Source organism: Nyctibius grandis, chromosome 6 (assembly GCF_013368605.1).
Source record: "Nyctibius grandis isolate bNycGra1 chromosome 6, bNycGra1.pri, whole genome shotgun sequence".
NCBI classification, from domain to species: domain Eukaryota; kingdom Metazoa; phylum Chordata; class Aves; order Nyctibiiformes; family Nyctibiidae; genus Nyctibius; species Nyctibius grandis.
Window position 1 is genome coordinate 81,043,351 of NC_090663.1, and position 71,765 is coordinate 81,115,115.

At 41.4% G+C, this 71,765-nt stretch overlaps 1 protein-coding gene across 2 annotated transcripts; it reads left to right on the forward strand.

The window, feature by feature from the left end:
• The first annotated feature begins 10,655 nt into the window (after nucleotides 1–10,655).
• Nucleotides 10,656–34,768, forward strand: ANXA5 (annexin A5). Of its 2 annotated transcripts, XM_068403825.1 has the most exons (13): nucleotides 10,656–10,699; nucleotides 10,784–10,821; nucleotides 17,740–17,824; nucleotides 18,914–19,008; nucleotides 19,841–19,954; nucleotides 23,700–23,790; nucleotides 24,735–24,814; nucleotides 25,273–25,329; nucleotides 28,303–28,396; nucleotides 30,137–30,232; nucleotides 30,761–30,819; nucleotides 32,947–33,069; nucleotides 34,210–34,768. In XM_068403825.1, the coding sequence occupies exons 2-13, from the start codon at nucleotides 10,813–10,815 to the stop codon at nucleotides 34,270–34,272; spliced, it is 966 nt and encodes a 321-aa protein (XP_068259926.1). In that variant the 5' UTR covers nucleotides 10,656–10,699; nucleotides 10,784–10,812; the 3' UTR covers nucleotides 34,273–34,768. The 2 variants fall into 2 exon arrangements, with proteins under 2 accessions (XP_068259926.1, XP_068259927.1); XM_068403826.1 differs by lacking the exon at nucleotides 10,656–10,699 and having other exon boundaries at nucleotides 10,706–10,821.
• The last annotated feature ends 36,997 nt before the right edge of the window (nucleotides 34,769–71,765 follow it).

The window sequence follows — 71,765 nt, forward strand, 5'->3', positions numbered from 1 at the left end:
GGGAGTGTGGGTCTGACAAAATGCAGGCATCCTTCTCTGTCACTGTATTGAGCAGAATAACTTGTGGTAACTTGGTTTTGAATTGCTGTAGAGCAGCGCTGCTATACTGGGATATACATCTTAATGAAATCCTTGTACAAAATGCAAGCCCTTGGCTCTCCAGCTACTAGCAGTGGGAGGTGTTTGGCATAAAGTACTTTTTTGTGGGTTCCTTTGATTTTAAAAATATTTTGAGGCAAAGCTGTGCATGAATTGTGCTGTGTGTTGCATCTGCGTGCAGGTCCAAGCAGAAGGTTTGTGCCTCTGTGCAGCAGTATGTGAGTTACACCGTGAAATACCACCAGTGCACATTGAGCTGGTGACATTCACCACTGCATTTGTGCAGGTTACCTACACTAGGGATCCAAAACTAGGCAGGCACAACCAATACGGGTTTCTGTCCTCTAGATCCCAAACGACTCTTTCTTGATCCTCTTGCCCTAAGCCCCTGGAAGTTTGTCCTGAGACCCTTCATAGCGAGTGCTGAAGCTGCCTCTGCAGCTCTGACCCACAGAGCTGCGATATGGGGCAGGAGGGGTGTTGCTTGCCCTTAATGACTGTGCAGATGGAGGCTGGTGTTGCTATGGAGTTTGTGTGTTTACTGGTTTCCTCCTGTGGTTAGAGGCACAGCAGCTGCTAACCATCTCTGGGATGTAGGGCTGCTTGCCTTGCTTGGTTCAGCAGCGCTGCGTTGCCTCTTACTGCAGCAGTTCAGCCAGGTGAACACTCCCAACAGGGAAAGGGAACTCCTAATTAGCCATAAATATTTATTTATTTTGGCTGAAGGAAAAAAGCTAATTTATGTCTGCAGCTGTCTTCAGCAAATAATGTAACACCACGAAGCAAATAAATTAGATATTAAAAGAATAAAATGCATCCGCTCGTGTTTGGTAGTCTGGATGCAAAGTTTAAGTGTGCTGATTTGCCTAGTGCCGTTGCACAGGTGTGGATGCACCACCTTATTCCACAGCTCGCAGCCTGCTGCTGCAGATCCTGCCTCTGCCTGTGGGACTACAAGGCCTGAGGGTTTTAAAAGAGCGTCAGAGGGATCAGGGCAGGAATTTCTCCCCTTTTCCTCAGTCTCACCAGTCCGGAGCTGGGAGGTGTACAGTTATATAGGAGCAAGCTTTGCCATGTTTAGAAAAGCTGTGTGTCAAAACTTCAGTGCTCTCTAACCTCGGTTTCGCTGATCTGCTGCTACAAGTGCAGGCAAATGTGCAAGGGGATAGTGAGGTCTGGATATTTCTTTCTTCACATTCTGGAAAGATGATTTGGCTGGCTCAGGTGTGGCATCTCATTCCTTCTTAGCTTTACACATATATCTGGGTGTTTGCTTTTTTGAGCAGTGACCTCCAGACCTGCAATGTAATAGCAATTTTATTTGTAGGGTTTTGATTAGCTGGGACATGGGCAAGCAAGCGGTGTTGAGGCAACCCACGAGAAGTCATTCAAACCACTGACTGGAAATAGATGCACCAAAATGAAGAGCTCAGGATATACAAGTAGGAGGCAGGGAATGGCATTTAACGTAAGGCAGTCTGTGGTTCCCCTTGCAGATGTACTCATCCTGCTGCATCTGTATGCCAAAAACCAGTCTGGTTGTTGGTCTGGTAATGGATCGGGATACGTGGCAGTAGCTAAATGCACACTGTGAAAACAATGCTAATGTATAGTTTAGGATTCGGTGCTGCTTAGTAGTTCTTGTGTAGAGATTTTCATCAAGGTGCTTTTATGAATAATAAATATTATTTTAAGCATATCGCTCCTGGAAAAAGAGATGTGGGGTTTCATAGTAGCCTAATAGTGTATCTTGGAAAGAACTCACAGCCTCTTACTTTCATTCATCCTACTCTAGAAGAAATTAGCATTACAAAAAGGTGTCAGTATGATCAAGAAAACCAGGTTTGCCCTTAAGGATACTTTACCTGAATAATAGCTAAATATATATTCTTGCTGGTGGGGGCGTGGAACTCCTTTAAGTAAACAGAACTGCAGTTTGCATCAGGATGTAATTTGTTACGGTGTTCCTGGACCCTAAGCTGTCTCTAGTTTACCTAAAGCTCTGCTATGATTACTGCTGCTGGAAGTTGTTGGTGTGCTATATTAATTGCTTTATGCTTGAAAATGCAACTTAAGGTAACAAAAACTCCACCAAAAGAGGAGATTCAGAGGCAGTGAGGCTTTTTAGAGAAATGTTACCACAGGCATTTCTCCCAGACTAATAGTTTATTTTCAGACGAACAGCTAGTTTAGGAAGAATAGAAATATACAGTCAGCTCTTAAACACATGATGGGGGTGAGAAGTTTAAACTACTGGCAATATTAACTACACATACAAATTTATCAGAAGTCCATTATATTTGCTGTCTTGCTTTGCTAGAACTTGGACTCCTTGAATCATATTATCACCTGGAAATCTCACCTTTCATTAAAAAAAAACCAACACCCCCCATCCCCCAAATACCCAGCATTTGTTGCTATAGGGAAAGGGATTGACAATATGATCCAGAGAGAATGATGAAAGAAATGCCAGACACCTTGTGCCTGGCAATGATCAAGGTGGGAACAGGAACATGCTAAGAAATGCTATTTAAAAGTGTCTTTGAATTTTTTTCTTGAGGCGAGGGTTGGGGTTTAGGCTGTGGCAGGCCCCTCAATCTTATATGACAGCGAGCAAGAGAAGGTTTGTGGAATTTTGTCCTATACAGGACTACACCCAAAGTCTCGTGTTTGCGTGGCTTTGTCCATGCATAAACCTTTGAGTGACTTGCTCACCTTTCAAAGTTTCAAAATTAAGTAAAGAAATGGAGCATTTTAAATCTAGAGTGTCTGTGTCTGGGCGCAGGTCGCCAATGACTTATCAGAAGCAATTAAAACAGACTTTACTTATGTGCTGGCAGTTTAGGTTGGTTTGTCCTAGTTCAGGTGTCAAAACGTGTCATAGACACCAGGAAAGGGGCTTTACAGGTCTTGAGCTAAGTGCTAAAAATGTTTCTTGTGTTTACAGGAGCACTAAACGTCCCATGTGAGGGGAATATGTGAAAAGTTATGAAAAGAAAGAATGGAAATAAGTTAAGTTCCAGACAAATTATTAAAGCTCTGTAAGACACTAGTGCCTCCTGATAAAACTGTTGGGTTATCTAGGTGGTGGTGTGGGCTGCACACAGTCTGCAATCGAAGCACTCTGTTATCTGGGGTTTTGATGAATAGTGGTTCGGAAGAGGGAGTTCAACGTGTTTTAGAAACTTAATGAAAGGCTGAAGCGAAAACAAGTCGATGTAGGCTTTGTTTGGTTTTGCCTCTAGACTTTTTTCCTCATAATAAAACTAAAATTTTGTGGGCCTGATTCTGCTCTTAATTATGGGAGTCAAGGCTTGTGCTGTTTCAGATGAGAACAGCTGTGCAGAGGTGGGAGGGTGCTGCTTATCCCAGCACCTTTAGAATAATTTATGGATTCTTTTCTTCTTCATCAGTGAATACGTAAACCAAGGAGGCAGTTTTCAGTGACACTGAGGCTCTTCGGTAAAGAGAGAAAGAACAGAGCAGTGCAAAGTCGGTAGCTTGTGACTTAAAACCTGGGTTCAGTTACCAGTAACCGTCTGTGACCTCAGGGAAACCACTGAGCCTCAGCTTACCTTTATTCTCCATTTGAAAATGAAGATAATAGTGTTTCTGTATCTCAAGACTCTCATGGGGGATGCTAATGGTGGGTCCCTTGATGAGAAAGAGGTCTTGTTACAGGATCTCAGTGAGAGAAGTATTTGGGAATATAAATGCAAAGGCTGAACTTGTTTAGTGACATTGTGCCAGTTCATTTCAGCTAAATTGATTCTTATTTATTTCTCTTCCCCACAGAGAGGGAGACAACCACTCGTGGGTGATTTTTATTTTCTTCTCTCAGATTTTTCAAATTTCCATTAAGCTAACAGAAATGAATTATTTTTCTCTCTGCTCCTCTTTCCTTAGTAGAACTAATGGCCTAACTGGTTAAGGGAAATATCTTCCTGAACTTGTATTGATTACTCTTGATAGTTACTTAGTGCTATCTCAAAGGTTTGCGATGGCTCTTAAATTCTTCATACAATGCTTCGTGTTCCTGGATGGGGGACAAAACAAGTGTTCTGCTATGATTAATGGGCTATCCACTCATACACCATCACTGTGAGGAAGTGTGTAGAGTACAAAGCCTAAGTGATCTGCTCAAGATAAACTGTAGTGCAGAACAGCTGGAAATACAGGAATATAACCTAAGCACTTGGTTCCTTTTCTCTCCCTTTGCCCCAGAGGAGGAGTCTGTATCACTAGTCATCAGGGATGGAAATTCTGTTTCTCAGGAAGAAATAGGCAGTCTGGAGGTCAAGCCCTGCCTTAGTGTAGTGCTGCAGAGCTGTGCTAGTAATCAAGATCAGCATCCAGGGCCTGAGACAAGTACTGGAATGTGGCTCAAGTGATTTATCTTTGCTTGAATTGAGATCATTGCATCGATGACATCCTTGTGATGTGTCTTTCTCTAAAGACAATTTCAAAGAAACCTGCACCTCCTTTGACTAAAAGAAAATAAAATATTTTTCCAGTAAGATGAATTCAGCTGCCTGATGCTGTAACTGGTATGAATGCTCTTAGCTCCTATTAACCTTTTCACATGGTACTGGTGTCCCGAGAGAAATCAAGAATCTGACAGATCACTGCTCTGTAATGGGTTGTGGATTAGAAGTAATGGATCACTTACAGGAAGTTGTCTTTGCTGGAATATAAGCCAATATTTAGTCTCCAAAGTAAGTCTCAAAGTGCTTTAAAAAAAAATTATCTTCTACTTTGTACTCTTAGCCTATCCTTCAGCAGCCCCTGATGCTGGCACGTGCAGCATGGAAAGAATGTTATAAACTTTCTGAACTTTTTACCCTGCCCGTAAACGAGTATCACCCTTCCCTCTTCTCCCTTATTTTAATAGCATTACTGCTTAGTGTTCGCCTCGTGCCTTCCATCCAAGGTGCTAGAGTGCAGCACAAAGCTCTCTTCCTCTGTGCTAACAGCTGAACTGTTTGCTGTCCTCATGTGAGAGCGGAGGGAAACGAGGCACTGAGAAATTGCCATCCACTGGCACCCAGTTTGGAACAGAACTGGTTACTTCTCTGTTATATGAATCAAAGCACCAATTTGAAATTGCCTTTTTTTCCCCCTCCCTCACCTTTGCTTCTGAGTTGTGGTTCATCAAGCAGTTTTGACTGTTTCACTTCCAAAGAGACATTAAAGCGTTGAAAAGCATTTAAGATTCATCTTCAGTTATCATTTCATAAGGAAACTGCTCCATGAAATTTCCTGAGCCTGAAAATCTCCCTTGGTAAGCCTATTGCACTTCAGTGCCTCTACGGTAGGCTTTTAAAATACTTTGCAATGGGATTTTTTTTTTAAGAGAAAATATTTTTACTAGGACACTGACTGTCCTTGGCCTTTCTATATCATGTGAAAAGGGCTCTAATGTGATTACTGTGCTCCATCTCTGTTAGATAAATTGAAGGACCTTTCCCTTTTCAGCAGCCACCAGATAAACAGCAGAAGGAAACTTGCCTTTAATATGGGCCTTGCTCTTTTGTTTCTCCTCTGTGATGCACTTAAAGGTAGCTACGTAATGTCATATAATAGCTCAGAAATATTATTGGTAGCAAAATGACGTATGGGGCTTTTGGGCAGGAGATGAGGACACCCACTGGAAGACTGTCTTCATACAGCAAACCATCCATCTTTCTGTTTATTTATTTTTAAAAAATGGAAGTTATTGGTCTTTCTGTGATAGAGCAGCCTGCTCTTGACAGTGACTGCAAGAGGGCATGCTTTTGAAATGAACTGCTTTTGTGCTGACTTTTAATCCTCAAAGATCTTTACATTGTCTCTGGAAAAACATGCAGATACATTTTAGTGCTACAACCAGCCTTCGAAAAAATTTTCCAGCCCCTTATTAGAAACCCCATATCAAGTTAATTATTTCACTTATCTGGTGATTCTTGTATGCAATCTTTGCCTCCCTTCTACAACTCTAACGACTCTGTTGTGTAACTGTGGTGTGACGGCAATTTTGGACTTTATACTGTGGTCAGTGCCTAAGGAAAATTTGCTTGCTTATTTATTTAAAAAAAAGATGCCTAGACCTACTTGCATATCTGAATTTCATACAGAAGTGAGAAGGTTTACTGAGATCACCCTTCTTTGGGTAGCACGTGCATACTGGTTTTGTCCTATGTAACATGCAAGCCTGCCTACAGGCTCTTGAACCTAGGCCAAGAGCTGCAGGTTATACTGATGTTTTGGGTCTTTTTTTTAAAGGAAAACAATATACAGGGCAATAACTTTGAAGAACAAAAGGTGGCTTTTGGAGCACTTCTTTGGGAAGCAACAAAACTCGTGTTTTCCCGAAAGGAGAGAAGTGTTTAACAAATGAAGATGGGTCCCCATGATAGTCTTCCTTCCTTCTCACCTGTCACCTCCTCTGCAGGAAGGTGCTGTGAAGTCCCATGAAGTAGGGTTTCAGGCTAGTCACGTGCCTCCCGGGTCCTCACCTCGTTGGGAGGAACAGAAACACACAGCGAGCAAGCCCTGATGCAGATTAATCATCTTATTTTTTTGTCATGATGCAGTTTTGGATTAATGTGCAGCTTTTAAAATCAAGATCTTCAGTCAGGGAAGTGGCAAGCTGTGACACAGCAGCACTAGCCAATGTACCTCCAGAGCAAAAAGCTGACCCCAGAGTGTATCCCCAAATGGATGCAATCCCATCTTTGCCTCCCGAGGGAGTGCAAGTGTAATTTGTGCTCCTGAGTTTACTTTGGCATTCTGGTTGCTGAACGCTTCCTGGTTGCTTGATCAAGGCACATTCAGCCTCAGTGTGATAATTTAGCATTTAATTTTCCTGTGAAAGTGTGACTTTGAGACCAACCCCAGAATTTCACTCTGTGCGGACAAGACCTGTGCCTTGAAGTGGATTGGGAACTGCCAGGGCCCTGTTTGTAAAGTCGCAATGTCTGTCAGAGCTAAATACATCACTAAGGCACTGCCACTCTGTTTCTCATCATATTTTGTTACATTTTATTGTTCCAGGCGTTTGCAGCTCTGTGTTAGGGAAGGACTGAAAGTGCACTGTGCCAGCAGCAGTGCTGGGAAGCAGACTGTTACATCCTGGTATGATTCTCCTAGTGTCTGAAGATGCAAAGAGCAGGGAGGGGCTTGGAAGGGGGAAAGACTGCTTTTACATAATGTGGATTTTTTAACTTGTGTGAAAATTTGCCTTCATTTTAAAAAAAAAAAAAGAGAAAAAGAAAAGGATTATTCTAAATCTAGAAGGCTTAGTTGTGGCTTGGTATTATTGGTGGTATTCTAAATCTAGAAGGCTTAGTATTCAATAGTGGTGAACACTATTGAATACTAGAGCCGCTGTCAGGTTAAATACTTGCCCATGATGACCATGAAGGTCCTTCATCTGATGCTCATGAGTCGCCATCTGTAACTGGTTTAGCCCAGCTTGCACGTGTTTCCACTGAAGGCAGGCAGTGCAATATGCATTTCCCTTCAGTTCTATGTTCGTGTCTTCAGGTTCGTTCTGGATTTGCTAGTATAGCTATTTCTGCCTCTTATCTTTGCATTCAAATCGATGCACAAACTGAAATTCTGTGATGGTCAGATTTTTCTTTCAAACATCTGCTCTTGCCAAATGGACTGGCAAATCTTTCACATGGTTTTACTCTAACATTTCCCCCTGCCCCATCCCCCCTGGCCTCTTTGCTTCATGAAGTTATGCAAATATTTGCTAGCTTAAGCAAATATTGATGACATGTTAGATTGACTAGAGTGGATTTTACTCCTAACTTAGTCTGTTGGTGAGAAGATCATTCTATTCTCCTCTGTTTAACCTTCTCCTGTTGTAGTTCATCTTGGATCACGTATTTCAGACCCCCTCTGGAGCAGGAAAATATTCCGTGTTCTCACATCCAAGATTCTTTTCTCTGTCCTTTATGGATTTGAAATCCAGAGGTTACCTTTGATTGACTAAACATTACCTCATGTTTGGTTGTTGCGTCTGTGCACATAGATTGCAATAACAAGCTATTGTGTGGAAGCTGCTCAAAGGCAGAAGAGAGGAAAACCATTTCAGATACCTTGAAATTAAAGAAGGTAGACTTCCTCCACAAGAAATGAGAAGCAAAGTATACACAGAGACACTTACTGCAGAACAAATGGCATGTGTTAATTTGATTCCAAATCCACAACCTCCAACACAAAGTTTAAAGGGAAAAATGGAATTGAAGACATCTGTTTGATAATTCCCTTAAGCTTGAGAGTTGCTATAAATTAGTAAGGATGCTAAATAAGGCATAGGAAACAAAAATCCTATAATCCAGAAAAATCCATCCTCAAAAGTCGGAAGGTATTAGAAGAGGTGAGGAGAAAACAACCTTTTCTCCCCTGCCTCTTAATGTGCTATTATACACACGACGCACTTGCAACGTTTTCATTAAGCTAGCAGAAACTGTACGTCACATTGCCTGGTTTAAACTATACTTGGCATTACAGGAAGCCAAGAATTCAAAGCTTGTGTTGCAGTGCTGGGAGCCAGGAGGGGCTCACTGCAGGGGAGGAGAGGGAGGACTGCTGTCTGTCTCAGGCAGTGCAGTTGCATTCCAGGTGGTCAGATGCTAACTGCTGAATAATTCGTTAGACAAATATACACCTTTTCCCAGTCATTCAAGGGTTTGTTTTATTTGTGAAGTTTAATAGATCCATTTGTATCAGTAAAGGTAATGTACTGATCGTTGTGTATGTCATTTGCTATAGGAGAGAGATTCTATGAACATATTTCAAAGCGATGAGGACTACAGCTTTATTAGTCTCTAGACACCTTATTAATTGTTCACAGGATACTGATAGAGCCTTTTTTAACTTTCATGTTACCCAATAACTTTTGCTTATCACACATTGAGCCACTAACGAGGTTTGAATTCCATTTGGCTGTGCTCACACCTGTGGCGTTTGGCATGCAGTTGCTGCTGTGTTTATGTGCCTCAATCTGATGAACAGAATTTTGGAGTGCGTTAAAGAGGGCAGATTTAGATCCCACTGCATTTCTTTGTGCGTGTATGTGCGCACTTTTTAGATGGTAAAACTTGAAACATGATTGCAGCATGGCCTGTACCTGCTTTGGATGTAACTAATGTGTAAGGAGAAAGAGACTTGCTTTTGCAGAAAGAGGTGGGTGTGTGTAAGCAAGGTTGTGCTTAAACTACAAGCAAACTGTTTGAATGTCAAACACTATTCTTTAAACAATTTCATAACCCATAATGTTTTCTTAAATATCATTATTGCACATCTAATCCATATGTGCGTTTCCACATGCATTTTATGAGCAGCTCACTGTTTCCTTCATGCATCTTTGAGCGTGTGTGGAATGCCACTTGGATGGATTAGATTCAAATTAGACTTTAATAAGTAAATCAGGCCATTTTAGCAAACCATGTGATCCTCAGTACTGCAAGGGAAGCCAGCTGGGTGGATCTCATGTTTTTGCTGAACTGTATGTGCACTTCTGGAGCAAAAAAAAATTATGGGCAAAATATTTAAATTTACATAATGATCTGCATTTCTGTAAGTGTTTTCTGAGGTAAACAGAACCCACTTTAAGACAGAAGTGACCGTTACATGTTAAAATGCTCATGCAGTGAGATTATGTTGATGTCTTGCTTTGGCAAAGACACTAAATTCCATTTGTGTTGCAGTCTCTTTTCCTTCTTTCATCTGACACGCAGCTGGATTGCATTTGTATGGGTGAGGGAGTGAGTCTTCAGCTTTAGATTAAGTTGCTCATTGAATAACCATGCAGAGAGCATCCCCATTGCTCTCCCAAACTGGGTATATCTTCTCTATACCTGGGTCAGTGAAATGGTCCTGCTGTGAGATGTTGAGAGGAGTGTCATCACCCAAAATGCTGACTGTACTGATGGTCTAGAACTACAGCCCTTACGTTCTGTTTTAGCATTGTGCTTGTTTTGCTAACCTAGCTCACTTGGAAGCTAAGCCAGGTCAGCTAGTAAAATGCCTGCTTTAAAATTCAGTACAGACTTGTCCTCTAGTGATGTGATATCATCTTCAGACTAATGGGAACTTATTTTTTTTTTACTGATTTCATCCGGAGGGGGCTTGAGCACCTGTTGGAGGCTGTCTATCTGCAGATGTAATTTTTCTTTTAAAAGGTTTATTATTGTATATTAAGAAACAAAGCACTAATTATACCCTTCCTTTGGCGTAAGAGAGATGGAGGAGAAAGCAAAGGGGGCGAGCCCCAGGGAGGGAAGGCTTGCCCTGTGCTCCTTCCCGGCTGGCCGCCTTCACTGGCAGGGCCCGACGCGCTCAGCGCCGCGGGGTGCCCCTTCGGCAGCCGGCGAGGGGGAGCTCGGCCCGGTACCGCCTTCCCCCGCCGGGCCGCCAAACCCGCCCCGAAGCCCCGGGGCCTCGCCGGCTGAAGCCGCCGCCCGCCCGGCCTCCGGGGGAAGCGGCTGGCCGCCCGCCCGGCCGGGGTGGGGCCTGGCCCGGCCCCCGGGTGAGGCAAGCGGCGGCGGGGCCGCTCCCTCCTGCCTCACTCAGGGCTCTGGGCGGCGGCGGAGCGGAGCGGCGTGCGGTGAGGGGCGGCGTGCGGGCCGAGGCGGGGGTGGCGGGCCGGGCCGAGCCGGACGGGCGGTCACTGTCGCATCTCTCTTTGCAGACTCGGTCCCGGCTCGGCGGATCCCAGAGATGGCGAAGGTGAGACGGGCTGACGGTCTAACGGCCGCCTCGGCCGGTCCCGGGACAGGGACATCCTCATCTATCTCCTTCCTTTCACTTCTCACTGATTTATTTTCCGGCTCCCTTAAATCAACCCGTCCCCAGTCCTGGGGAGATGCGGAGGGGAGGGGGACGGGGAAGCAGCTCATCATGTGAGGCGGACGTCAGGCACAACTTTTTCTTTTTCTTTTTTTCTTTTTTTTTTTTTTTTCCGCCAGTTTCCACTAATTTGGCCAAGTTTTCGGTACCGTTTGTTTATATTATGCCTGGGTGGAGGCTACTTCCACTGGAGGAGGAAGGAGAAAAAAATACCGACGTGGCTGAGCCCTGTGGAGGCTCGGGCTCGGTACTCATGTCCCCAGCTTTCCCGTATATAACTTAATTTTTCTGGAAGCCTTGCAGCTATCACACTTCGTCTGTTTTTTTTTTTCTCCTTTGCAGCCCTTGTGTTGCTGCTGTTGCGTTTGAGCCTGGATGAAGGCTTGGAAAACGGGGTGGATTCCAGTGTTTGTTTCTGTAGTTGCATGAAATGCATATGCTCTGGAAAGTAAAATAAGAATTTAATGGCATATTTATGGGTTTTGTACCGCTGTAGGAAGTGGAAGCTATCAAGTTGTGTGGGTGCCTTCACAAAGGTCAGGGTAATTGCACAGTAATGTAGTAGTAGTTTCGTTATTTTAACTTACTGAGCAGAATGATAAGTTGTGTTTTAAAACTCCTGTGAATATTTACTCATATTCTGTCTGGATTTAGTTTTAAAAGAAAGAAAAGGTACTTCACTTTAAAAAAAAGTTATAATAGTATTCCACTAAATCCTCAAAGTTTTGTGGGGTTTTTTTTGAGGAACAAAGAGGGGATTTTTCTTTAAACATCAAGACTGGTTTGCAGGATGCATCTTGGGAAAACCCTACCCATGCCAGTGCAGGGCATCTGACCAGACAGATATGCTTGGGCAGCCTTTTATTACGGTACATGTAGCATTGCTTATAGGCTTGAGGGTAACTTCTTTTTAGTAAAAGCATGGAAATCTGCAGTTCTGTTGTCTATTCCATAGAGACACAAACTTTAATTCTTGATCTTTGTGAAAGAAATATTTCATTCTTCGCTAGTGTAAACCAGTTGCTTTTGTCTTCATGTAGTACAGGTTTCTACTGCCTGAGGTAGCACTTGGGGCTGGGTTAGTAACTGTGGTGGATGGTGATAGGTCGAAGTCATTGGAACAATGAGGTCTTGTCCTCCAATTTCCACGTTCAGAGGGCTGCTTTCCACTGCAGTAGTATTCTCTGCCTGTGCGATTATGTATCCATGAAAGACTGGGAGCGTTAAAGCTTTGTAGCCTGTAATTAATTTCCTAAAAATAATAAAAAAGAAAAATTTAGAGTTAGCTCTGCTTCTCATGGCAGGTGTCTGTTCTGAATTTTGTTGCGCCATGAAGTGATGGTAAGAAATGAAGGTGCCCATCAATCACGAAATGTTGGTTGTCAATTGACAGCATTATTTATGTGTACAACTAAATGTTCACAGTTCACAAAGGCCGCACAGCACAGTGTACTGAAGTCCAATTTAGTCTAGATATGTCACTAAAGAATAAAACCTTTGAAGAAGGTAAGTTATCTTTGGAATCTTGGTCACTGAAGTATTTGTTCTTGCTCAGTTACAGGAAGATTTTTTTTTTCCCAAAAGACCTGAAGGATTTTGTGTGTTCCATGTCCAGGACACAAAGGTTCATTCATTTTGTGGAAAACTACAGCATACTGTAATGTGCTGTGTGGACTGATCTCTCTATGCCTGTGTTTATGTGCTGTCTTTGGAGGAACGCTGCTGTCCTAACAAGCTGCCTTTTCTCACACATCTGTACGTGTAGTGGTCTCTGTTAATGCATAGATGCACATCGTACAATCTCTTTCTGCTGGATGAACAGGCTACCTTGGAAACGCTACCCTGTGTTTGCTAATTCAGAAATCTGGAAAGAAAGCAACAAGAGTATTTTTGCTTGCATGCTGTGGACTGGTCTGTTTTGGTCTGCTACTCCCAAATTTGTCCCCAAATGTGAAGTTGAGAGTATTTTGTGTATCCATTTGTAAACCGCCAGGGAGAGAATTGCTTGCTGCTGGTGAAGGTGTGGCTGCTGTGCGCTATATCTGGAGTTCCTGTTCTGCCCATGTGCACATGTGGCTTGGAGCACAGGAATAGTATCGCCACCTCTAGTAGCGCTCACATTCCAAAGTACAAACGCTTTTTCAGAATCGGGTCCCAAGCAGCTCTTTGGCTTTGTTGAGGTTACTTGTGAGGACAGGGTCTTTGAGTGCTTTTGCAACGGTCCCTGCATTAGTTCCTACATTGCTGTTGCTTGCTCTTCTCCCTCTCTCCCACCCTCTCTCTTTCTTTTTTTTTTCTGCTTTCTCTCCTCCCTATCTTTGGTATCTCCATGGTGTACTGACTCAGAGTTCAACACAGATGTTGTGTAATTCCCTTTTTTGTCAGGAGTTTAAATTTAGTGGGGCAGATGTGAACATAGTCTGCTGACCAGAGCTTACTCCTTCCATTTAAGTGGACAGTCTGAAGCGTTACTAAGCTTAGAGAGGTGTTTTATAGAGGCGTCTTTATAGTTGTGCAGTTGCATCAGCTCTGTGCCTGTATTCATCCACTCATGATGTAATTTGCAACCTGCTGCCCTTGAAATTTTGGTAAGGATGTCATGAAATAATTATGTATTTCTTACCTGATGGTAGTTTTAAAGCACAGTTTGAAGTGGGATCTCCATGTGGCCTTCAATGGCCGCGAAGGTGTTCAGTTTACTGGTGAACACTGTGTTGTGCTTTATCTGCAAGATGTCTATTCTTGTGCAAGAAATCTTCAGGCAGTCTTTCATTTACTCTAGCATGTGACCTTCTGGGCTCTCTTCTGTCTTCTGAAAATAGCATACCTTCTCTGTTTGTCAACCCCTGTGCTGGAAAACATTCTCTATTTCCATTCTTAGCACTCCAGTTTTCCTGTGCCATCTTGTAAACAGATGGTTTTTTTAAAAAAGTCACATACCACCTTTTCTGCACTGGACACTGGGCTTTCCAGTGGCAAATTGAGGAGACCCTACTTTTGTTGCTGCAGAGCAGCATGGTGAAAGGGGGTATCTCTTAATCTACGGGTGATCTGACTGGTAAGAACTTGCTGTGGGTGGGTACAGAGCAAGGGTAGCTGTGAAGAAGTCTGCATCAGTTCAAGTACAGTCTTTTGTTTGCTGATTAACGAATGCTTTGTATTTAACAGTGGCTAAACGTGGGATCCTGTGGGTGGGAAATTTTTTCTGTGCTTGGAAAAATGAAAAGGAACCTCGTCGTTAAGTGGCTATTGTTGATCTTACAGATAGATAATGCTGTTGCCAGGATATGTGGCCACATGACCTCAAATTGTGAAGCTGAGTTGTCTCTTGGGAGAAATTAACGTAGCTCTGAGGTGCTGGTTAGAAACATCTTGCCTGATGAGATTGTATCTTCTTCTTCTCCTGCAAACTTTTGCTAGAGAGGAATAAACAAAGATAACAGAGAACATGAGTTTCCTCATGTGGAGGGGCATAAATTCTAAAGCAAGATGATATCTTGCTTTAAAGTGGCTTTTTTTTTTCTTTTCTTTTATTTTCCTCCTCTGCCTTTCTTCTTCATGCTGATTTTGTGTATCTAGGGGCTTCATTGGTCTCATTGGTAGGTGACTGGAGAAAATGGAAGCTGCTGTTTATTTCTAGTGCATAATCACAAATTGTGCTTGCGCGACACGATTGCTTGATAACCATCAGTGTATCTGGGAATGTAGAAAGAAAAGAACGTGGGTAGGTTTTGAGTGTTAGTCTTGTGATATTCTTTCTGTTGAGGTTTTGTGTGTTGTGCATCTCTTTACATTTTACTGCCCAGTGTAGGGTGTTGCTATTTATTAACGGATCAGTCCAGCTTTAAAAAGGATTTATATCAAAGACTATTTGTGTTCTCCTTTCCATTGATGTGCTTTGGGTTCTACCGGGTAGGAAACTTACTAACCAAAATAAAAACTACCCATGAGGCTGTAGTGTTATTGTGTATCTGTTGGCGTAAATGGCAAGGGACGTTCTTAGAGATACTAAAAACAATTTATTTACCTCTATAAAAAGTTATGGAGTTTGTAAATAAATGTTAAATAGTTGTTTTTCAGTTCACCATTTTTCGTATTAGGTCAGGACGGTGTAGCAGCTGCAATGCTGTGATCCATCTGCAAGAACCAGTTTGTTTCGATAAAGTTTAAACTCTACTTAATGTTGAAACTGTAGCTGAGTTGTCTGATAAATGAGTGTCTGGCTTTTGTCAGAAACTATCTTGTATAGATCTATTATTTTGTTAGAAACGTCTGGTTCATCACTCTTATTTCAGATTCCCCGTGACTGAAAGTGGACTTTAGTGGTTCAGGCAGTGATGGTGGTTTAGAACAGGCGCTTGCCCTCTCTTTCTCTGGTCAAAAGGTGCCGTGTTTGGGAAGGAGGAGACAGCTCTTCCCTCCGTGGGCTGCGTTTGTTACCGCTGCAGAGCTTTCTGCCATTGTCCCTTTATCGTGCAAATGAGAAATAGGAACTTGAGTAACTAATAAGGGTGCTTCTGGACGGTGGGGTGTTGTAGGTGGATTTGTGGTTGTTAAACGTGGTGCGCCTGGCAGTTTCCTGCCGTACCCCAATTGCCGGGCCATGCTGCAGTGCTCTGAAAAGCTAGGTGAGTAGGTTTCTGATGTAAACGTTAGGGATGGCTCACATCTGCCCACATGTGCCTTCTGAAGGCAGTTAGACTGCGGGTTGGACCTGGGCCTACAAAGCTGTATCCAAGCTTGTCTTACAGTAACAGCCCCTGCTGAGGTTGTGGTCTGTTTGCACCAGCGTATAGCATGGAGGGCAGCAGACATAGCTGGAGATTCTGCCGTTATAGCTGCCGTCTTTGTGGTACCCAGGTGACGTGGATTTTCATTGTGCTGGATGGCAGAGCTGCAGCAATGTTTCTGGTTTGCAGGCTAACTGCAGCTCAAGTACTGATCGAGGGGGATTGTGGCAGGTAGGTAGCAGGAATGTTGGGCCCTTGTCACAAGACTTAGGAATTGTGAAGGGGAATTCCACTTGCTTATAACAAGATAAGCAAGGGAAAACTTTAACTTAAAGGTCAGTAGCTGTTTCCTCTGAGATGCGTTGATCATTAGTCATGTCCAAAGGAGAATTGTGGTAGTTCTATAATATTAGTTAAGATGGTATGAAACAATCAGGAAATACAATTTTAAATAACCCCATGCTGGCTGGCGTGGTAATAAGGGAAGAGGAGGAAGACAGAGGCTTTTCAGTCTTTATCTGTTTTACCAAATTAAATTTGATTAATAAACTTGAGCCCCAAATCCTTGAGATTTTTTCATGATAGCCTTTGGAATTTGCTAGGAAGACGACAATCTTGCTGTGTACATATTGCTGTGCCTAACTTTGGAGTACTGCCTAAGAACTTGCTTGTAATGGGAAAAGCAGAATGCTTCAGGGGAATTGTCATGCCTCTGAAGTATCCTTGATACTGGAAAGCATCTGCCAGGAAGAAGTTTGTTGTTGCTGTTAAACACTTTGTGCTCTGATTTGCTGAAATACGGTGGAGGTAAACCTAACTCATTACTGCTTCTGCAGCGGGAGGGGTAGGGAGTCTCTGATGGCAGTTAACACACAGGTGGCCTGAGAGGCAGCCGTGCTTCAGGGCACTTGCTGGTTAGTGCTCTCTGGCTTTTTTCTCTCTGTGCTCGTCTGGCTGACCTATCTTGGGTGAGCACATCATTGACTTGAAACCAAAGCACTGTGTGGCTGAAATTGCTAACGAGGGAAAGGCTGTATTGCAGAGGCCAGATGGCTGTGCTGCCTGTGAAATAATCTGGTGCCGGTCTCAGTAGGTGTCTTGGCACTTCCCTCCATGCTCTTTCTTGAGTGGAAAAATGCCCTGCCTGTACTGATTGCTACTTTTGTACAGCAATGCTTACAAGAAATTTCCCTTCTTCAGCTGTTAAAAAACCCTCCCTATTCCCAAAACCTGGCTGTTTCCCCTTTTGGCCATTGGTCGAATTTTATAGTTTATAAATTAACTACTGTGCTATATACATTGAGGTTCAGTCATCTTTAAATAAAGGCAACACTTTTCCGTAAGGGCGATGAATGTCCTTTTGTGTTTGACCCAAAGAGAATGTCCCTGAAGAGCCATGTTCCATGGAAACCTAGTGGAATTATTTTTGTGTTTGAACGGGCTGATCTTTTATCCTTCTGTCTGAACTGTTATTTCTTTTTAGCTGTAAACTACTATGAGAAATGTCGCTGAATCACTTGAGTAAAACGTTGCTTATGCCAAAAGAAACATGATGAAAAACTGAAAGCCATTGCAGAGTTCAGTAGGTCTCATTTGCAACGTGATGGAAAAAATAAGCGTGAAAGTAGTTAAGAGCTCCAGTAGGTTTTTCTTGAGGAGAGGAGGTTCTTCTTTCCAAACGTGTCTTGGATCTTTGCGCAGCTTTTCTAGCATATGTGATTTGCGCAATGAATTTCCCAAGTTACTTTAACAAATTATAGTTCCTTAGTCATTTTCCTGCATTCAGGCTCCAGTGTTGTAAATACTAATCCTGCAAACTACCGTTATGTAAACATACCTGAACTTAGCTGGTGTACTGCTGAGTGAAACCATAGTAGTACCTTCTGAGAGGAGGGCTGTGTTTAAATACCCACAGACTGCTATTTAGTCAGACAACTGCAAGAAAAACCGTATCATCTTTTGGATTGTGGATTCAAATTTAGCCTGAGCTCATGTATGGAGAACTGAAAGATGCTATTTTCTATTTCATGGATTTTTCCCGTCTCCCCCTATTTTTTTCCCCCTCTAGTACACAAGAGGCACCGTGAAAGCCTTCTCTCCTTTTGATGCCAGAGCTGATGCAGAAGCTCTTCGTAAGGCCATGAAGGGAATGGGTAAGAATAATTTATTTTACGAAAAGGATAGGGCTCTCACTCCTTCGAAAACACCCTTTGTGAACTCATTTTTTTATATCAGTGCAGGGTAGGGCATGCATCTACAGGCCGTTGAATGACAACCCCAGGACTGCACGAGTCTGGGCGTGTCCTAGTTTTGACTGTGCTGCTGTCAAGGATGTTTATTTTTAGGTTAGCATAAGGGGAAAAAGAAGGTGGTTTGCACATTCCCCATTAAAAATTGATGCTCCACAGGCTTCTCTGCAGGCAGAGTTTTACTGCACAGTAAGCTAGACTGTGGATTTACAGGCAACAACTGTGGAGAGTTACGACAGTATAGTAGAAGCTCTGTGCTTGGAAAACGTGCGACAGCCCCCTCGGTCTGGAACTGCGTAAGCACATTACAGTGACTGAACAAAGAATACAAGCACCCAGCATGGATGTAGACTAACAAGTCCTCTGTAAACTCACGCTGTAGCTTTCTGCCCCAAAACTTCCCTGTGAGAACAAATCCTAATTAACTACTTCGTTGAAGCTGTCTGGAGGAGGAAGCAGAAGGAAGGGAAGAAGGGAAATGTGATACACCTCAGCCTATTGATAAATTCAGTAGGGCTAGTAAGATGCTGTGCTGTGAGGGCTACCTTGCAAACTACTGTATGTAAAATGGATAATAGCTCCTTACTTCTGTACTCTGGGGTGTTTGGGGTACTGGACTGAGCTTTGCTGGGAGTGGGCAGATTGCTTATTCCAAAGTAAATCCCTTCGCGAGCCCGAAGGCAAGGCTTCTCTGTAGAGTGCAGACTGTGACTAAATGTTATAGCTGATGCTTGGGGTGCTAAGAGCAGTGTCTGGAACAGAGCACTGATGGAGAAAAACAACCCATAGGTCCTCCAGCCATATTTTTGCAACAGCAGAACACCAAACCTGGCAGCTCAGCTTGGGGTATGGTGACATTTGTTACTTAAATGCTTCTGCTGTTTGTTAGTAGACTGTTCATTTTCAAAGCATCTTTCATTGCCTTTTGAGTTTGTGCCACTGCTGTTTGTTTTTTAGAATGTGTTTGTAACTCTTTGTTCTTTCTAACTGCAGGGACTGATGAAGAAACTATTCTGAAGATCCTTACCAGCAGAAACAATGCTCAGCGTCAAGAAATTGCATCTGCCTTTAAAACCTTATTTGGCAGGGTGAGAAGATGAAAAATACCTGTAGAAATGAGCTGAATGTGGCCTATGATGATTAGTTAAAACTGTGAGGCACATTCATCATGCTCCCTATAAAAGGTTTCTTCAAAGAAAATCTAGTTTTGCTTCTGTCTCCCCCTCTTCCCCACCCTGCCATATCTTTAATTGCTGTCGAGGTTAGACTGTTCCTTTTAGGTTAGCACTAGGAAGTTACTTCATTTTTCTGTATTTTGGTCCAATATGTCTTAGATGGGGTTTTGTGCAAAAGCTCCTATAGTTTCCTGGTGCTATGCTTCTAGTCCTGACCTCGTTCTTGGTATGGAAGGAGTTAATCAAATATTTTGATGCAAGGTCTGCAATGTAAAGTGATTGCAGGAAAAGAATTTCCTAGAGCTAGAAAATGTGACAGAAACAAAGCAGCCTAATACCGTAGGAGAGAAAAAAACCCAAATATATTGCTAGATAAAACCATAAGTGAGTTCAAAGAAAAGACAGATTGTTTCTTTCTTCCAGCATTGTTGGATCCTTTAATATTCTGGCTGGGTAACCTTTGTTTCAACTAGCAAGTGCAGTGAGCAACTGGGGTTTAAAGAATTTCTATATTAAAAAAAAAAATAATCGCACTATGTTTCGTGTTTTCCAAATGCCCTTTGTGTCCTTCTCTTCTGCCTTATTTGGCTACATTTGTTTCAGTTCAGGTACCAGTTAAAACCAAGAGAGCCCTGTCCCTTGTGCTTTTTGATGTGTCTCCAGAGTGTTCTAGCTTGCAGACACACATGCAGCCATTTGCAATGGTTAGTCCTTGTTCGTTACAGCACTGTTTGTTCTGTGTTAGGATCTTGTGGATGACCTGAAATCAGAACTTACTGGCAAATTCGAAACGTTGATGGTGTCTTTGATGAGACCGGCTTACATTTTTGATGCTCATGCGCTGAAGCATGCCATCAAGGTAAGAGGAGCGAGGGAAGGGAATACGTCATATGAAATGTTTATTGCTCTTCTGTCATTTTTTAGGAACAAGCTTTTGGAATGCTAATAGAAGCAGCCTTTTTTTTTCTTCTTTTTTTTTTCTTTTTTTGATGAGGAATGCTATGCTAACACCTGCCATTATTGCTAATCACAGAATCACAGAATCACAGAATGTTAGGGATTGGAAGGGACCTCGAAAGATCATCTAGTCCAATCCCCCTGCCGGGGCAGGATTGCCTAGACCATATCACACAGGAACGCGTCCAGGCGGGTTTTGAATGTCTCCAGAGAAGGAGACTCCACAACCTCTCTGGGCAGCCTGTTCCAGTGTTCGGTCACCCTCACCGTAAAGAAGTTTTTTCTCATATTTATGCGGAACCTCCTGTGTTCCAGCTTGCACCCATTGCCCCTTGTCCTGTCAAGGGATGTCACTGAGAAGAGCCTGGCTCCATCCTCATGACACTTGCCCTTTACATATTTATAAACATTAATGAGGTCACCCCTCAGTCTCCTCTTCTCTAAGCTAAAGAGACCCAGCTCCCTCAGCCTCTCCTCATAAGGGAGATGTTCCACCCCCTTAATCATCTTCGTGGCTCTGCGCTGGACTCTCTCTAGCAGTTCCCTGTCCTTCTTGAACTGAGGGGCCCAGAACTGGACACAATATTCCAGATGCGGCCTCACCAGGGCAGAGTAGAGGGGGAAGAGAACCTCTCTCGACCTGCTAACCACACCCCTTCTAATACACCCCAGGATGCCATTGGCCTTCTTGGCCACAAGGGCACACTGCTGGCTCATGGTCATCCTGCTGTCCACTAGGACCCCCAGGTCCCTTTCCCCTACGCTGCTCTCCAACAGGTCAGTCCCCAACTTGTACTGGTACATGGGGTTGTTCTTGCCCAGATGCAGGACTCTACACTTGCCCTTGTTATATTTCATTAAGTTTCTCCCTGCACAGCTCTCCAGCCTGTCTTGTCTAGGTCCCTCTGAATGGCTGCGCAGCCTTCCGGCGCATCAGCCACTCCTCCCAGTTTTGTGTCATCAGCGAACTTGCTGACAGCGCACTCTAATCCCTCATCCAAGTCATTAATGAATATATGGAATAGAACTGGTCCCAGTACCGACCCTTGAGGGACTCCGCTAGACACAGGGCTCCAACTGGACTCTGTCCCATTGACCACCACTCTCTGGCTTCTTTCCTTCAGCCAGTTCACAATCCACCTCACTACCCGATCATCCAGACCACACTTCCCCAGTTTAGCTGCGAGGATGCTGTGGGAGACCGTGTCAAACGCTTTACTGAAATCGCGATAGACCACATCCACAGCTTCACCATCATCTATCCACCGGGTTACGTCCTCATAAAAGGCTATCAAGTTGGTTAAGCATGACTTCCCCTTGGTGAAGCCATGCTGAGTGCCCCTAATGATCCCCCTATCCTTGATGTGCCTAGAGACAGCACCAAGAACAATGGTATGGTTTTGCCTGGTTTCTTATTCATCCTAATAACTCATTAGAGGTAGTTTAGAAATATAGTCTGTATGTTTTATATGACATCATTTTCGTGAGAAACTCTGTAATCTTAAGAGAACAGTGTTGCTGTAGATGCAGATTAAAATCTACGTAGCATAAGACTTGTTCCTTTTGATTTAAATATGAGTAGACGTGCATGTTGCTGTTAAATTCTTTTTGCTGCTAAAGTGCAGTGCTGAAGTCCAGTGGTCACTAGATTTTTCTGCTGTGAGCAGCCTAGGTTTTATAGCTGTACAGCTGAATGCATGGGCTGCAAGTTAGTTCAAGGCGTATCATTAAAGTGTGATGTTATTTGTATGCCTCTTCGTGACTGCTGTTTAAGCTAGAGAGCGTTTTGCCCTCATGGGTTACAGTGCAACTCCAAAACTGATGGGCTAGCGTACTTGTGTGAACTGGTGTCCACCAAAATTACGAGCGGGTATTGTCTGTATTATTGAATGTGTTCCAAAAGCTGCCTCCAGTAATACAGAGGGAAGAGTTGATGGCCCTGTCAGTGTTACCTTTCCAGCATTTCTCTTTAGCTGGCTGCACATAGTGCCTTTCTGGGGAGGCCAGGTAAACAAACAGTTTACAATCAGTATGGGTAGATATTTTAGTGTGTTTTCTTCCATGTGGTCCCATTTTTTTTTTTCTTCTGTCACACCTGTCTGATATCATCAGCTTGTGGAAGTTCATGAATTCGATGTCCCTGGATTATTCACAGAAGCTGTTGATTAAAGTAGAGGACATTGAACTTGACTAGTGTCAGGTCGTGCTTGGTTGGGGGACACTTACACATAAACTCCCAAGATCCTTGATGACCAGCTGGTTAATATGTAGGCTTTAGTCAACTGTGCAAGCTAGTGCTCATGAACCCATGACCCAACAAATAGTATCTCAGACAACAGAAACTTTAATCCTGGAAATTTTCTATCATGTCTTTATATGCAGTGGGGGAAGGGGAGATGGCGCCTGACAAAGAAACTGATAAAGGCCTTGTTGACTAAATGGAAAAAATGTGTTCCCAAGCTCCTCTTGTTGACTTAGGAGTCAAAGACTGGCAGGGGAATGACAGGACAGATGTGTGTAGGAGGGAAAATAGAGATAGTGAAACAATAGTGGTTTTGTTCTTGTCCCTTACAAAAAAAGATATTAAACACAACGTCAGAGGATTTCAGAGGATGTGTCTGCACAGGAAGAGATGTCGCTAGCAGCTGCAGTTCAGCTAAGGTGGATGACAACAGTAAAGACGACGCAATAGCAGAGGCTTCAGTGGAAGATAACTTGGCTAAGAGCATTAGGTCTGTGCTGAAGATTGTCCTATCAGTTTTCACTGCTGCTACTTAGATCAGAACTAACATAACTGTGCCTGCCTCATTTGTTGATAGGCATGTTCTTGAAACAATTTGTATTTTGAAAATGGTTACATGTGTGACCTGGCAGACTTGTATTTTGGCTATCTTTGTATGCAGTTAGTATTCGGATTTTCCTTACAGGAAAGGCTGTAAATAACACGCCGAAGCAAAAAATACCCAGTATTGTATTTCAGCGTTGCTTTTGTGAAATGACTCCTTTGGAAGTGTAAAGAGCATTAGCTCATTCTTACAGGCAAAGTAGACTCAGACTTGTGGAAACAAGATATTGGCTTGGCTTTTGTAAATTTTATCCTTGTAGAAGTGAAGAGTGCTTGTTGTGTCTGCTGTAATTAGAGCGCAGCAGCTTAAAGTATCTGGGTTAGCAATTCTGTTGTAAAATGTGTTTGTTTGCAGTGGAAGAGAGGGTGGGTTTAACATAGCACGATTCACAGAAGAGTAAAGACCATTGCTGGGTGGCACTGTGTTTATGTGTGTGTGAGTTGATGAAAGTGTATGACTAGAGCTAAGATGGAAACCGTTACTCTATTCATTCACTTACCTTGATGTCATTGACTGTAATAGTGAAGAACTGAGGCATATCTGGGTGTGCTTGAACATGGAAGGGCTCATCTGAATCCTGCTGCAATGAGTCTTTATTAAGTGTTGGGTTGGTTTTGAAAACAATCAGGCCGGAACTGGAAGAAATTATTTCCAAAACCCCCACAATATACCAGAACGAAGAAAATAACTTTTCTTTATTTGGTGCAAGTGTATAAGCTGATCCTTGCTTTTGATTGTGAAAGGGAATTCTGGTTTTCCATTTGTTATTCCATCAACTGATTTATACTTGCACCCCTGCAGGGAGCAGGAACGAATGAGAAAGTGTTGACTGAAATTCTTGCCTCCAGAACACCTGCCGAAGTGAGGAATATTAAGCAGGTTTATCTGCAAGGTAAAGTTCTGTATAAATAAAGTTCTAGGGTCTCTGTTCAGTTCTCTTAATACGATTTTAGCTCAACTTTCAAATAAGGTCTATCTGTGAACTGATGGATGTGTCCAATAAGTGGGATTTCATTCTGCTGTGTTGCAGAACTTCATATTGAAAGAAACTAGGGTGTGGGTTGTAAACTGAAATAGTTTTTATTTTGGGGCTATGACTGTAGGTTATGACGTTTTGTACTTTATAGTTAGAATTAATTCAAATGCATTTCTTCCTTTCACCCATTATTTTCATCCCTTTGACTGAAAGGGGACTTTTAGTAATTGGAAACTAGAAAACTGGTATCAGATGAGAAAACAGAAGTGATTTTTTTCCTTTTGCTCAGCATTCTGTTCAAATGCATGGAGCACGTGCAGGTTTTTGGTTGTCCACAGGAGTATGTGCTTTTACCGTGTGATCGTAAGGTTGTTTTTTTTAAGGCAGTTTTTATTCAACACATTTCTTTTACCTCTGTGCAGATTCCTGTCACACAAGAAATTCTCATGTCTTAATAAAGTTTAGGGCAAAACTTAAGAGTTTCCAAGGGCAAAATTTATTAGTACTAGAATTTTCTGGGCTCACAGTTGTTGTACAGTTGTAAGACTGCCATATTTTAGCATAACTCCAGATCTGTATGTTCTTTAGTTCCTTAAAGAGATGAATCTACACATCACCTTGTATTTCAAAGCATCTTGAGTAATCTGCTCCTGATACTAGGTGTGAGATGCTATCTTTTCACCTCTTTTACAATAATGTTAGGTTGTAAGTGAAAGCGGAATATGTCCTAGTTGTTAAAGCTGTTTCTGATAAATGATTCTGCAAGCTGTGAGTCAAGTTAACTTTTTGCTTTTCCTTGCTTCCTCCTCAAAATAGTGAGGAGGTCTGTAAGGTGGTGAATGGGTATTACTCTTTTGCAGAGTATGAGGCCAACCTGGAGGATAAGATCACAGGAGAAACATCAGGCCATTTTCAGAGGCTGCTAGTGGTCCTGCTGCAGGTCAGTATCTCTTTGTGTGCAGGCATGTCTGTGTGATTTTCATATCTGTTTTCCTGTCTGATGTACACTTGTCACTTTCTGCTGACTAAGCTGGGATTCTAGATAGACCTGGTGATAGGCAGGACTTGTTCTGAAACTGAGTCGCTTCCCCTGACTTGCAGGGTCAGTCTTGAGCTCTGTTATAGGTCATTTCCACGTCACTGAATTGAAAAACTTCTGTGATGCTCACGGGTATAACAGGATGCCTTCTATGTAGGGTTTTGAATGCAACAGGAGAAGAGAACGTTTATTTCATAAAGACACATGCAAGCAGAAGGGAAAAATAAGGTGATTTTGGGTAAGATGGATTAAGGGTTGGCTTCTCACAGTAACTCTTACAGGCTTAATATAACAGATAAGTTGGTTTTTGATTCAACTTTTGATTCTTCAGCTTAACAACCTTTTAAAATTCTCTTCAGGCAAATAGAGATCCTGATGGCAGAGTTGATGAGGCTCTTGTTGAGCAGGATGCTCAGGTGGGTGCATGACTTGCTTTTTGGGGCATTTCTACAAGTTTATCTTGCAAAGTGAGATAGAATTTAAATGTGAGCGAGAAATTGTTAAAGTTCTCTGTGTGTGTTTCTTCATACATTTTCCTGTGCTTTTATACATTCTGGACAAAAGAAGTGTCAAAACCTGAAACATTGGGATCAAGATTTTTGGCACTTTTACATTTCAGTGTAAAGCAGGGCTTGTTTTGCTTATTACTTAATGAGGTGCCTGAATGGAACAGTGATTAGATCACTGGAAAGAGAGAGCTATGATTGCTGAGGCTTTGTGATGCTGAGACCCACCGCTGGAAAACTCAGAGATGTTAAAGGGTTCATTCCTTAATACCTGACTTGAACTTCTCTCTGAATTCAATCCTTACGTATCATGTGTCATATGCATTTTGTAGAAATGTTAATGATATTCAATGAGGGATGCCTCCATAGAGGGTGAAATACTAAAAAGAGAAAAGACACCAAATATTTTGCTTTACTGTAACCAGATGACAGTCTAAGAACAGCCTCTAAAGAGTTTCTAGGGACTCATGTATTGCCATTTGTGAGTGTCGTCCGTGATGTTGTCACTGATCATTAAACCCATGCTCTAGACAGGAAAAGGAATGCCAGCAGTTAATTGGTATCCTTGATGCAATCTCTTGCTGGATGCAGTTGGCTTTGTTAGTTGTAGTGATGGTCAATATTTCAGTGATTTGATTACAGAACTCATTTAACGCGTGTTTGTTCTCAGTTATTTTGGATAACTCTGGGCTAGACGTTTTCCTCTCATAAATTGTCAGTTGAGATGAAAGAAACTATATGGATTGTTGAAGATGATGAGGAGGAAAAGCAGAATGCCAGATCAATAAAACATTCTCCTGATATAGCAGGGCAAGATGGAGAGACAGAGTGGGGAAGTGTATTTTATTGGCACAGGCCTTTCCTTTGTTTATGTACGTTCAGAAAGCATTGTTCTCCTGCTATTAAAATTAATCCTGTGGAAACCAGAGCTTGAAAATCAGTGAGGCAAATGTTTGAATCACGAATTAGACTGTTTAATGCAATTGTGTCAGTCTTGCCTTTAGCTGGGCTTACGTAATTGAAGAAACCCATGAACCGCAGGCACTGGTAGGTGGATTCCTTTTGGCCTCTTTAATTGATTTTAAATGAGCATCTAAATTTAGGAGGCACAATACCTACATGTTGAAAAAGTCCTGGCTTTCTAAATGGTCTCTGTGGTTTGTTACGTACATTTGGCTCGAGCTGGGATGCAAACAGAGAAGTGTTCTGTCACATTTCTCTTTACTGATACCTTTACATCCAACTTCTAACCTAGCTGGAACAGATTCAGAGAATTTTCTAATTATTATTGCCAGGTACAGATAGCCACAGTTCAGGTATGTGACTGTGCAAATGTAAGACTATTTTTGGCTTCCCAATGTTTCTCTTGATTAACATGATATTCTGGGAAGGATTTGGTACATTAGAGGGCAATGTTTTTACTCGGTGGTGATTTTTATTTTTTTTTCGTCTACGATTACTAAACATTAATTCAAAGCAGTTGAGGAATGGGCAGTCGTATTATGAGATGATATGAATATGCAGGGAACTTGCAAGACTTTCCTGAGAATGCCTGAAAAGAGCTTAACTTTTTTGAAGAGATTTTATGAATATCAGGTTTTTTAAAGTTATGCAATTGACGTACATTTTGGGTATTGCACAGCAGCAATAGTCACAACTTCTAGTGTCTCTAATGAAATGCATTCCTGGTGTTTCTAAATGCTGTGCTGGGACTTCACATTTGCTACTGGATGGAGAGTGCTGGTATTTATTTGAAGAGCTTAGCCTATGTAATTTGAAATAGATATCCTTGCAGTGCCTTAACAGCTTCCACCCCCTCCCTTTTGTACTCTGTACCATTAGTATTAAAAAGAGCATGCAGTAATTGTAAATGCGTTTTGAATAGGATTGTGGGACAGACATAAATAGGAAATTAGTAGCATCCCATTCAGGTTTTACAATATGGACAGACAGATGGCCAGCAGCATTGCTGTGGAGCAGATTTGGTTGTGGGGATTTCTCTAAGAAATATATGATTGCCTGAATATAGGTTATAACCTGTTTGCCTGTCCTCTGCTCACTGAGGGAGGAAAAAATACTATGTACTATGGTATGTGCAGACCTTTCTCCTTACATGGTGTTTAACACACAATTTGGAAAAAAGCTTCTGAGTGTCAGGAAAAAGACTAATTTAATTTCCTGAATTTTTTTTTCTTTCTAATTTTCCCCCTCCTGTTGCTTATTCCAACTTTTAGAAGTGCTTTACTTTCCTAAATGCTGCGAATGGCCTGGTCGTTGTCCGCATTGAGGAAAGGCTTGCCTGAAGAGCAGAGAATGTGCTAAAAGGATTAAAATCTGTTACTGATCTGGTTTCATATGGCTAAGGATTTAGCAGCCCACAAATCCTGATTCTGAGAGCTTCTAAATCCATCTTCCCTTCCTCCCCCACCTTCCTCCTGGGCCAAGTTAGCGTGGTTCTCCCATTGATATGAGTCATCATGTAATAAAGTTTTGCTAGTCTGATTGGAAAAAGAGAAGAAAAAAAAAAAAACACACCAAAAAAAACCCAACCAGAAAAAGCAGCGTTGGGAATGGATTTTATCTCCTGTGTTATCACAGTTTCAGAAAACTTCAGGCTTATGAAAGGGACTATGCACACAGTCAATTTTAGGGCCTTAAGCAGTATTACTCATGTAAATTCTTTCACAGTTGATTTCAGAATTTATCATTTATTTTTTTCTGAAGTCAGTTCAGTACTTGGCAATTTTATTTCATTTTTTTCCCCTCCAGCTATAACTTGTTAATAAGTTTAATGCTCCGTAGAGTGAGACAAATAGTGCTTTTCAACAGGGTGCGTGGACACATAACAAATGCCGCTGTTTTGATCTCTTGAATTTACAACAGGTTTTGTTTAGAGCTGGGGAGCTGAAATGGGGAACAGATGAAGAGAAGTTCATCACCATCTTGGGAACCCGAAGCGTTTCCCATTTGAGGAGGGGTAGGTGGTATGGTTCATGTATGCTTGAAAACTTCTGCCTGAAGTCTCAGCGTTACCCAGCTGGTGGTAGAAATGGTAGAAAAGTTGTTTCTGGTACTGCATTTGTCAAGCCCAGAAATCTTTAATCACCTCTTCCCTCTACTTACTGCATTTAATTTTGTTTCCTGTAATTCAATTCCCCTGTAGCAGCGGTGATCTCCTGCTTGAAGGAGTGGTGCAATAGATCTGAGGGACAGCTGGAGTGCTTCTTTCTGGATGCTTGTTTGTTGTTTTTTTTTTTCCCCTTTTGAAAGAGGTCGTGGCAGTTGAAGTGATGCTGAGTCTGAGTCACCATAATCTGATAGAGATCCAGCCCTGAAAAGATCACCCCTTTTATAGGTTCATATTTTATTACTTGTTAATAAAGAGACAATATTTTTTTTTCCCCTGCATCTTACCCATTCATAAGTCTGTTTTATCAAGGTGTTTAGGCCATTGGAAAGAATGACCAGTAAGTTTTGCTTTGGTTCTCCAATCTTTTTGTTTTCCTTTTTGAATCTTTAGATTGATTTGGATTTTCAAAGGTAATTTGGTTTGTGATTTTACTGTTTAGTTTTTTACCATTATTTGCATTAAAGTAATCCAAAAGTTTGTTTTGATGCACCCAGCATTTACTTAGCATGATAGAAATGTAAGATTTCATAGAAAACCCAGGTCTATGGATATTCCTGAGCACAGACTTGAACAGACTGCCAATAGACCAGTTTGTTTGTGTGAAGTTAATTTGATGCAGTAGCCCAGAGTAGACAAGATCTTAGATTTGGGCTAAGTGATAGCTGCACCCTGGGAAAAATGCTTATCACTTCCTAAAACTTCCCTTCTTTCCCTTTCCCTCTTCTCCCTGCGCTCTTTCACTGGATGGGTTTGCAGAATCACAGAATGGTTGAGGTTGGAAGGGGCCTCTGGAGGTCATCTTGACAAACCCTGCTTGAGTAGGGCTACTGAGAGCAGGCTGCCCAGGACCATGTCCAGGTGGCTTTTGCACATCTCCAAGGACTCCACAACCTCCCTGGGCAACCTGTGCCAGTACTGAGTCACCCACACAGGAAAAAAGTGTTTCCTGATGTTCAGACAGAACCTTTTGCGCCCATTGCCTCTTGTCCTGGCACTGAGCACCACTGAAAAGAGACAGGGTCCCTCTATACCCTCCCTTCACGTATTTGTACACGTTGATGAGATTCCCCCTTGAGCCTTCTCTTCTCCAGGCTGAACAGTCCCAGCTCTCTCAGCCTTTCCTCAGAGGAGAGACATTCCAGTCCCTTAATCACCTTAGTGGCCTTTTACTGGACTCACTTCAGTTACTCCATCTCTCTCTTGTACTGGGGTGCCCAGAACTGGACCCCACACTCCAGGTGTGGCCTCACCAGTGCTGAGTAGATAGGAAAGGATCACCTCCCTCGACCTGCTGGCAACACTTCCCCTAATGCAGCCCAGGATAGCATTCACTGCCCTTGCCAGAAAGGCACTTTGCTGCTTCATGTCGAACCTGGTGCCCACCAGCAGGTGCTGGTGCCTGGGATTGTTCCTCCCCAGGTACAGGAATGTGGTGTATAGTAACAATCTGGTAGGAAACAGGTATTTAAAATAGGACAGAGGGAAGAATGTGGATAATGAGATACCGATGGCATTAACCTGTCCTGAGGAGGATACTGGGAGAAATGCTAGGTAGGCATGTCACCAAGCACACTTTCTGTTTTGCAGTGTTTGACAAGTACATGACTATTTCTGGCTTTCAAATTGAAGAGACCATCGACCGTGAAACCTCTGGTGATTTGGAGAAGCTGCTTTTGGCAGTTGGTAAGTAAGTCTTAGTAGATCTAGAACGGGCCGCCTTCATTTACTCCCAGGCATCCTTAAATTGGGAGTTGTTATAGGAAGTGGCACGAAAACATGGTTCATTTTTAAAGTTAATCACCTGGGATCTATTTTTGTGTTTGGAAAACAGGCCTTTATTCGTCCTTTATTAGATGGGGGGTGGGTGGGGGGGAGTGGGCCAGGGGGTGGCGGTGAACTGCAAGTGGTGAAAGTGAAACAAAACTCTGCCTTCGTTTGTATTTCTGGCATCTCATTTAAGCCGATGTCATAGTAGATTTGTAACTGGGAGTAGAATTTGACTAGTAAGGTCTATTTTCTGTTAGAAATATATGGTGCATTCTAACCCCTAGACCCCAAAGAGCTATAGCAGAGGAATGGACTAGCTGGCAGCTGTATACTTAATTGTCCACACTGGAGAGAATGACCCAGTATCACACACCTTGTCTTGACAGTGAAAGATTGTCCTGTATTGAAGAACAATCAGTAATTTAATCCCTTGCCTCGTTTCAGTGAAATGCGTCCGCAGCGTGCCTGCCTATTTTGCCGAGACTCTGTATTACTCCATGAAGGTATGTACATGTTTTCCATCTCCTGTGGCTGCAATTCCTCTTCCTTTCACTTGTTCTTCATTTCTTCTTTCACTGCAAATGCCAACAGGATACTGTAGTGCTAAGCATCTGCAAAAGGTTTGGGGAATGCAGATCTGGGAGAGGATACAAACAATTCATAAGCTTTGAGTTCATTGTAGGTCTGTCAGACCGTAAATCTTTTACAGGAAACATCAGTCTCATCAGCTGTTTTTGGACTTGGTTTTGTTACATTGGAACAAGTCTGTCTAGATCCACTGGGCACCTTTCAGCTAGATGAAGACTACAGTGTCTTTAGGTGGTGGATACATTGAGGAAGTAAAGATGACCAAAAACTAAATTACAAATTGTGCAGATTTAGTGCTCTTTGTGTTGGAGATGAGTATTTGCAGACTGAAGGTGTAGTTAGCTTTGAAACATATTTTGATGACTCTCCATCCTGTTTTGAGAAGGAAAAGAAACTTGTCAGAAAAAAAGAGAGGCTTAAACAGCTACAAAAGATTCTGCAGGAGAATCCCATCAGCGACACAGCTGTGTTTCTGTTGGCTTCGCCTTCCCTTGGATGGAAAGAGATAAACAGGGGGAACTGTGTTTTTAACTCACAGTGGCTAATATTAATTAAAACCGAGGTAGGTAGTCTGTTGTTTTCAGGCAAGTTGTCTGCTTCGCTGAAGAATTCCTCTCTTCCCCTTGCTGAAAAGCCCTGAAATATGTTTGTCACCAGATGGTTGTGTTGATGAGGCGTCAGCATGAGAATCAGTGAAGAGAGATGAAATGATAGCTTAATTTTTAAAAGCTGCTTTACTGCTTTTATAAACATCAGTGTAAAATAAGGTTCAGGTGGAAAATACAAAATATTATGGCAGTATGCTGAGAGCTGTATGACGAGGTTTACTTTTTTCTTATTTATCTATTTATTTATTTTTGTTTTTTAAAGAATGCAATAGAAAACCTTTTCCTGTAGGTTTTTGAATCTTTTACATTTCTGAGGGGCCTGATTAATGTCTGCTGGTGAGATGCCCGGTTATTTTTTTAATATAAATAAAAATCATTAAGCACTTCAGATAAGAAATATCATCATTTATTAGTTTGTCAGAAGAGTTTGTACTCTAATTAATCAGTTTGGCATGACAAAGTTCTACAGCGTGCAGAGTTTGCTTTCGTGATTCGATGGGGCAGAGCCTGGCTTTTACCAGATTCTAATGTCAAATCCTACTCAGAAACCACGGGACTCATGGCATAACTTTTGAGCAGCTTTAGGGCATTGTTAGATGTAATCCAAGAATATTACACCCAGTGGAAGGATTGAGTGACCCTGGACGTTAGGCTGAAGATGATCGTGGGGGCTCTGCCACGTCCTTCCTTGAGGTGCATTAGCAGGTCAGCATGTGAAAATTTGTATCGCTTCGGCTTGTGTGGAGTCTGAGGTGTCTGTGCAGGAGGGTCAGGGTGTTAGTGTGGCACTGCCTGCCAGCACAGGAACTTAACATGTTTAGAACAATAAAGATGAATACAAGAGTGGAGCATGTTTGCGTGATTGGAAAAGGTTTATGAAGTTTGCCTTCGTAATAAACAGCTGGATAAGCTGTGGAATGAGTTGCTCTGCCTTGTCTTGCTGTACCACGTTAAGTGCTTTGTATTAGTCATTGCTAGGATTTATGTACCCAGTTCCAGAACAGACTGCAATTCTGCAGTCTCAGACTACGTTGAAAGGGTGATTTGCATATGGTTCTGATTGTGGTGATCAGATACACTACTGTGTAATCTTGGAACTGGATTACTTTAAATTTGGGCATTTCACGATTGAAGCCTGTGAGATGAAACATGAAATAAGAGGTCTGACCGTATGGAACTTCATAGAAGTCCAGGGATTAGAACACCTTGCATGGTCAGCCCTCTGTTCTCCACATTGCAGTGTGAATGTCTGGTGATACTGTCCCAAATACTCTGTTTTAGAGTAGAAATGTTGTGCAGGAGTGTTTTGAGACACCACTTTTTGCCCTTGGTGTGCTTTTGTGTTGCACTTTGGTTGTTTGTATTTTTTGTTTTGCTACAGCATCTGTCCAGAACAAACTCATATTTTAATATTACGTAAACTTTTCTCTTTAGGGGGCTGGCACTGATGATGATACCCTGATCAGAGTCATGGTTTCAAGAAGTGAAATCGATCTGTTGGATATTAGACAAGAATTCAGAAAGAATTTTGCAAAATCATTGCATCACGTGATTCAGGTAAAATTACTGTTCTGTTGTCAGGGAAAATGCGGGGGATTGAGATGTCATTGTTTCCACTGTTTATTTTTATGGGAGGGGGCGGATGTGAGTAGAGCTGGACAACACAGTGCACGCTGGGAGCGGTGGCGGTTGGTCTGCAGTTTTGTGAAGTACCACGTAGTGTCATTTAAGTGGGGGACACTTCCCATGAAAAGCTCAAGGTTTCTTTCCAGTGCCCACTAGGAGAGCAGATGCGGTTTTCTGAAACTGCAGTTACTCATACCCCATTTTTAGCTAGTGCTTCATTTCCTTTTTCTTGTCTGGGTTCCTTCTGGTGTTCAGTGATTCAGAGAGGGTGCTGGCTCCAGGGAAATAATATTGGGGTCGAGAGTCCAAATTATCACGAGGTTGAAGTTTAAATCTTGGATTGTGGTGTGGAACCTTTTGCACCATTTTGGAGTGGAAAGCATTTCACTGTGGAATCAGGCTGAATCATAATCTCCTTTGAGCGAATGGGAAGGAGCAGGAAGGGAAAGAGCCAGCAAGACAGCAAGAGCCAGCTGTTGCTGCAAAGTTGAAGCCAAAATGCCCTTTTTTTTTCCTAGGATTTTTTTAGGGGTATTTTGTTTTAATTTTAATATTTTAATGCTGCTTTTTACAATTTTCTGTTACCATTCCTAAATTAGGCTCTCTTAATTAGGTTGGGTGGAGTTTCTTTTGACAGTCGGGCCCATACAGATGTCCTCAGGAATTAGCAGCAGAGGTTCCCGTTAATTTCAGGGAGCAGGGCTGGGGCCTTTGTACATGGTGGCTCTCCACTTTGCACATTTAACGGTGGTTGCTTTTGGTGCTGCCGTGGGCTTCTCCTGTGTTTGGGCTTTCTCACTTGCAGACGAAAGCGTTCTAATATGCAATGGGTAGCTCAGTGCTAGTAAAGTTTTTGGAGGCTTTTTGTGTTTCTGAAAGGCTGTCTGTGTAAATATAGCTGTAGTGTAAGAGACAGAGAATTTCCTTGCGTCATTCCTGAGCGGAGAGTCATCCAAGTGGATTTCCTGTGGGTGGGACAAATGTACAATCTCTTGGAGTCCTCCTTGGCTGTGGCTTTTCTTCACATTTCTGTGGTTGTGACTCACGGTGACTGGTCTGTTATATTAACAGAAAGATACATCTGGAGACTACAGGAAAGCACTGCTGCTCCTCTGTGGTGGAGATGATGAGTAATGGTGACAGTGAGCCGAAGGATTTGTTGTACTCCAGCTTTGCAGCCCTTTAGTTAGCATGTCTAGCAAAGTTTTTGTATCTTAATGCTTTGTGGCTGTTTGAATTTATACTAGTATTGCACTTATTAAAAATGAGCATATTGTTATCCAAGCGATAGCCAGTCCCTCCTCTTCCTGACATCCCAACTTCCAGGAATTCCAAGTGCCTTCTGTGAGTATGCGAGAGTCGTCTTCATGGAAGATGAGTACTGAGCACAGAACCCGGTTCTTTGCAAGTGTTTTGCTGAAATAGGAAAAAAAAAATCATGTATTTCACTAATAATTTGAAGATTTTTTTTTTTGCTTTTATTCCTTACATTTCCACTGAATGTTAAGCTAGCTCTAACATTGCAAATGAAGACAAGATATCCTTTGTATGTAATATTTGAATAAATTTGCTGAACATAATACAAGCAATCATTGGAAATCTAAAGGACCAATAAATTTTTTCCCTCTCAGCACAGTTGTATGTGGTTTTTAATGGGCAAAGATCTATTTTTCCTTTCGTATGATTCCACTACTTCAAACTGTTGGTATATTTTTCCTACTGTTATGCAGGCTTCTAAGTATACATGATGTTTTCCAGCTGTATGTCTTGATGTCTAGTCTAGTATGTGGGTGCTGTGGTGATGCTGCTGTTCGGTATAGCTGGAATACCACATTATTGGTATTTGCTGGGCATTGCATTCTCATTTTGTGCTGCTTTGTCTTTTTTCTTCTCCTCCAAAGCTGGGGGAAGGAAGGAGAGCTGTTTGCACAGAGCCAAAGTAGAGCAGATACGGTGCACTTGTAGGACCAGTCGAAGATTTCTGGGATGGAAGCAGGTGAAGAAGAAATGGGAAGACTGATCCATACTTCAGGGATCCTGGGTGAAAAGAGGATGGTTGCAGCACCACTCTCTTATCAGGTTAGCAGGGAGCAAAGCACAGTGAGAGAGAAACACCAGTGTGGTAAATAGGCTGCCTTAAATTTAATGCTTTAGTTCATCATTCGTGACTGGCTCTGAAAATTAAATTGATGTGTGTGAAGGAGAATAAGGAGATTTCTGTTTCATGCATTTTAAGGGCTAAACACCATGGTTCTAAACTTAGCTCATCGGTTAGTCACGTACATCAGCTGTAGAAACTGCACTTTTTAATAGTCCTGTTGAAATTGATTCTTCACAGATTATTAAGAGCTTTTAAACTTTCATATTGAATACATGTAAAGTTTTAATTTTTTAATATTATAATTCTGGATTATTACTGTCATGATCTCTTGCTAATAAGTACTTGGTTTCCAATGTAAAATATGGAAGCTCTTTTTATAAGTAAATATGTTATTTAAAGCCTAATCCATTCTAAAACCTGCTTTTTTTTTCATTCTTTCACTCACATGCACTCACTCTTTCCTACTCGTGTACTCTCACTCTCTTTTCCCTGTTTCTTTTTTTCCAAATTTAAGATTTAGCACAACTGATTTAAATTTTTTTTTTTTTTGAATGAGACAGTTAAATGCTTTTCTCTGCTTTTCCTGGACAGTTTACTGACTTCTCCACGTCATTGCTGTATGTGGGGACGGCTGCGGCTGTGGTTTGCATCTCCACCATAGTTTTGACTGATCTAAACGGTGCTGTTGTAATCCTGCCCTCTTCTTCAGGCTACGTGTTCCCACCTCTCCTACACGCTGGCACTGAAGCTCTTCTGACCCTTTGGGTGACCTGATCCAGGGCCCTGGGCTGGCAGAATCCAGCCACACAGCTACAGCCTGATGCCCTCAATAACTTGCTGGGGCATCTGGTGAGGGCTGCTGCTGGTGGAGGGAGGGGCTAGGAACACGTGCAGAGTGAGAAGATGTTTTGTGGAAAGGGCGATGGGTTACTCTGGCTTGGTGTCTGCTGTCACAGACTGCACCTGGGATTACAAGAGCCTCACAATATTAGCAAAGGGATTCTTCAAATTGCTTTCTGCAGGTACAGACCCAAATGAAGAAATTCGGGTTGAATGTGTCAAAGGTGGTGCTTGAAATCAGATTGCATGAATCTCATGACTGTGCATTAATCGTAACATTTCTTCTTCCACTTTTATTTGGCTGCGAGGGAGACTGGGGCAGAATCCAGATGTAGAGAAACTATTTAAAAATTAAACTAAATGTACATAAAATATATTTGAGACTTTATGCATAAGGACTTAAATACAGTCAGTCTCGATATATCTAAGCTCTTTGTATGGTTTGGTACTGTACCAGTTACAAGCCTTGTGTGTCTATATTGTGTTTCCCAGCTTGTCAGTGGTACAGTGTAGTGGTTTGGAATATGATCAAATGTTTTCCAAATAACATGATATACTGGTAATAATATTCAAGCAGTAATATTTTTATTTTGATGTTTAGGTGTTTGGCAGAAGAAAAAACTATATTATGTGTTTGGATTCTGTTTTCTTCTTCTCTTTCCTGGGATAAATTTTCAGCATTTGTCAGTTTTGCTTTTAGTCAAGTCTTTACAAAACGTGTTAGCAAGGAGTGTTGATTTGCAGTTAGTCATCCCTGAATAACATGGCCAGCGGCACACAGGACAAGCTTAGCATGATCACTGCCTAGAAATGGCTTGTGATGACAGTTTTGGGGTCTTTGCCTTTTTTTTTTTTTTCTTTTTTTGTGAGTTAGTATTTGCCGAGGTAAAATCACTCACAAAAAAAATGCTGGTGAGGCCCCAGTTGAATGCCAGGCATTAATGATTGTGACGTTTGTGTCTGGCTGGGTGCAGCACTCATGGTTCTCCCCCTCTCAGCTGTACCTGGCACCTGAGGGAGGGCACCTGTGGCCTCCTCCCTGCCTGGCAGTGCACTTTCCTCCTTCAAAAACCAAATAAACTGCAGGACGTTTTTCTAGTTGTGACTTCAAGAAATATTTCCTGCTATAATCAGCAAAAAAAGCTAATAGGAAAGGCTTGTTTATAGTCTTCCAGCATCTGTAGTTAAAGCGCAAGTTCCTCCGTGCGTGGGTGTAGGGAGTGAGTTCAGTTCCCATTTCCCAAGCGGGACAGGGGTGGCATTTTCTGCAGGCGGTGCCTGTGCCATTTGCCGTGTGGGCAGTGGAGGGTGCTCTTGTTCCAAGTAATCTCATGCAGGCAATGGTGTGATGCTCAAGATTCTCTCACTCTCTCTCAAATCACTTGCCTAATGTTTTTTTTTGTACTTTTTTTCAGATTGCTTTCTCTGGTTTCCTCAGCCTAAAGCATGGGTCAGACAATTCAATTTTTTCTTGTTATATTTTCAGAATCCTTTAATATAATCTTGTTTTCAGTATAAAACGAGAGAGTACTGATGTGTGGGGCATAATGAACAATATACTTTATTAGAAATAGAAGCTGCGTTTATGCACGTGACATCTTAATGTTGAACATTTACCTTCTACATACACAATATCCACTATTCCTCCCCAGTCACAGTTATAAAAAGTTAGAAAATAAATTTTTGTTAAACTCATGCATTTACAACTTGTGAGTTTAGTGGAACAGGTTTTGCTGTGAAGTATTATTTTATATACAGAGATTTCTAACGTCCAGTCCCTGAATTACTACCACGTTGTAGTAAAGCCTGTGACATTCTTTCATATCTTTCACGCACCAGCGTAACTGCCCTGTACTGTCTAGAGAAACTGAAAGGCCGTGGAGGATCTGATATTTTAGAAAATAACTGTGTAATTAGCAGGAAAAACTCATTACTCTGAGGGCAGAAATGAGTGGAAAGATGAGGTTTCTAATTTTTTTTTTTTTAATTTCAACCAGTTGTGGTAAGAGATGGCAATTGTACCGTGTGATGATAAACCCTTGGAGCAGGAAGGAGGAAGGATGCCGTAAGACACAGGCTAAGCTAGTCTGCTACCGCAAGAAAGCTTTGGCCTTTTTTTCTATGGGCTTCTATTGTTTGAGGAATTGTGTGCCTGATTTTTTTTCTGTCACATCTAGCTGCTAGTCAGCTAGATCAGAGCTGCTGATCCATGTCACAGCATAACTTCTGCGAAGTTTTTGATGCAGAGGAAAAGCATCTGTCTCTTATCAGAAGGAATAGTAAAATAAACATCCTCAGGTTTTTCTGCAGTGTCTTAGTGGATGTCCTAGATTCAAGGGGTTAAATGCTGTGATATTCTCGGTATGCAAAAGTTTCAGCCCAGCACAACAACAGTATTTAGCATTTCTCTTCTGTTGATACCTCTAGAAAATGGGCTCCTAAATCCTCCTGGATCTAGAGCATCTGCTAATAGAATTACATCCATGGAATAGTCTAATAGTGTAACTTTTTGTCTACTTCTCACCTTAATTTCAGTAGGTAGCAGTATTGTAGAACAAGAGGTCCAAGTCTTGGTGATTCTTTCACACACATCTATTAAGCAGGTCATGACAGGGAGGTAACCTGAAGGAACAAAGAAAAGCCACCCTGTGTAGGTGGTGATTTCCACACACCTTGCAGTAAACGTACTTCCCTCTTACCCTTCCTGTTCTCAAAGCTTCCTTCAGTAGTAACACGCTACAGGCTGCATATAATGAGGCCTAGAAGGCACAACAGTATCTCTGAAATCCTGTGACAATGCCATTAGAAGTCTTGCTCTATAGTAGTTGCCAGGTATTCATCCCATCTAATGTTCTTTCACACTGACTGCTTTGTCTTTGTATGCAGAAATACTAAATCAGTGAAGTTACTCTGTGGATGCCTCTAAAGCTTCATTAACTGTTTTACCTTTTTATCTGTGCTCACCCTTCTGGCATTTTTATATTTACTTTCAAAAAACAGTCCTCTGATGACAAGGATGGATGGAGGAAATTAAGAGTTTATAGATCCTGACTATGCTGGCACCACAAAGTGAATATGAATACTTAAAAAAAACCCCAAACAAATCCACATTAATTTTCAGTGTGTTTCAGCAATGGCAGCTTAGAACTGACTTTACAGTGTTGCCATCCACTGCTGCTAACAAATAAGCTCAGTAAGCCAGCCTTTAATCACAGCTTACACTTCTATCGTGTACATAGTGTTGTGCCATCTCAATTGCACTGCTTGCATTATATGCAGACCTATATACGGGCTTTACTTGAAACAGGCTCTCTCAGGTTGTTCCTTCCTGGGTACAGCTAAAATGTTCCTTAGCCACAATATAGACATAGTTGACATGACTTATGAGGAGAAGGATGAAGCTGGGTTTTTGGTTCCCCTCTCCCTTTCCTTCTGCTTTATGATAAGATTTTAAAACACTTTATGGATCCTGTTATCTTCGAGTAATCTAACTTGCTGCTTTGTGAAGAGCATAAGCAGCGGTTCTCCCATACAGCTGGGTATAAAACGTCTGTTAACCTTAAGGATTTAATGTAACAGCCACCTCATAATGTCATTGACGGTGAGTAAAAATATACTGACATCCATCAAAGACATCCTCTGGCTGGAGGAAACAAAAACCAGTCAAAATGATTGCTTAATTATTTAACCTGTTTCCAAAATGTTTTACCTTGGCTCAGAACCCACCTTCACTCAAGGCTGATGTATCTTAATGTGTGTTTATTTGGAGTCTCTTTCTGTATGGTCTATCTTACCAGGGTCTTCTGTTGCAGAGTAGGGTCCAAGCAGCCCTCTTGGCTGCTGAGTGGTGAGGAGGAGGGATGAGAGAAGACTACGAACTGATAAATGACCAGGAGAAGAGGAGGAGTCATTATATATTGTCATTATATATTGTATATCGAAACTGCTTTTGGGTATACATCTACAAAGATCTGTAGGCACAGCTGACAGTATTTGCCTGGTCCTTGATCTCACATTAAATTTACATTGAAAGGGAGCTTTGGAGGTCATATAGTCCAACCCAGGACTAGCTTTGACGCTAGGTCAGGTTGTTCACGGACTTGTCCAGCTGAGTTTTGAATATCTCCAAGGATATCCTACAGCTTTGCTGAACAGTCTGTTCCAGTGCTTAACTGCTATTGCTGTAAATATTTTTTTCTTACGGCTAGTCAGAATTTTCCTTGCTGCGGCTTGTGCCCATTTGTATTCATCTCTGCTTTTAAATCTCTTTTACTCCAAAATCAATTATTACATCTGTCTTCTGTTCGGTGTTCAAAAATGGTCCCTGTTATGGGCATGTCTACAATGCACAGCCTCAGTGGAAACCCTAGGACATGATATATTCACATGACTTGCAGCTTTCCCTGATGGTTTCTGTAGCCTTTGCCCTGCTCTTCTGCCTTGTTTGTGTCAAGCCCATCATGTATTGCGCCCGTACCTAAAGCCATTCTGCTGTAAGGCAGAAGACCATGGCTTGGGGCCATCTTCCTCTCCTGTTGCTACCCCTTAAGCCATCCAGGCTGTGACTGTAGCTGACAGCACCTCTGCAGAAGCTGGCCTCCTACGCTCTGCTCAGGCCTTTACCTGCACAGTAAAGTAAAAGATAAAGTAAAACTTAGAAAATCCACCAGATGTTTCGGTATCGAAGCTGATCTGAACTAAACAGCTAGAGGCTGAGTAGACTGACCAGTCAGTGCCTGTGGCAGAGTGTCTTACAGTCCTGCCATTCAGATTAAAGAAGTGATAGTTTGTACTTTTTCACCTCTCTGCCTGGATCCCTTTCCTAGGAAGCCAATGCAGAGGAACAGGCTTTTGCCTTGGTGTAATGTGGGACTAGGACATGGCTGGATCCAGGGGCTCAGCTTCAGCAGTCAGAGGTGGGCGGGAGCAGGGACCAATAGAGCCTGGCAGCTGCGTGGTGACCCAAGTTGTGAGCTTCAAGTCCTGACCCTTTCTCCACTGTGTGAAAAGCAGCGAGAGGAAGAGCTTTACGCAGAGACTGAGGTAGGGGAGGAGACACTGAAGTGCTCCCAGGCCAGTGGCAGAAGGGAGCTGGAACCCTCCTCTTATCACCCCTCTGGATGCAGTGTGTTTCCTTTGGGAAAGGGGGAGGAAGAGCAGGAGTGGAAAAAGGTGGGAAGAGAAAGTGGTTGGAAAAAGCAGAAATGGTTAAAGGACAAAAGAATGGGAAAAGGATTCTACAAAGCACAAGCAGAGTGGAGAAAGGAAGACGGGGGGGAGATAAAGCCACTAAATATTGTAAAGCATGCAGAAACAGCTGAAGAGCAGGAGAGCAAATTTTGACTTTGGATTCTTTATTATGCTATTACAAATAAATATGTAAAAACATTTCATTGGCTGTGAGCTAATGCTATGAAAATATGGCTTGTTGCTAGTGAAAAGCAAACCAATAAAACTGTTCTGCTTAAAAAATGAGTAAGCAGATAGATTTGATTAAGGAAAAAGAAAACCATGCAATATAAGTAGGAAATGAGGCTGTAAAACTGCGGTGAAGTCTGTAAGGTATCATCCTGTGCTCACATTTGCACACTCTCTCTCTCTTGCTCTCATCTTGGGCCCTTTGGGTTGGGTTATGGTGCAGTAGTCTTCACGTAAGTCACTTTAAATGATGGCTTTGAGTTGCCTGTAAGGCATTTTTGACTCCAAGCTTTCTGAAAGGGAATGAATTCTGGCAAAAGTTTAAAAGAATCAGACTAGGTAATTCTGGATTTTGAAACAGAGAAAACTTAACACTAAAGAAAAAGGAATCAATCAATCCCACTTCTCCAATCTCCTCCCTGCTGCTGTGTGGGGACCTAATTCAGGATTTTATATATGAGTTTGCAGCTGCTTAGAGGAAGAAAAGGTAGTTCATACTTTTTACTGGAATAAATTAACTCTGGCTTTCTCAGCTGTCCTGATTTTATAGATGACACATAAAGGTATGAGTAATATTGTAATAATGGCACAGTACGAGCAGGTGGTGAGAAGTATAGTGGTGACAATTTAATGTATATTCTGAAAACGCTCTTACTGTAAGAAGGGAAAAAAGCTGCTTTTTTTACCCCCACATCAAAGTGTCTGACATCTTCAAAAAGGTCTGGCTGTGTCTTTGTTTTTCTTTGTGTGAACAAGGATGTCAAATGCAAAAATGTCAATAAGTTCTTTCTGTGGCCTCATACTGGCTGACTAGTTATAAGCCAAGCTTCGGTAAGCATTATTAATGAATAGAGAGAAATGGCTTTCTGCTTGGTGTGTATCCAAAGCAGATTGCAAATAATGGTGAGTATTTTATTTTATTTTCTCCACTTGAATGTCATTAAATAGCTTTTCACAAATTCGTGAAGATTCCTGTAATGAAACCGAACAGAAATGACGCAAATTCTTAATGATAGTAATACAGGGTGTGAATCTGGATGGTGAATCTGTAAAGGGAAGTCACCAACATATGACTCTAAATGATAGACGCTGTAGCCTAAGAAAAAATGGCAAAATACCTGATAACCAACAGGACTTTTTTTTTTAAAATTGTTTTAATTCCAGGATATTTCTCGAGTTGTCCTTTTAAACCTGACTGTATCAAGCAAGTTCCTAGGATAGCTGCAAAAGAGCTACTTGCCGTTTTTCTTTTCTGTAGGTGCCCCCAAACTCCCTGTTATGCCATGCACAGTTCTCTTTTTGATGGCATGCTGTTGGCTATTCCTGCCTGAGTTGTAATGAAAAATCCAAAATTAAATTCTAGATAAAGAAATCTCTTTGGGCTGTGTGTAAAGGCAGCTGTAATGGTGGTTCATTTCAGGTAGACACTGTAGGCAATTTATTTTTTAATTTGCTGGCTGGCATGCATCAGGAGTAGAAGGACAGAAGAGCTCTTGGGGAATCTGCAGGATTTAATGCTACCGGTCTGAAGGGATGTCACGCAAACTCCCAACATTTAACAGAGCAATGAGCAGCCTGACCACTTACCTGTTTCCTTACATCTGCTGTGAAAAGTGCAGGCTTCCCCTTGTGCCCCTCTCCCTTGTGCGGGCTTTGTGCAGAAGCCATTTCAGTTTTGCACAAAAATAACGTTGACTTAAGTCTCGCAGTTCTGATTGTATGCGTTTGGTTCTTAATCAGCAAAACCTGATGTACATGTGCTTTTGTTTTTTCTGGCATTTATATTCTGGTAAATAATTTTAAGGAAAGATGATCTGGAACTTGTTTATTGAAGTAAAACAATTTTCTGGAGAGAATGCTCTGTTACACTTGCTAGCTTACTGAAAATGTCATCCCAGCTGGTGTGAAAGTACTGGGGTTTCAACATCCTCTTGCTGTTTTAGATGCTCGCTGTATTCTGTACCTTTCTAATATGAAGAGACTTAGATCTGTGGCAGGTCTCTGTTTTTCATATGGCTTAAAATAAGACTGCAATATATTATTTAGTGGCTGGATTATTTGTGTGTGTGTGCTGAGTTTGTTTTTTGCTTGCTTGTTAAAGCGAGGATATTTCCTGAGACTTCAGAAAGCTGTGATCAAATATTCAAAGACAACTGGTTTGTCAGCACTACAGAAGGAAAGGAGAACGGCTCTACTGTTTAAAATTAGTCCCTGGAGTTTACATCAGAGCACTCCTGAACTTGTCCTGTAATTCAATAAATGACTTACACATTTCAGAGTAAAATTATGTCTCTGAAGGAGAGCAGGATGTTGGAAACAAACATCCATGTGTTGGAACTGTCGGTTTATGAAAGGATAAATCCTGCCAGCGTGCTGTGTTCAGTGAGGTGGGCTTCAGGAGACTGAGCTTCCCTCCAGGTAACTACCTGGGGTCTGGCACAGTGGCCTTTTTTGCCCCTATCTGCCCTTGGGAACGTGGGCTGTGATGCTATTACAGGGTTAGCCTGCATGGTCTCTGTTTCATCTTGCAGGGATTGAGGGAGTGGGGGAAAGTGACTGTTGTAGAGAAATGGGGTATTTGAAGGTCCTAGGAACAAGTAAAGGTTTGAATGAAAGCAGTCAAAATTAATAAATTATTTGTACTAGAAATTGTATTGTACTACAGAGGTCTAGTACAGCAATTCTCAAGTACCGTCTGCCTTAGAGAAAGTAGTGCCTACTGGTAGCAATGAAATAATGTGTTGTGAAGAACTGCCATCACGATACACGTTTTGGGGGATCATATCCTGGTTGAGATCCCTTTCCCAATGAGACCAGCATGGTGGAGTTTCATGGTCTAATGAGAACCAAGTCACAGGGTTACTTACGAGAGTGCTCGACTGAAAACTCTCCAAGGATAAAACTTTGCAAAATAAGGTGAAACTTGGGCTCTTGAGATACCAACCTAGTGGAAAGTCTGAACATTGGAATATTTTGAGTGTTCATTACTCTCTAAAGGCACTGGCAGTGACGCATGGAATTAGAGGCCAAACTTCAGGCTCATGTATATAAATTCTTATGCCTTCAAGAAACAATTATAAGGTGGAAAAAGTAGACATCGACTTTATTGCTTAAACATCTTTCCAGGATTTTTCAAACTATTTTCCCCAAAACAGCTATCAGAGCAACATTCAAAATCCTAATGTTTGTGCAAATCGCTCGTCCCCTGGGTGTGATTTAAGCTGCAGACATTTTACATCATAAACAACATTTTTGCCTTACCCTGGGGCTCTAATTATCTGCTGTGATGCATAATGTAGCAAAACTGCTTTGGTGAAATGCAGCGTTTCCAGTTTGTACTGGCTTACATGAAAAAAAAAACAAAACCAATCCGTTCCTAACTTTTCTGTTTGCAACAAGATTTGAGTAGCATGACTTCTCTCTGCATAATGTATGAATTGCTGGCCTGGAAGAAAGGATTTTGTTGCTGTTGAGTTGTTTACTAAGAATTTGCTGAAGTTAAAGAAAAAAATGGAATAAAACTGAGAACTCAAATATGAATTCACAAAGATGGCTTTTAATGGGCTGGGTATTGGAACTGGAAATTGAAAGGCTAATTACGTGCTCCTTAATCAGTATCATAAGGAAGTACTCTAAAGTGTTCTGAGTTAATGTTTTATAAAACAGGGTTTTTTTTTAAAAAGGACATAGAAGCAATCATTCTCTACTGAATTACATGTTTGGGGAGTGTGGTTTTACATTTCTCTAATATCCTCGCAGTGTAGGACTTCTTGCTTCAGTGCACCTAGAGCCCTGCGTCTTACATGTACCTGAGAACAGAGCTTTGTTGCAGAGTGGTTTGCATGCAGTGTTTGATAAGACTGAAGACAAAGGACTCATAATCCAAAACACCTCTGCCTCTGTCTACTGCTCTTTGGAAATATTAAAAAATTAAAGCTCCGCATCTAGCAAGGTGTGCAGGCACTCAACATATGTTCGTGGGTCTGACTTCATGTCTAAACTCCTCTGTATCGTAGTAAGAGGTGAGATTTCTCTCCCATTTGAATTGAAAATGTGACACTAAAGCTATACCCAGTAGCATCATACTAAGGCATGCCTACAAAGCAAAAGACAGGCCCAGTAACTGATGATTTTAATTTAGCTTGCAAAGCAATAATGGTAATGAAGATGTCACATGACAGATTTCCATGCACAGGAGCGACCAGAATATGGATGCAGATCCCTTTGTGGCTTTCCGTTTTCAACAGAAAGCCAGTTCTGCTTTTAATTAGGCTGTCAAAACCCTACTGGTAGTAGTGTGATGGAGAACAGACTGTCACATGTGATTGACAGGAGGGTCATGGGTTCGACATGACTGGAGTTTTTTTAAGAATAGGTTAGAATATGTCAGAAATGAGAAACTTTAGCTGGTCCTGCCCTGAAGCTGGGAAATGGACTAGCTGACTTCATAAACTCTTTTCCAGGATTATTTTCATAATCTCTGAATCAAGTGTTTGCAATAAATGACTGAGGCATCCGTGCATAACAGTCAATGTGTCCCAAGAACAAATAAACCGCGTAACACATAGAAGAAAGGTACAAGTATAAATAAGCTTATTTTCCCTACTGTTATTGTGCTGCAGGGAGGCTGATTTTTTTTTTTCTTTTGTTTTTGTGCGTCTAAAGGCATTTCATCATGTTTAGCAATTACTGCAGACTCCCAGCTGTCCCAGGGGGCTGGAGGGAGAATTGAGCTCCCTCTCCTTAGCTGTTCTGGTCTTTCAAGAAAAGATCTATGATTTTCAGACCAGATAAATACAGGTTCCTCAGGGCCTCTGAGGCTTTCTGAATTCAGATGGGGGAATTCTCTTTAGTGAAAAGAAATAACAAAGGACTTTGTAGACTAGTGACCAGCTTGCTGCTGTCTCACAAGGTCAGAGCACTGATACTCAAAGGCACAATGTCCTGTTTCCCTGAGCAGAGTAAGAGCTGTCCAGGCCATAGACTTTTGCAGCCAACACGCAGAAAGGGCACACCAGACCGTAAGCACACCTGGCAGCAGTAGGATCATAAAAAGAGTCGTCCTGGTGGGAATGGGAACCAAGTGCAAGCTGTGTGGGTCAGGTTAAAGTAGCTTCTTGATGAAGACCAGCCATGTGGTCTGATAGGTAATAAGCATCCCCTTGGTCATTGCTGTTCTGGAGTGGATGTGTGTGGTGAGTGTGCTCTTGGTTTTGAGGAACTCTTTGGGGGGCAGGTAAGGAATCTGCTAGCACCTATTCACATCTGCTTAAGTTGCAGCGTGATGTACAATATTCAGCATTTCTTTAGGTGTTGGAATCTTCTTATCCTACTTTACTATCTCATTTAATGTGTTAGAGGAAACTTGAGGAACTTTGAAATGAAAGACGTTGTCCTAGCAAGAAGTACTCCACTTTTTTTTTTTTTTAAATAATGAGACTGTTAAAAAGAATAATTGTCTCCTTTTGGTTGAAGACTCATTGAAATAAAAAAATATACTTCTGATATTGAGAATATGAAACTTTTGACTAGTTGATTTTACTACTTACTGATAAAAGATGTGTATATGCTTCTGGCTCTGGTGGGGACTGCCAGATGTCAAAGCTAATATATGTGTAAGAAGGTCACTTCTACAGATAAAAGTAATAGCTCAGGGGTGGAGATCTAGCTACATAGTCAGAAAATAGTCTACGATAGTTAACTAGGAAAAGTGCGAACTAGCACGTGAAAAGGAAAAAATAATCCAAGTGAGGAGATAGATTGGGGGTAGAAACTTGGAAAATGAAGTAATGTGAAAAGAAACTTAAGGACAGGCTAGTAGATGGCAGTTGCAGTGTTGTGGAACAGCAACAGGAGCCATACTGGCTAAGCTGGGAACCTTGTTACTAAGCAGGGAGCAAAGCCTTCCACTAATAGATCTTTGAAATGTAGTAGAGTGGATTGTAGATGTCATTAAGGCAAAGATTTTTGGCAAATGGGATGGAGTCTACCACAAATTAAAAGGTAATGGAAGAACTGATGTGTTACAAAGGTTAAGCAGAACAGAGGTGAAGGACTGATTTATTTGATTGCAGCCAAAATAATGGGATGAAATTAAGCCAGGGACAACATTTAGGTTGAATATTTCAGGTGAAATTTCCTCATGATGAGAACTGCTGTCTATGTAAATGGCTTCCTGGGAAGCACTGAAACCTCATTGCTGGGCCTGTTTTAGAATCAGGCTGGATGAAAAGCTGGTAAAGCTAAAATAAAGAAAAACAGCCTTTGTTGAGAGAGGGATGCTGTAGCCTAAATGAGGAGCACATTATTAGTTCAATGTTGTTCCTTCATTGCTCCATCTTTTCCTTTTTAGAAAAGGTTGTAGCAGGAAGGCTACAAGCAGTGACAGCCTCTGAGGCTCGCCATAGCACCTGAGAAGCAGCCCTGGAACGGCACATAGGTGCCAGCAGGCTAAGGCCACGCTAACAGAGACTGCTGGACATCTCCATAAGTGAAGCTTATTTATGCAGCTCTAACAAGGACTGTCATTAAAATTTGTATCATCAGATATTCATTATCAGATTTAATTTAAAATTCAAGGTTGTGCTCATTTATACTGTTACTTGAAAGCTTTGATGCTGAAAGCCTGTTTTTAACACACAAAAACCATATCTATTAGGAAGGATTGCCACTTACAAGCTCTTCTAGTAGTGTTGAGTGGCTATTCTACCAATTAAATTTATCGTGTGCTCAGTTATATGTAGTTTTAGAAAGCAGACTTGAACCTCGTGAACAATGTTGTTCTAGAGTGAAGCAACAGTCCTTCAAAACAGGTATTTTATTACTAGCATGCTGATGTAGTTATTTAGTGATATGACAATTACAGCCCTTTAATGGGAACATTAGGGTAGTGCCTCACTACAGAGAGCACACAGGAAATTTTTCTTCTGTTGCTGGTTGCAGCTTTGGCCACCTTTATGGGAAACTCATTGGTGGTATGTTAAGAATGAACCAGAATTTAAGTTTAGTAGTTTTGAAGTCAGCATTATGGAGTGTGACTAGCGAATGTGTGTACTGATAACATTCATCTTTTGAAGATATTTTCCCTAAAAAAAAAAATGCATGTTTGTGTGCCTCTTCTATAGACTTTGTTTTGACATTCTCCCACACTTAGTGCTTTGAACAATATGTATTATATCAAAATTCCTTTTTCAGTTCATCTGTTCCAGACCTTTTCTTCTACTTAGGTTTCCAGTATTTTCCTCTCAAATACTATTTCACAGAAGTAATATTTTCTTTTATTGTAACTATATCCATAAAGCCTGTACATGGTGCAAGAATATGCACAGCCCCTCTCGTAGTTCTGTAGGCTGGGATGTTTCCCCAGCACTAGAGTAATAAGGTTTGAGCAGTCCTTATGATGATATATACTTCTGCCTTTGCTTTCTAACCCCTGCCCAGGAGCCTCTTGGGAAGATCCAGGAATCTGTGAACACAGCTCTCATTGTATCTCTTACAGCGTTTTGTTGAATATGTTACACTTGTTTTGTTTTGCAGAAAACTGTTTATGTAATCCCACTTGCTCTGGGATATTCTGTCCTTGAGGAGGAGCGCTTGGATTTTAATTATTTGGCAGATTAATTGGAAATAAGTGTGTTTTTAATTCAAGTCCCATATTTAATTTAACTCTCTGGGCATATTAGCTTGCAAACTTTAAAATGTTTTTTCAAAGAGCAGCTCTAGGCACTCCTTTTTATTGCTTCCCCCCCCCCCCCGCTTCCTCTCCCTTGTTTCTTCTGTTTTCTCTCTGATATCACCTTTGATACATTTGGATGTAGCAAAGAAAAGAGCTCATTAGGCTGTATTAATTAAGCATGTTTTGTGATCTATTGTCACGGTTTAAAGCTGGGCCAGCTATTAACCAGGTGGCAGATGCTCTCTGTTAACCCTCTCCCCCCCCCCAAGGGAAAGGGAAAGGGAAAAGGGAGAGAGACTTATGGGTTGGAAAGTTAAAACAGTTTTAATACACTATAGTAATGAAAAAGAGTATAATAACAATAATAATAGAAATAATCAAATATATACAAATATATACAAATATATACAAAGCCAAGATTGAGAGCTTGGAAATCCTCCTCAGGCAGAGTTGCTCCCCCAGCACAGGCAGAGGGGAAAATGCAGTACCTCCCCCCAGCACAAGCAGAGGGGAAAAGGCAGTAGCTTCCCCCAGCACAGGCAGAGAGCAAAATGCAATAGCTCCCCCTGCCATCACACCTGCAGGCTTTTAACTGGAAAATTGGCAAAGCTGGTACCAATCAGTGGGAGACAGGAGGGCCCCTCCCTCCTGGGCCCCACCTCCAGGAGGCAGTGGGTTAGTGATAAATAGGAAAGTGAGAATGACGTGTGTGGGATGGAATACCTTGTTGGTCAATCTTGGGTCACCTGCCCTGTCTGCTCCCCCTGCAGCTGCGACCCCCCTTTGGCTCTTCACTCGTAAGCAGTGAGGAATTTAGCAGTGACCTTGGTTTCTCTAAGACTAATTGGCCTGGTTTGGGCCAAACCAGGACATCTATATTAGCCACAGAAGCAAGGGTTAGGTCTGACTTGAGCATGATTTTGTATTGGGCATCTGATTTGGCTGAAGGGAGTGGAGAGGGTGAATCCCTGCGACATGGAGCCTGCACCAGGCAGTGCTGGGGCGGAGGGAGTGGGCCCAGCCTGGAGGTACCTCCCAGGTAGCAGAGAGGGCAGGAGGGAATCCTACTGCATTCCATTTGCCTGGGCTTGGGCATCTTTTTTTGTCTTGTCTTTTTTTTTTTTTTACTTATAGCTATTTAAAAACCTCTAAACAAACACATTTTAGACAGCAAAGAACCAGTGGCATGCGTAAGGCTTTTCAAATAGCTTTGCTAGCTGTATAGAAGGACATATGTAACAGAGGATCTGTGTAGATAAACCTATGCAGTAGATTTATATAGGATCACAACTGGATGAGGATCTCTATCAGTCTGTTTATATTTCCTCTTTCACACTTGAGTGATGTACTCAAATATTATGGTAAAGAAATTTGTCTAACTGGATGAGGATGAGCTGTTTCTGTTTATCAGACTGACACAGGATAGCTTTCTTGGCTTTGACTTTCATTCAATTTTAATATGCATTTCACAGAGCAACTACCCTTTTTGCCACCTCTGGCTGTAAATACTAAGAAACGATGTGCAGAGGAGGAAGGCAGATAGTCCCAGGCTGCTAGCTCTCCCTGGCCTGGAATCGCCGTAACATCACGTGCGGTGATTTGGCAGCCTGGACCTCATCTGAAGTGAGCTGCAGTCTTTTAGTAATTTTCTAAAAGGAATTAAAAGGTACAAGCCAAAGATAATTAAAACATTCTTCTGGGAGCCATAGAAAGCTGTTCTTCAGTATTGCTGTAATAGATTGACAACGGGATTAACCAAGGTTGTTTATGTGAAGAGTTTCTCCAGCCACAGAAGGCGGTACACCATGCGGCTGGTTTGTAAATTAAGAGGTGCTTTCTGCATATTGCCTTTCAGACTGAAGGCTAACCCGAATCCCTACCACGCAGCTCTGCTAGGAGAAAGAAAGAATCTCTTGCTGAGGGTGAGTTTGGGCAAGTGCCAGCACTTCTCTGCCCCATTCAGAGAGGTTACAGAGAGTTTTCTGAAAGTGGGGTGAACAGCGCTTTCCTCCGCCAGTGCTAGTGTTACAGTCAGATTGTAACTGACCCGGCGTTAAAGGTTACCAACACCTGTTAAAGCCAAATCTGTAATGGGAACGGGAAACGTGATACCTGCCACATTCAGTTCAGACTTTAGTGATATCTGCTGTATCCAGAAAGTCTGAATCCAAAATGCAAAATAGCTGCCAGTGACACCCGTTATCCTCCTCAGGTTTATCCCTCCTTGACTGATGTGCCACATACAACGTGGGAAGGCGAGGGACTTCCTGATGAACGTTTCTCAAAGGATTCAGTCTGCTTTACAAGGTCTTATTAGTTGAACCCACAGTTTGTAAATGCTTACATCCTCCTGTACAGCTAACGGAGCCTGGTGTTTCACATTGCACTAGGTAAAAAACCCAAATGCCGCAAAGCTGCTTCTGGCATGGGATGTTGTCGTGGGGCATTAATGATTCTGCCTTAGAGTGCTTGTAGGGGAAGCAAGAGATGGTGCTCACTGAGAATAGGGAGAGAATTTAAAGCAGGGAAAATGTGATCACCAATTCACAAGTGAGAATGGTGAACTCTGGAAGAAGGGGGGAGTTCTAGGAGCGTGGGTGATAGAGATACTTAGATAAAGAATGCAGAATTTATATGAAAAAAATAAATTGGGTGTTTGCTTCCAGTAGCTAAAATCCCTCAAAGACCTCACAGGGTGTGTTCGGTGCTGCCTAGTGAGTTAGGACAACAGCGTAAGTGGCAGAGAATATTTGGGTTTTGTGAGGAAAATACAAGGGATTTCAGAGCAGCCTGGTTTTACAGTAAAACACACAGATCTGCTTTCCCTCCAAGTGCGAGACAGCTCCCTTTTCAGAGCTTTCAAATAAGAGGTGGGGAGGAAAGCAAGCTGACATACACTTTCTTTGACTGAAGAAAGGAAGTTAATGAGCATTCATGAAAGCAGGCATGGGGTTAGATATACCTCGGTTTCAAAACGTCTGTTTAGGTTTTGTTCTGTTCTTTCAAATAAACTCGTGGGTTGCTGGGATTAATTCCAGGCTTTTTACTCTGCTCAGTGCCATAATAAACATATGAATTAGCTCATTCTCTAAATGTTCCTTCATTAGCAATGAGTGCAGCTAAATAAAAAATATTGAATACGTGTTCACTTAAAGCCTCTGTTGCTCACTCAGGGCTCTTTCTGGGGGCTGCTGAACTCCCATGGGTGGGGATCTAATTGCTCAACATCTGTCAGGATGTGACTGACACACGGCAGGATCTGCTGCAGAGCCTGCAGTTTATTAATTGTCTTCTCTTTTTTGAATTATTAAAGACTTTGATCTGCCGTATCTCTTAGGGCAGCAACAGCTCCGCTTGCCAGGTGGCAGAAGCAGGGCTGGGCGAGGGCACGCACCAGTGCTACTCTGAGCACCCTGCTGAGCGCTGGGGAAGAGCTGCACCCAAATGCTCTGCCTCCCATAGCTGAAATCACCAAAAAATACAGGTGTCATGTTTTGTACCTCAGATGTTGCCGACTCGGTGCCCAGTTAGTCATCTCTGTACTTTGTGTGGTGATTTACACTTGCGCAGCGTGGCTGTAAAATATTCCAGCTCTTTACGGTATGCAGTTGCGAATAATTACACAGGGTATAAAGCGGTGGAGAATCGGGACAAAATGTGTGCCGTTCCTCTCACTACACTGGTGCTATAAATCTACTTATGTAATCCTGAAGTAAAAGTTTGTTTAAGGTGAATGCAGAAGCAATACCTTTCAGCTCTGTGATACTAATCTGTGATGGATAGTTAATACGGAGTTTGATGCTTGTAGTCTTCATCTGAATTTAATCAGCATACTTCTATCTCTGCTTTGGTTCCTTTTTTCCCTCCATGTTTAGTGAAACATGATGGAAAAATCAATCAGTGGAACAGATTCTGTGCTAACTCTTACCGTTGTAAAAAAAAAAAAAAAGTCAAAATATTTTGTGGAATTTGTCAGTCTTAGAAAAAGTTTAATATAACCTGGTCCCATCTAAATTATGTTGAAATGGCCTTTTTCTATTGTATTGTTTCTATTCCTTCTAGTTTTCACTCATTTCCAATGACTCTGTTTCCACTTCTATAAAACATTTTTTCCTCACTAGTAAAATGAAATGTATTTCCAGTTCTGAATTGAACTAGTAGTTCAGTAGTTCTGAAAGAAAGTTTGGGTTTTTTCTTTTTTGTTTGTTTTGGGGTGGGATTTTTGTTTGTTATTTTTTGACTGCTGCAGTTGACACTTTCATTCAGAACAACAAAAAAAAAATTCACTGCTGGAATTTCCCATACAGCAGAAGATCCAGATCTCTAAACAGCTCAAGGTACTTATTTAACCTTTCAGTTAAGACTCTTGGATTATGATAGGTATCAATCGTAAAGCTCAGCTTTGATGGTTGTGTGTCTTTTTTTTAAAATGGATAATGTGCATCTTCTCAGTCACATTTTAATTGAAATTTATTTGGAAGCCTCTTCACAAAGGAGGTAGTTAAATGACCTCCCCAAGGCCTGCCATTTGCTAATAGCCAAATACAGAGCAGCAGATCCTTTGGCAAGGAACATCAGTGAAACTCATTAGCCATAGGTGAATAATTGTCAGAGGGGTGGTAGTCTCATGGCAGAGCAGGTGCTGATGGCCCATGTCTGCTTTAGCCTTGATCTTGAGGCTGCTTTAACCTTTGCTCTAGATTACAGCTGAAACACTACCTGTTGCATTCACAGTTGTGATTTCAAGAGGAGGGCTATATTTGCTTAATATATAGTTCATAGTATCATAGTATACCATATAAAATATGATACTTATCTGATGTGTACAGGGTCCTCTGAGACAGTCGACAGTTGTTACGGCTACAAAGCACAGGGGTACGGTTTGGTGCTGCAGAAGCTAAAGAAACAAGATTAGAGCTGTATCTTTAAAGGCTTGCTGGACTCTGAGGAGGCCTGATTCTGGAAAGCAAAATGACTACAGTACCTGTGGGCTGCAGGGTTATGGTTAAACCTAGAGATAAATTTGGGGGTGTTGTCAGAGGCTGTGAAAACGGGGACTGTACAGTTATGTTTTACTGAGAAGGCAGCAATGACGCCTGGCAGATCAAGCTTTTTTAGAGCCTGTTCCTCTGCTGTAGGTGCGTCTTGACCTGTGAACAAGGTTGGGGTTAAAGTTCCCAATCCAGCTGCAAATTGGGACAATTAGTTTGTAGTTTAAAAGTACTGTTCAGGGTGCACAGGGTTGTGTGTTTAGGCTGAGGATAGGATGAGGTTTGTGTCGGGCGAGGGAGAGGTTGAACGCCTAAGTTTGTGGTTGGATCTTGAAAGGCATGCAGAGGCAGGATGGGGAGTTCTGGTCCAGCTGGGGCTGTGTGTGTGTAAGGGCAGGATTAAGTGAAAATATGGGTTAAGGCTTTGGGTTTCCTGGTGGTTCAAATAAAAGTGATATCTGTCATAAAGGCTCAGTAAAAATCAGTTTTGTTAGTGTAGGCGGGTGTTTCAAGCAGAGGCAGTGGTATAACAGAAAAACCTCTCATTGCTCGGTGCAGCAGGATAACTACTGAATGTAGCATTCCTTGCTTCACAATAAATAGGAGTTGCTAATTATTTTTTGTGGGCTTGCATTCATGGGGCTTTGTGGGTATATACTTAGAGGAGGGAGTGATGCCAGGACTTCTTGGCTGTTAATTATTGTTGAATGATGGGAAGCATTACTTAAGGAGTGAATGCAAACAAGGCTTTCAGCATCACAAAACACTAGCATTACTTCTGAGAGAGAATGAAGAGCAAAGTAAAATAACAGCATGAAGATGTCAAGTTAGATTAACTGTAAATTTCAATAGAATTAAATCTTACTTTTCTGATATGTTTTCACATTTGCAAGATTAAACAAATTCTCAATTTCAAGTAATGCAAGAGATTCATAAGTAATAATTCAGACACAGCATGTTTCAAGGAATTGATTTCTAACCAGACTGTCAGTTACCATAAAACACAGTCAGACACTGGATAGATTTCTCGTATTTCTTGTTTCAAGTTTGTATAGGGCTTTTTTTAATAGTAAACTAAAGGCACTTTTATGAGATTGAAGTGTTTTGATGTGCAGAGTTTGAAGTTGATATCCAGCAATTAATCCTTAGTCAAACTCCAAAAAGCCCTGGAATTATGTAGGAGTTACGTGTTGTTTTTTTTTTCTTTAAAACTGGAGCTTCAACCAGGGTTAAAGACCTGTAGAAACCTTCTGTATTACCCCAAAGCATTCAGCACTAAAAAAAGGAATACCAGGACTTTGCTTTCTTGCCCCATCTTCATATTATTATTGTGCAGTTTTATCACTTGCCTAAAACCCCCAAAGGTCAATCCTGGAAGCATATGAAGACTCTACATAGCACTGAGTGATTTCCTGATGCGTGGTCTGAGGTGTTCATCATCTCGGCCGTGCAGATCCAGGCACAGTAGGGGATTCCTGCCTAGTCATGAGAGCTGAAGCACTGGCGAAGCTGGATGGGTCTGTACCACCGCAGCACGACTGGTTTCAGTGTGAATAGTGGTACATCTGTTTTGGATTTCCCAAGTATATATCATCATGCTGTTTGAGCAGGAGACTAGAAACAAACTAGCCTTATTACATGAAGTACGGTGTTACCTGTGTCTGTGTGATCAAATAAACTTGCTTAAATGTAGTTGCCATGGATGTGCGGTGTGGCAGCTGAAGGCGGAGTGTGGTTCAGCTTATAGCTGGGGAGGGGGTTGGACTCATACGGGGGCAAGCACTCCCTCTAAGGAGTGTAAGTACATTAACCTGCAGGGTTTTCTTTCAGTACAAAGAGAATTAAGAATATTTAGCAAACCAGGTACAGTCTATTAATTATGTACTTAGCAAGTACTCAGATTTTAGTTTGCCTGCAGTCAGGGAGAATACCCACTTAGAATTTAAAAAAGAAAATAGTTGGCTAATCTCTTGTCAACTTTCTGAAAACCACGTTAGATATTTGACATGATAATACGTTCTTTCAAGTGAAAAGAACAAAACTAGAAAATATAACATTAAGAGTGGCTTTTTGTCCAGGAAGGCTAATAAATATGCCTGTTGTCTACCCCTGTGCGTAGCTGGTAGAAATGCCAGGACGGAATCCCACCAATGAGATTTTTTCTTGTGCTGTAACACTGGGAATTTGCTATCCTGCTTTCAGGCTTTCTCTGTGGGAGCGGTGAAACTGGCTGCTGTCAGGGCTGGCATCTGCAATTCTAAGCAAAGTGAGCTGAAATTGTCTCTCATTATGATGGGGTGGCTTTGTAATTTCCTGACTGACACTTAAAAGGCTTATTTCTAAAATACAGAACAACAGAGAAACTCATAAAACATGAATTGAGATTTTGAGTGTCAGATAGACATAAATGGGAATAGATTGCTTGCTGTTCTGATGCAGCTAATTGGTATTTCTGGAAGGTATTTCTACACTGATTGAAATGTTTAAAGTGAAACCTCATAATGAATATGTTTTTGACTTTTTTGCTAAATCACTCTTTAGCTTTGCAGCCTATCTGTTACTGAAAGGCAGCTCTCTCCCACCTGGAGGCTGCAATATAGTAGCCTTCTGTGTACCTTATCTACACAGGAGGGAAAAACAGTTCTGCCTCGGCTTATGTCTATATTCAAGAGCACAGGACTGAAAAGACATCCTGGGTGATGAGGTCCTGTTCCTTGCTGTCACACCCACCATATCATACAGTTCCCTTTGTAAATGTGTTGTACTCCATCTTAAAAGTAGCTCCCTTGTCTCCATTGCCCTCTGTCCTGGCTGTCCCAGGACATCATTGCTCTACTGATTAGGGACTTCCTAATTTTCAGTTTAAAATCAGTCACTGTGTTCCCATTCCTTGGGCCAGTGCTGTCTTTCAGCTTGAGCAGCGCTTATCCCCAACAGTATTTCATGTTGGCGTATTTGTGGGAAGCAGCCACGTCCTGCCTCCCCCTCTCTAAGGTACTAGGCTGATTGCCCAAAGGCAGTTCATGTTCCTTGGTATGGATGACCAGAACCACAGAGTGCCAGCTCTGAAAGCACACTGAAAAACTGAGTTGCCTTTTATTTCTAAGATTTTTGGTGAATTGATGACACTGGTTAAGAAAGATACCATACCCTACATTACACCATTACAGCTAGTCTGACAATGTCTACAGCAAAACCAGCTGCCCAGAAGAGAGAGAGAATGGGAAAGAATGATGATATTACATCTTTTTTTTCCCCCGCCACTTTCTCTTAGTTAACTTGATCATTTAGTTGACCTCCCTGACAGCGGTTGTCTTTCAGCAGCCATTTATGTACAGGTATAAGGTACTTTAGTGAATTAGATCACCTCTCCTTATTGAGTTAGTGAGGTGAGAGAAACAGATGGAAACTCTCACATGTGTTTAGATGCTTGGTCTGAGACACACTTTGGAAAAGGAGTGTTTATAAATCAGCCTGACAATTTGTGTGCCGGTGTTTGGAACACTGTCTCGACAACATTTGCTAATGTTGCCACAGATTTGTAAGGTGCTGAAGGAAAATGCATAAGTCATGGGAAATAGATGCATGGCTTGTTGTTGAGGGAGGAGATGGTCTTTGCTTTTCAGATTAGAGGGACTAAGGGACAGCTGCCAAATAGGAAAAGGCTGTCCCTGGTAAATGAGAGAGATATTTATATCATCAGTAAGCTTTCAAATTGCAATTTTAGCCATTGAACCAGATAACATAGCTGTGCTTAAAATGAAATTGAACGTGTGGTTTTATCTCTTGCTTGCCAGATAGAGCTGAGTACTCGTTTAGCTTGAATTTCTGTTTTCGGAAATATTGTCTGGGTTTTCAGCCATGTTCTTTGCAGAAGTGGTGGTGGTTGAGGAAAGGCATAATCTGGTCTGCCCATGCTATTCAAGGGGCAACTCAAGATCTCGCCGCAGGTCCCGAGAAAGAGAGATTGCAGCCATTCCCTGACTTGTTCAAAGTGCTGTTGTTGCTCGTGTGAAGGTCAGACAAGGGAACCCCGTAATGCGGTCAGGGCAGCCTGTGGGGACCCGGCTCAGCTGGCAGGTCATTCCCCAGAGAGCAGGGCCCTGGCACATCCCCCCTGGCTGGCAGGGCCCCTGTCACCGGCATGCCACTGCTCTCTGGCAAATGGATGAGCTTTAATAGATGATGAATTGCTATGTGGTCAAAGCAAAAGATTATGATAGTCATTTTCTAATTAAATCAGAATTAATTTTCTAATACTAGAATGTAGTGGGATGAACTGTTATGATCCAATTAAAGTGATTTATCTCCAAGTTACAGTCACCCTGTCTGAGGGGCAGTGGCTGTGTGATTGCCTATAGTTCATTTTTTCACAGGTCAGCCCAGGCCACCCGCAGCTGAGTGTTGTCATTAACACTCAAGGATCAGTACCTTTCTAAAGCAGATTGCATGTATTTGCTTGGCCAAACCCTCTGCTTAAAATTATGATGGTTAATATTAGTGTCGTTTATATCCTTCTTTCCTATAGCCCCATAACCAAAGACCTCTTCTGATACTACCAAAAAACAGCAGTATTTTGCATCAGTAATTGTCAGCTAAATCATGTCAAATAAATACTTTTTTTCCCCTCTTCGCAAACACATTTCCTCTCTAAATTATATCTGAGATTCAAGATAAGCCAATTTAATTTCTACAGCAGTGAGAGTTTTCTTTTACATTTTCACCTATATGTACAAAAAAAAGTCACTTAGCCCTGCTAGGGCTCGAAAAAGAGGTTTGATTTTCAAAGAGGAGTGTTCCTGGTTTCTCAACAGTACACAGCATCTTCTTATAGCCCTGTGTAGGCCCAGAATACCAGATAATAGTAAGAATTTATCTGTGAATAGGAAGTACTGAAGCTATCTCTGAAAAGAATCTCATCAGTAATAAAAAAAACCCAAACCCTGAGTGCAACCCTCCCACCAAAGCAAACAAAAAAACCACCCCCCCCCGAACCCCTCAATATGATGAATGCACAACTAGATAAATGGTAACTGGGACAATTCTGTAAGTAGATGATTTAGGAAAACTTAATGAAGAAAGTTAGAACTAACTTTATGCATTTTATATAGGCTTCCTACCTGACTTACTGCAAAAGTATTATTGCAGTTAATTTGGGGATAATCTCCTGATTCCCTCGGAGGTAATGTGACTGACCAAACTCTTGCTACTCACGCTGTGTTAGTTCACGCTCCTGTGTGTTTTGTTGTATAGCAATGTCAGGATGGCTCACAAGCAGTAAAAAAGATAAAACCGATCGAATCAGACCGATGCACAAAGACAAGTTCAGCTCCTTTGATAGCAATAGAATGGAATATCTGTGTGATGTAAAAGAATTAAGGTAACTTAAATCCACTACTAGTACTTTTTGTGTAGTAATTCATTTATATAATTTCTTAAAATTTCAAACATAGGATCATTCAGAGTATTAAGGAAAAACAGATGAAAATGTGGTGAATGGTGATTATTTGCACTCCAGTTTTCTCTGGGCAAAGATGTCTGAAATGATTATTAAAAAGTATAAAGCTTTATCAGCTGACAATCACATGCTTGTAGAATGCTAAAATAATTTTTCTGAGAATGATATATGGAAATAAGGCATAAAGAGAATTGTGTCCAAGAGAATTGAGATGCAAACAGGGCTGTTTCTCAGTTCCAGTTCAGTGCTATTTCTTCCAACAGAAAGATCTAGCTGTAGATCACTGCCAAATTACATGACAAATTGTAACGAGCTCTTTACTTTTTAGAATTAATTATTCTCCAGAAGGCTGTAGTGGTACCTAACAACTGTGCAAGGGCTTTGCCTAGTTGAATCACTTATACTTTCATTTGGATTCACTTGCACAGCTCGGAAAGTCTGGCCATTTTTTTCTTACTGAAGCATAACTAGATTTTTCCTTCCTGTGGCTATAAAACTGAAATAACAGGATTAGTAGGCTACATAGAAACAGAAAAAATAAGTAAATGATACAAAGGATCATGAATTTAAATTTAGGAAAAAATCTAGGAAATAGGTCTAGGAAAGCAGGATTTTGATGTGGTGTTGACAGAGGATGTATGTGCTCACTGACGGGTAGAAGCATGACATACACTTGCAGCCAGGTTCCTACACAGAAGCAAGCTGCGGATCTGCTGCTGCTGCAGCGTGTTCCCCTTGACGGTGGGGTGCTGGAACAGACGTGGTATTTGTCTGCTTGTGCACTGAGTGGCAGGGTCTGGTAATCTTGCTTTTGACATCCTATTCACATGCGTATGCTACTGGTACTTAGGTATAGATTTGTTTTTTGCTTTTTGGTTTCTATTGTGGGAATTAGAAGAATTGTCCTTCTTTAGTGTCAGCCTACAAATAACACTAAGCTTCTAGGGTTTGAATAAAGTTTTGGGGTGGTTTGTGTTTGGTTTTTTTGGTTTGTGTTTTTCTTTTTCTTTCTTTTTTTTTTAAAAAAAACAACTTGTGGGTGCCATTTTTAAAACACTCATCTAGTTCTCTGTCCCCGTAGCGGTTATGGGCCAATCCTCCATGATTTCAGTGAAAGCTGAAATAGCCTGTAATAATGGAAAGGAATTACCCAGTTATTCCCTGAAAACTGCTTTTGGTGGCTGGATTTCTGTGAGCAACCAGTCTGCTCTCTTTACAGGGTTCATTTTGATTTTGACCCAGACAATTATACTTTTTGTTTGCCTCTGTTTCATTTTGGCAACTCACCACTGATGGGTTTAGCAGAAATACAAAGAAAGATACAGGTGTCCTGTTTCCTGGTGACTGCTGGCAGCACAGGGGTAACAGTGGGGCCAGGAAGGTGCAAATGTGATGAAAGTGAAAAGAGAATTGATGCTCTCTGGAAGTGAAGACCATACCTACAGCAGTGAGCATCTCTGCCAGTGCAATACTTGTGTAGGCAGAGCAATGTCCTTGCTGCAAGCAGTGCAGAACTGACACTAGAAATAAGGCTTGGAAGAGGCCTGAAATTCACTCTACAAAGCCTTATGCCCCCAGCATCTTGTACACCTGTTCTGCTCCAGTATTCTTTTTTACAAATTTTTCCCAAAATGTATCTATCCTTGTATGTTAGCCTTGTTCAGTCAATGAAAAGTCATAGACAGAAAAAACATCGTTGAATCCTGTTAAAAAGCCACTTGCCCATTTTACAACTATGGTGAGAAGCAGCTGTTTGAGGAAGCCAATGATATATGCCAAGAGCTAAATGCTCTTTACTGAGGTGGAAATTAAACAGTGCAGTCGCTGACAGCATCGGTACTTGCAAATTTTATTACAAACTTATGTCCTTGTTCTGATCATCCTTATGCCAATTCTGGATAAACTTCAGTGAAATTAATTCTAATTTATACATTGCTATATATTCTATTTGATGCTTTTCTTAAATGGTATTGAGAAAATTAAGGCACTTTAAATCTGAACTGGATAATCTCTGCATTGAAGTTGATTTCTTTTTCATGGTTTTTATTACATCAGCTCAGCTATAGAACACACATTATTGCCAAAACTTTTAAAGAATGTTTTTGAGCTCCTGCATGAAAGTAGTTTACTTTGGTATAAATAATTTATGCACATTTTCTGATGCTCTTAGAATTATTTCTACTAGAAGCAATATTCATTGTACATCACTGGGAAAAGAGTCTAGAAGCATTCCTCAGTACAATCTTCTGTTGTGTAAAGCTGTGTTCTGGGTTGGATTTGGAAATCTAGATGAGGTACCATCTTTCAGGAGTTATTTTTAATTTGTATTTTTCTTGGATTTCTGACTCTAAAGAGCCTTGCTGCTGGCAACTTCTAAGTTGTAAAAAAGATTTTTTCAGAATATTTTTTTTAACAGAATAAATTTCATGAAATTTGTAAAATCTATTGATTCAATACTATTTTCTAAGTATGGGGGGGAAAGGTCTGGTTTAGTTTTCTAGATCAAATTTTAATTAAAGCTCTAATTTTATGTTTCATCTGGAATGGTTAAATGGTTTTCTCCATGCATTGCAAGTAATTGTAAATAATCCTTTGGGCTAACACAATTAGCCTTTTCCATCACTAATGTATTTGCTGATACAATCTTTAAAAAACCCCATAAACATGACCTGTGCAAGAGAGAATGAAAACAACTGGCCAGATGATCCAGTGTCTTGTACAAGCTACTATAAAACTTTATTATCAGGTTGTATTCCTTCATACGGTCATTTAAGGACTGGGGTTAAGGCACAATGAACTGAGCATTCAGAGCATGTTTTTATCTTGCAAATATTGTTGTGACGCTTATTAGTGGCACCAAACACCCTCTGGGAATGTCCCTGTGTGTTTAACATGTGCGTATCTTCTCTGACAATATAGTCCCATCCCACAGAAAAGGTTTTTGTGACCAGCTTGAAAGTAGACCAATGTTATCTTTAGCCCAGTCTTTTTGGGGAAGGCCTTTGCAAAGCTTGCACTGTGTTTGTCAGAGCATAAAGAGTTATCTAGATGCTAAGCCAGCATTGTGGTCTTTCTAGAGTTCCTCTCCTTCCCTTTTTACAGTTTGAACTATATTGTGTTTGACCACAGCTGGTCATTGCTTCAGCTTTACATGCACAAGAAAAGCAAGGGAGGTTGACCAAAAAGCTCACAACACTGTCATTGTGGTTGGCTCATTATTTAATAGCTTGGGTGATCTCATCCTGCCTGAGTTTCCTTTCCGATGTCAAATCAATCTGCCAGAATTTGCCGTATTTACAGAAAGGTGTTCTGTTAGAATGCTTCCAGAGAAATTAGTCCTGCAAATGACTGCAGAGTTACAAATAAATGTGCTTCTCTGAAGGGAAGATCTGCATGGATTCTTATTCCAGGATGCAGGCATTGCACATAGGACCCTGAACTCCTTATATTGCCACTGGCTTTAGATCTTCATGGGTAGCAGCAGCAAAAGTGGGTGTAATCAAATCTATTACTGGCTGTTGTGTATTATCACCTGTAAACTGTACCACCTGCCTTGTGAATGATGAGAGTTAACCCAGCTGAGGTAGAAACAGGTGGTAAGCAGCAGAGTGTGGGCATCAATGGGTTGTAAAAGGTACTGGCTATAGCGGGAGTCGCAAGCCCAGCTGTGCAAGCAGACGGCTTTGCATTCAGTGACCGCAGCATGGAGCATTATGACTGAGACAGCCAAAGCATCAGGGATGTACTGGCACGTGGGAACACTTAGTTAACTCTTTTAAAGCCTTGCTCACTTTCCTGTTCACTGGAAATGTAATGTGAATTGCTGTCAGGTGTAAAGGCTTCCACATCTCTTTCACCAAGATCAAGTCTATTTTACCTGCTTCTTTGTTATTGCATAATGAATTTTAATTATCTTGAGTTGTAATATGTAAAATACAGGTAAGATTCAAGACAGTCTTTGCCTTCTAATTAACTTTCTGTGTTTTACTCTTGATTAGTTTTGTTCAGTTACTGGATATATCTGTACGATTCAAACCCCTGTGGCATAACCAAGCAGAACAAAATTCTGCTGAGAGAAACACACAAATTGAATGAGATGAATATTGAAAAATTGCTGAAATATAATTTTTCATTTAATTACGTTCAGAAATCCCTGGGAATACACTTTAGATTAAATTTATAGCCAGTCTATCACTGTTTTCTGTTTTCAATTACAAGAATTGTCATTTCAATTACAAGAATTGTCATTTCAATTACAAGAACCACAACGCTGCAATTTCATGCAGAACACATTTGTTAGCTTTCTTCTTTTCAGTAAAACTTTCATAATGTCACAAAAATCACTTGCTTCCTTTAATGAGCTTAATACAAAGCTGCATGGCCGTTACCCTTAACCTGCAAGTTTGTCTGAGCTTTGCTTTGTTTTCTTTTAAAATGTTGGAGACTCAGAACAGTACAAAGGAATCCCAGGTGTGGGGGAGGTGGTGAGACGGCAGGAGGAATGTATTTCATTTAATGGTGGCACATGGCTGGGAATGGGGTCGGTCTGGCTATTGATTCCAACTGACCAGCACATGTTTGGATATTATCACCGCTTATGTAGTTACTGGAGCCACTGCAGCTCTGGTCACAGCCCCAGGAAAGCAACTGCACCTTTGCTGGTGACTTGCCAAACCTGCTGTGCCTCCTGGTGGAAGAAAACCGAGGTCTGCTTTTATTAATAAATGCAGGCTATGCAAATAAGAGATGGTTGAATGAAACTGTAAGTGATCAGTATTCTGTGCTTTGTGTGCCCAAAGGAGCAAGAGAAACCTACATGAAGTACAGCCTGGAAAATAAAAAAAGCAATTGTAAAGCTGAGCTTGGACTTCTGGGGTTTCCTGACTTATGAGCCATCAAAAACTTTGGCTTCCATATTGACTCAAAAATTTTTACATTTACTTACCTCGGAGTTGTATAGTCCTGTTTCTTATTATGACATATGCTTTAAGGGGAATAAACATGGGGCAGGGCAAGTTGTTAGCAGAGAACTAGCAGCAGGCAAATGTGCTGACAGTTATGAAAAAAAAAGTATATTGGGTCCTATTTTATAATTTATGAATCTCTTTTTTTTAACCTTCTGAAGGTATTGGGAGTCACAAGTAAGTCATGACATGGTTAAAGTGATCTTGGGTTTTTTCCTTCCTCCCTGATTGTTGATTTTAAGTATTGTTCTAGGACAAAAATATCTGAAGGATTGGGTTTGGTGCTTATTTCAGGAGAAGCTTATTCTCTGAAAGAAGGAACAGACGCCTTCTTTTCTTGATAACAAATTCATGTACAAACTGAAGTATATCACTACCCTGCCTGTTCACTGGTTGAAAAATGAAATTGCCATCTTTGCTAATTATTTTTCAAGTTTGGTTTTATTTAAAGGAAAGATTAAAGCGCTGTTTCATGAAACAAAAAGGCTTGTAAATTGAAACCTTAGATTTTGATTGAATGAATGTGATTGATGGGTGATCAGTGGGCAAATATTTTGAAATTTGCCTTTCTTCCATGTCAGAGTGAAAAAGTGGCAAAACCTGCTATTGGCAGTTCTTTTCAGGGCTTTTGCCTCAGGTCAACTGAAAAGATTTTCATTTTGGCAAAACAAGCTTTGGCAAACCTGTCAAATATATTTTTCAAAGGAGGAATGAAACGATTGCTTGAAAACAACAACAACAAACCCAAATCTGGTTCATATGAAACACCAAAGTAAAATATTTCTGCCTGGTGGGTTGAGCTGTATGTGCTGCAGGACTTGGGAATGACATGACTTCCCCTGCTTTTCCCACCCCAACATCTGGATTTTTCAAGGGTTTGTGGATGGGTTTCAGGCGTTCTAGTTTGTGAAGCTCCACAATTGCTAGCGTCACACTGCCCTAGTGTAACAGGCACTGGTGAAGAATGGCTGGAGAATGTCTTTCACGGGTTGGTCTTCTAGGTTTTTCTTTTGACAGGGTCAGGAATAAAAATATTATCTGGCTTGTAGAAGGCAGCAACAACAGGAGGCTGTTTTCAGGGTTATTCCAGTTCCTCTAAACAGCACGAGCAGTGCAAAGCAATCAGTGATGGAGCTAGAAGGGGAGCATCACTGCCTCATTTAAAATATGTAAATGACATCCAAGTCTCTGAAGAAGCTAAAATTTAAGCAAAGAACTCTTCAAAGTCAGCAAAAGAAACTGTTGTATATTTTTATTCTTTTGCTGTCTTCTACACTCATTATATTCCCCAGAAATGGAAAAAGCTTGAAAAACTAAATAACTCTCACAGCATAACTTTGTGATCAGGTAATATAAATTGCTGTGAGAGCTAGAGAAGCACGGCTGACAATAAATGAGCTAATGGTTCATTTAAGTCTCCTCTAACCTACATGGAGATATAATATCAAATCTTGAAGCATGGGGGAAAATATATACAGAAGGAATGGAGAACAGTGAGTATCAACACCTCTACAGTATTTTTCTTTGTATTGATCACAGCTGTGCTCTTTAATTCACAGTTTTGGAGTGAACCCCTATGAAAAACATGGCCCTTTTGTTTGTTTGTTTCAAGACTGCAAGGCTTTTACGCTGATGGTGTTACTGTGAAACACTATAATCTGCTTAAAAGGGCAACTTCTCAGTCAATATGTACCTTTGTGTGTTTACAAAAAAAGTGTGCCTCGTAGAGTAGCAAATATGTTTTAAATTGCTTTTTGAAGCATTTTGGCTTACTTTCAATTCCTTCTTGCACTTTTTCAATGGAATTATTTATTAATCTCTGACAGTTGCATCTGTGGGACTACACAGGTGTCACTGAGATCATGAGTTGAAGAAAATGAACAAAGCTGTCCTGTTGAGATGGAGCTTCACAAATAAATTAGGTCTTCGTTGCCAACAGTGATAGAGGGGGAAAGCCCTGCTTGAGTACGCTTGCTTGGCAACTATGAAAACTGTTACTTATAAATGGTGTGATGATAGTTGCTGATTTGCATGGTGGTGCTGCCTGAAGAATTAAATAGCAAGGGGTTGGGGGAGAGAGGTGCTTGAAAGCTGTGGCTTCCCTCCTTGAGAGCATTCATGTCACAAATTGTTACTAACTGGTCCCTGCTAGTGTGTTTTTTATTTAGATTTAATATTAGGCAAAACACCTGTGCACAAGCCCTGAAAGCCACTTTGGCAGTAATTAGATTTGCAATTGCTGCCCAGCAGTGTGAAGGCAAATGTACCAATAAATAAACTCTGCCAGCCAGCACCAGTGAAAACACCGATTCAGCCCAACAGATGAAAATACAAGACTTCCACCGAAGCCTCTCATTTCCAGAGCAGCCCAGGAACAGGCATTCAGCCTTTTCTGAGAACCCTGGCCAGAAGCTGGTGCAGTTACTGGAAAGGAACCTGCACTGGATTATTTCAGGTAGGGGTGTGTGCGTCATATTTCTGGGGTGCTCGGGGAGATCACCCTGCAGATGAGCCTTGGTTTTCTCACTCTCAAGATCTCTACTGAGCATCATTACAGCTAAGGCAGTAGGTGATTGGGAGAGAAACGGCCTGATGGGCTGTATATCCCTTGAAAGCACTCCGAGTGCCGTGCAGGGGCAAAAAAGGGTCTTGTGTTTTGTACTATGTTGTGTGCTCCTGGTGAGTTTCCCTGCTTTGTGATATGTGTAGTTGTCATCTTTGCTGAAGCCAAGCAACTAGTCGGCATCGCGTGTTCTTATTGTCACCATCTATCGATATGTGAAAAGGGATACTGCTTCCTAGGCCTGTGAACTAATTATATTTTGCAAACAGCATGTTCTTTTAAAAAGAGTGGGAGGTGAGTTTCTTTACATAGACTCCAAAGACAGAGAAGTTTCTGAAATCATAGACGTGTGAATATTTAAAATTTTCTTGCTATAAAGAAAAATTAAGATTATCAGCAGGAAAAAAACATCACTGGCATTCTTAAAAATAACAATATGAGGAAATTCATTCTAGGAGAAGGAAAAATAAGTACTTTCAAGGTAAATATAATGTATTTTTCTGTTAGTTTCCCTGAGAATTCAATGGAATCTCTAGTTTATATGCAAGCAGGCTATATAAGTTATATATGGGTTGTTTACATGAACTGGAGTATGGATGGGTGGATTGTTTTAAAGTATGGAAAGCTTAAAAATATATAAACCATTTTTTACAATGTAAGACATCTTGGAGATTTTTTTTTTTTTTAAGGTAAAGATCTTGCACTCTGGAAGTAAATGAGGGAGCAGAGGGTGCGTGGCAACTGTCTGCATGTGCTCGTTGCTGAAGGCAGATATGAGGTAACTGAATTACCTCAGCCCTGAGTAAAGGAAACGAAGATAATCTGTGTGACCTTGTGGCTGCTGAAGGTTGGGAGTGAGTACACACGATGCTTGTGCTCATTTAGAAACAATAGCAAGGAAGGAAATTTAAAGAGCATGTTGCCAGGGGATCATATAAGCAATCTCCTGTATAGGGCATGCCTGCGCCAGTGCAGGAAAAGGTCGTAGCTCTGAGTGTGACCGGGGTGAAATTTGTAAGCTGGTGTGTAGAATAACAGTTTCTCTTAAACAAGGAAACTGTGGTTTGCTGAGAGAAAACATTCATGATCACATTTGTACATTGTGCTATGGATAAGTCAGGGCATGAGACAAATTCTGCCTTATGCTGGGCGAAGGCCATTAACAGAGTGTTTCCAACCTAGTTTGGGATAATAGAAAATGGTACATTGAGGGACTGGTGCGTGTTTGTGATGCTCATGAGAAGCTGTCTGCAGGACAGTCATAAAGCAGCGCTGGCTAAGTTCAAAAATATTAAACCCTATGTTAGTATGATTTCAATTGCAGTTGGCACATAACCTACTCTTTTTAAAACAAAATATCACCTCATCATGCAGTAAATAAGTATAGAGTTTCATGACTGCTATTTTAACATGCATGCATTTAAAGCTGCCCTCTTGTTTTGGGGTAAAGTAGCACTGGTTTCAGTGTAGTGGCTATGCTCGTGTTTTACTTTCAAATCCCAACGGTTTCCAAGAAAATTGGAAATAGAAAATTGTTAAAAAGCGCAGGTGCGAACTAAGAGTGGACTTCGTGATTTGAATCAAGCTCTTATTTTCATTCGTTTAAAATTGTGATTACATCTGGTAATTGGAGTTGCTTTCACTGCCTGCCTGCTCTTCACTTTGGTCACTGTGGTTCTGTATTAAGACAAATTATTGTGATGGCTCTCCTGTCATGGCTAGGAATGCTTCATTCCTCAGCTGTGAGTGCTACAAAATCTGTTTTACTGCCTCCCTCTGGCCCATTGGGGCTGATCTTAGCTGGAAGTGGGGCACAGGACTCCTATGGGCCAGTCCTTTGAGGTGGCACAAAGGATCCTTTTTCTGGTCTTTGCCTGATGTTTTCACTTCCATGTATATGCTCATCTTTGAGCATCTTGGAGTTGAAGATGGAAATGAATTTGCCCTGCAGGGATCTCACAGGTTTCTACCTTTGAAGCCTGCGGAGCAGCTCTTGTGCTGGGGCTGTCAGGGCTTATGTCACTCAATCACTTCCCTGCTACTACCACCATCTTGGGAATAATTGTCTTGTTTTTCTGTGAAACAGATGCCTCCTGCTAACTGTGACCCGTTAGACTGACTAAATTCTCTTGGCTTTGTAAAGGGGAGTCAGATGGAAACTAAAGGGGAGCTGAGTTTTTTCCCTTTGACTTTGTGAGAGGATACAACTAGAATAGAAAAATGGAGCGGAAAAGATGAAAAAAACCTTTTTCCAAAGGCAGCCAGTGCACTTACGCTGAACACGCATCTTTCCCCAAGGTCCCTGTTCCATAGCCTGGAGCCCACCCATGCAGCCTCCTGTGACCTCTGTGGGGCGTGGTGGTAGTGCTGCACCGCGGGGGAGCCGTCCCCCACCCCAGTGTGGTGCCTGAGCACTATAAGCCAATTGACTTCGGTAATTCCTGTGAAAGGAGCGGTCCACACCTCATCTAGACCTGCTGACAACTTTCAGGAGTCAGCATTGTGTTCCTCATACAATGGCACCCCCTGATGTAGTAGAAATGCCACTTATTAATGAGTGCAAGTTGTACAATGCAGGTGGCGATTAGTGGAGGAAAGCAATTAGAAATTAATGTTCCCATGAGTTTTTCTGAAGTTCTGTTTGATGTTGGATCTAATTATTTTTAGTAGCTGTTAATTCTTTTCCATACCTTAATAATTCTGTACATCTACCGCCTTTATGGTATGGTGAATAACTGTAGTTGAATTTTTAAAAGAACTAAGAGCTTGAAATAGTATGTGGGCTGTACTGAACACCCATAAATAAGATGTAGTTCTAAGCTTTAAGAGTAATGGCCTCCAAGAGTAGAGCTAGCATTCTCTCTTAAAAGCTTTTAAATGAAATTAAATTCTTAATTAATCTTTCAAATTAAGGAACAAGTGATTTTTTTTTTCCCCCTCCATTTTTTAATTTGATGGAAACTTTTTTTTATTTTTGCACAACAGAGATGAATGACTAAGAGTAACTATATGTCCTTTTCTTTGTCGTTTTCTCCACATCCAAAGAAGAGCAATGAAGCTGGTGAAGGGTCTAGAGCACAAGTCTTATGAGGAGCAGCTGAGGGAACTGGGGTGGTTTAGTCTGGAGAAAAGGAGGCTCAGGGGGAGACCTTATCGCTCTCTGCAACTACCTGAAAGGAGATTGTAGCAAGGCGGGTGTTAGTCTCCTCTCCCAAGTAACAAGTGATATGATGAGAGGAAATGGCCTCAAGTTGTGCCAGGGGAGGTTTAGGTTGGATATCAGAAAGAATTTCTTCTCCAAAAGGGTTATTGAGCACAGGAACCGGCTGCCCAGGGAAGTGATTGAGTCACCATCCCTGGAGGTATTTAAAATATGTGTAGAAGTTGTGCTTAGGGACATGGTTTAGTGGTGGACTTCGAAGTGCTAGGTGGACTGGATGATCTTGAGGGTATTTTTCCAACCTAAATGATTCTATGATTTTCTTTTCTTTGCTGCTTTTAACTATTTCATCTCTCTTTCCTCTTATTGTTCTCACTCTCCTTTCTTGGTCTCCATAGTGGTTTCCTATTCTAGCTACTATCTCTTTTTTTCTGAAGACTTTTAAGCATTGAAAAGGTAGCTGGAAAAATTCAGGTGTATTTAAGTTATAATAATGGTGGAAAAACATTCACTATCATTAGGTCTGTATCTGATTAAGGCCTTTTAAATGTGTCTCGGGGTGCTTACAGTAATGTTAACAAAAAACTGCAGAAGAATCTCTACAATAAACCCAGAAGAGATCTGCAAGATACCAGAGAGACTGGGAGGAGGGGATTGGGGTGAGGAGAAGCCATTAATGGTGATACCAATGCTGGTACATGATCAGTGGTTTAACAGGCTTGGACAATGTGGTGCTCTGCAGGGTGAAATAGGACTGGACAGCTGCGGCACTCCTACACCTGTACCAGAGATTGTTCCTTCAAGCCGTTTTTGCAATTGTGAAAATGTGCACTGTTTATGACCCTTATTTTTCACCTACCTTATTTGTGGTGTGTTTTTGTTATTTGCTCTGTAAGGATATCACAGGTACCACCCCTGTGACAAGATCAGCCTGGTGCTTTCAATACTCGAGTGGACGCACTGGCATTCTCACCTAGATAAAGGGCATTTCCCCCATAGGGATGTAGCTGAGATGGAGACCAAGGGATATTGCAATGGGTAGCATGTAGTTAAGTTGTAAATCTGAAGTTGTATATCACCTGAGGAGGGTAAAACTTTAAAAAAGAGATTACATCTTTTTTTCCTCGCCCAGAAATCTGGGCAAACCAGCAAATTCAATGGTACATGTTATAATAACTCCTTTGCTCCAAAACTCATTAGATCATTGTTGCTATGCAACACAGTTTCTACACTGATACTGTGAACAGAGCATCTTCACTGCTTAATGCTACACGCCGTGTTCATAATCTGTAAGACTACTTTTATATATGCTTGGTACTTAATCTCTTCATTTTACTTTCAAGAAAATGGCCAATTATATCAATAATTGAACTTCATTTGTATTTAAAAGCTTTATTAAGCTCCCATCCTACTTAATGAGATTGTAAATTTTACATCTATTTCAAATTTATATTGCT

What these genes read in the sequence shown, in the direction of transcription:
- ANXA5 (XM_068403825.1), top strand. An exon ending in TAAGCAGGTTTATCTGCAAG is followed by an intron (nt 23,791 to 24,734) that starts GTAAAGTTCTGT and finishes ACTCTTTTGCAG; the next exon opens with AGTATGAGGCCAACCTGGAG. An exon ending in TTGTTGAGCAGGATGCTCAG is followed by an intron (nt 25,330 to 28,302) that starts GTGGGTGCATGA and finishes AATTTACAACAG; the next exon opens with GTTTTGTTTAGAGCTGGGGA.